Genomic DNA, 64,640 nt, shown 5'->3' with positions numbered 1-64,640 from the left:
CAGATCAAAAACTTAGAAAATTCAATAAATTAAGATTTTCCCCGTAAGATTATGTGATCCCATGATTCCAGATGTTCTCTTTTGTTCTGAGATCTTTCTCCTGTGGACAAGGATTCCAGAGCAAGGTGTGCTTATATTATTAATATTGTTCTTCTGTGACCTCAGCAGAGCTGTGACAGCATGGGAGGTCTAAAGGCTTGGTGAGAACGGGATATATGGACACCACATGGGATCCTGCCTGGCATCCAGACAGGATTAGTGTCTGCTGTAGCTCCTAAGTCATATCTGTGGATATCTAGGAAACAGATAAACTCACAGAGTGGGGTTCAGTCCAAACTCAGACTTTATCATCTCAGTGGAGGCAGTGTTCCTTGGGCTCCCGTTTCTGGAACTGTAGGAACATACATAACGCAAAAATACAACCAAATATCTGTTCTTAAGTAGTTTTCTTCTTTAGGAGTTGAATACCAAGGGCTGTAATAGATGTGTCCCTTTCAACATCTGGCACTACTGGCATGAGGTATTCTGGCTCAGAGTTACACCTCTGGGAGAGATCTTGAGCAGAAGGCCAAGGACACACCCACGTCACTTAGACACCAAAAGGGAAGATTTCTTCCTTTAATCTGGTTTCTCCACTTTGCCTTTTTGGTCACAAGAGAGAAATGAGCAATTTCAGAGGACAAACATCAAACATTTTTGATGTCTGCTCCAGGGTGAGATGATTCACACTTTGCAAGTGGCTGTTTTTCTCCTCCAGGACATCTCCCTGACCAGATTAGAGACAGATGCTGACCCTGGGGAGGCCTAGATAGAAATTAATTTTCCCTGGCAACTTTGCCCTGTCATTATTGTTCTGTCTCTTGCATGCTGAGAAATTATGGTCTTGAAAAGCTTTGAGCTGGCTCCTGTTGGGTGTTACCAACCAGATTTGGGGGAGGTGGATGCCTGGTAAAGAGTTAGGAGCTCTCATGGAGAGTTTTCAGTATGCTGTGTCAGATTGTGTCCACACAACCAGCACTTCTGTGTCCAGGAACAAACCATAGTAACAGTGCACGTGCAGTAAAAAAATAAAACAGAAAGGATTTTACCCCCTGATTTTAGCAGTCAGGCACATGCAACCAGTTCAGAATTGCATTTGAGAACAAGTTAGGAAGATATGAAGGATGCAGTAGCAGCTGAGGATGCTCTGATGTTAATGATGCTCCGTGTATATCTGTACTAAAGAGCTAAGTTCAGCTAAATACACATTGTACTTTGTGTATGAAAACACACCAGCAGAGCTTGAACAATGTTTTGAACCTCATGGTCTTTCACCTTCTTATGATTCAAACTGCAATTTCCCATTGGCTTTCTTTTGGGGAATTCATCCATGTGAAGAATTACTGTGTGATATGACACTGTGTGATACGACACTCTTCAGTGTCTGAAATTACTTAGGCTTCTGCATATGCCTTTCCCAATGGACTTTGTGCTTGCAGAGAAGTCTCGAGAGGCCTTTGTGTATCAGTATAATCTGTAAAAAAACAAATATTTGGTGTGTTCATTCTCTTTCCCTTCTACTTGTCAATTTAGTGGCAATGCACCCTGCTATAGCTCTGAGAAGAACCAAGTTGTCGGATGGAAAGCTGTATTTTGGCTTTTGACTGTGTCAAGGTACAAAGTTACTGGCCTGTTGGGTCTAATACTGACCTTTTTTGGTCAAAATTGGTTTAAATGGTAATGGGATCTGGGGTTATTCAGCTTTGTTATGAGGTGGAAACACAGATATCAACTGCTGCTTTCTAACCTTTTTTGTGTTTTGAGAAATTGTTTTTAACATGTATACTGCTGTAGATGACACAATAAATGTATTATCATTTTGTAAAAGTCTGTTCTGATATAAAATTGCACCAAAGAGAACTTTTTGTCTGTGAACTTACAGGGTAGTGTATTCTTTTCCTGTAGCAGAAGCTCTTTGGGCTAAAAGGGCTCTTCATGGGAAGGAGACCTGGAATCTGCTGGGCAAAGTCAGTCCAGGACCAACCAGGGGTGAGGTCTTTGCCTTGCAGTGTTCCTTCTCCATAAACCACTGGTGTTTATCTCCCTGCATCAGTATCAGACAGGACTGGGGGCCAATATCACCAAACCAAATGTAACACACTGTCTAAGAACCCCTGTATTTCTGGGTTTGATCCACAGAACCAAATATTATTCCTACAGGGTATAAACGGGAGCAGAAATTCTGTTGTCCTCAAACAATGACCTTGCCAGCTGCCAGAGGTGGAAATTGGTCTCTGTAACACCAGATGTGCTTCCTTGCTTTTATAGCCAAAGCAAACCTGAAGAGCTTTATCATCAGGGTAATTTTTAAAGCAGCAAGTAAAAATTTTTAAAGCAGAACCAGAGGAGACACTCTCAAACTGCACCAAGGGAAATACAGGTTGGATATCAGGAAAAAGTTTTTCCCAGAAAGGGTGATAAAGTTGTGGAATGGCTGCCCGGGGAGGTGGTGCAGTCCCCATCCCTGGGTGTGTTTAACAAAGCCTGGATGTGGCACTGGGGGCCAGGGTTCAGTTGAGCTGTTGGGGCTGGGTTGGACTCGATGATCTTGAAGGTCTCTTCCAACCTGGTCATTCTGGGAATTCTGTGAAGTACATTCAAACTCCTGAAACAGAGGATTCCACAGGAGATGAACTATTTCTGGTATTTTCCCCATTTTGTTCCATCAGTTACCATAAACCTTCGCCTGTCCCTCATGAATCCCCCCCACAGGCTGCACATTTTAACTCATTATTGGGCCACAGTACAGGTGTTTGGAGCCACGTGCTTTGATGGGAAAATGGACACACCTTTAGTGAAATTGAGGTCAGAGCTGTGCCAGGGAGCAGCAGGGCTGGAGATCACACCCCACAGCACCACTGAGGCAGGACCTGGGAGCAAAGGGAGCCACGGGCAGGTGGGGATTGGGAAGGACAGGGCACATCTACGTGTTTTCATTTTTGCTGCATTTCAAATCACTGTAAGTGCCCTTCACATGGATTTCCACTGTGACTTGAGGCAGCCTCAGCCCTTTATTTTTTGAGGGCTGGATAACGGGGCACAGGGTGTGTCTCCCCTTCCCACCATGTGCAGAATGGCTGCACCACTCAGTGTCTCCCTAATCACAGAAATCAAATTAAAAAAAACAGGGAGTCTGGAAAAACTCTGATTTCTAAATGTTTTATGCAGCCTAAGTGATTTTTTTTTTTTTTTTTAGGCAGAGAAAGAAAAGGCACCTCCAAAAGTTTTTTAGCCACTCTACAAGCCACGTGTAAATATTCACTATTTCAAAGAAAAAATACCACACAAGAGCATATTTGCTCCAAACCCCAGACACCTGACTTCAATGAAGAAAACTTCATTTAGTCAAGGAGCAACTACCTTGAATTCAGTTGTATTTTCTGCAACTGAACAAATCCTCCTCAGATACTCAAATTATTCTCGGTCTGGGTGCATCAGGCAGCCTCAGGGAAGCTCTCAATGTGCAAAATAGCTAAAGCTGCCTGCTGGAAGGATTTCTTTTAATTTAGAGCCCAATCAATCAAACTTTCTGAAAAAATCATGCTGACATTATTAGAGTCAGAAATCTACTCTCAGTTAGAAATTTCAGTTACCTTAATAAACTGTCTTTGCTGCAACACCATAAAAAACAGCTGAAAAAGTAGATTTTGGTCTTTTCAGGGTGTCATGTAGTTTGTAAAGGGATTTAAAAAGAATTCTTGGAGAGTTAAACTCTGCAAAAGACAACAGGGGCTAGGAAGAGGAGAAAGCAGCTGATGTAATTTAATTGTCTCTCGCAGCTGCCCTTGGGGAGTGGTTTAAAACTCACTCAGGAGAGGTTTGGGAGCCCTGCCTGGCTTTGTGGCTGCACACATCCAGCTCCAGGAGGTGGCAGTGGCTCCACACAGAACACACAGCACAGCTAAACACGGCTTGGGACATTTTTGCTGCTTTCTCAGGCTTTCTAAAAAGCAAAATATCCCTGTCTGAAGCATTCCCCGACTCATAAACACACCCACACCAACTCAGGTGTGTCACCAAAAAGGGATCAGGGTTTGTTTCACAGCCCAAATCAAATATTTCTCCGATAAATTTTAGCACTCCTCAGGATTATTAACCATTTGTTTTATAAAGCCTCACATGAAATATCCAAACTGACACAAAGTAAATGTACAAACTCACAACAGCTGTAATTGCCACTTGCATTTTACAGAGGCACATCATACATTTGGTATACAAATTCTCATTACTGTGCTCAGCAACAAACACAGGAACAGAGGTTACTTTTACAAGTAAAGCTGATAAGAAAGTCAGAATAGACAAAATTATTCCTTACAACAACCATATGACATTGTGACAGATGGGTTGAATGCCTAATTAATAAATAACTTATTAGAATCATATTTATAGAAGCCTGGACAATTAACCTCTGCTCTAATAGAACTAAAGATGAAGCATCTAAAATCAGCAAAGAGATTTCCTGGAGTCAAATGTTTCCTGACCTAAATAATTACCCAAGAGCAGAGCAAACTGAGGGACTGGAATAGTGGATTTTAAAAAGCTGAATAGATACTGGAACTGAGAGAGTGAATGCATGGCTGTGTTCTCCAAGCCTGATGCAGGTTCTCCTGGGAATGCTCCTGTCTTGACCCACCTCATGCTCCTCCTGTGCCTTTGCTTTGCTTTTGGAGAGGTTGAGGTGGAGTCCAGCTCGGCCCTGAAGAAAGAGGAAGGTCACCCAAAGAATGGTGCAAGCAAAGCTCTGGCTCTCTCTGCTTCACCAGCCCTCAGGCTGGGTGTGCGTCCTGATCCATCCCTGAACCAAAGGTGGAATATTTACCTGCCATTGTCAGCAATCTCACTCTGGCTCTGATTATGATCTGAGCTGTCATCTCTAATCTTGTAAAAATTGGTTTTGGAGATCTGTAGGATAAGGAAATCCATCTGACTGTCAGCAAGGATCTCTCTTTGAGGAGTTCCATTGAAATACGAGACCATACAATAGCATTTTTTCTCCTAACGCTGCAAGAAGGAATGGTTGTGACATTGCATAACCACGTGCTTGTCTTTGTTGAAGGGCCTCAGCAACTTTCTCAAGGGCTTCTTGGGCCTCAGCTGTGAGGGTTCTGGGAGATTTAGTGTTGCAGTCTCCTCTCAATAAATTGAAAATTGGTGCAAGTTCATCATTGGTGATCCCCAAAATTGGCCTGATCCACTTGATTTCTCCTAAAAGCCACTGTAAATCCTGGAAATTGCTGATATTGGCTCTGAGTTGTACATTCTGCGGCCTAATTGTTTCGCGATTCTCCACCCAAGTATTTCCAAGGAGATATTCCTTGGACTTTTGATGTAGAGACTTCCAGTCCTGCATTTTGAACTTCTGCAATCACGCTGTCAGGAGGCTCTTGCATTTCTTTGCGTGTTGGGGCTGCAATGAGCAGATCATCCATTCTTCAGTTCTGTCACTTCACCGGGTGTGGTGACAACGAGCTGAGAAATGCTGGGGGGGGACTGAGACTTCAGTCCTCAAAGGCAGGTCCTCAAAAAGCACAAAATTACCCTTTATTTGGATGTATAAGTCATTCTGGGCACAAGGTAGCTCAGCTGGCACCTGGCATTGGGGTTGCTTTGATTAATTCCTTCCCACATCTTCTGCCTAATATTTGGCTGCTCCATATTTTCCTTTGGACAAGAAAAGGTTTGGGATCTTCTGGCCTAATTTAATCTCTGTTCAACAGGCTTAGAAGAAAAAACAAATCAAGCTTTGTGTCACTTGTTTGTGTCACTGAAGAGCCTTTGAGTTTCCTTAAAGCAGATTACTGTTCTATAGGTAAGTGCTTTTCAGGATTCTGTGCTTAATTTCCATTAGATTGTCTCAAGACATCTCAAAACCAGTAGTAAAATATCAGAAATCATTACGGCAAGGCATGGCCAGCAAACAACCCTTTCAAATGATGGTTAGGAATCGTGGGCTTGGAAACTGGAAATTTTGGTAAATGTTAACAAAGATAGGACAAACATTCTGGGCCTGGGAGGAGTTAATGTTTTAGGGGGATTTTTTGGTTTTGGGTTTTTTTGGTTGTTTTTTATTTTTTTTTGTTTTGGTTGGTTGGTTTTTGTTGTTGTTTTTGTGGGTTTGGGGTTTTTTGTTGTGTTTTTCTTTTGTTTTTTTCTTTTTTTTTTTTTTTTTTTTTTTTTTTTTTTTTTTTTTTTTTTTCCTCTGGCCCAAAATCTGGGCCTCGGTGTTGTTGGGATCACTTGCAACAGAAGTTTCACTGCATGAGTTCAGCGTTTTGCCCCTGGTGTCTTCCTTCTGTTTAAGCACTCAGGCTGGAATGTGCCAGTATAAGTCCTTGTTTTGATGTCTTGAGTAGGGACAAGTGATGTGTGAGGACAACTTTCTGCCCCTTTGCTGAAGGATAACTTTTACACTGCTTAATTTTGTTTATTTGCAGCTTGCACATGAACAGTTTTTTTTTGCTAATCTGTCTATTCACTCTAGCTCAAAGTCTGGCTTTTCACAACAAAACAAGGGTGTTTTATGCTTCAGGAGAGAGAGAGCAGAGAGAGAGGTTGTGATGCAGATCTGTGCCAGGTGAGAAAAGCAGCTCCCGTTCAGGACAGGGAATTTACAGAAGGCTCCTTGTGGGAAATAGAAAGACAGAAACTTCCACAGAGCCAGGAGGGTTTGATCTGCAGCCTTGGAAGGAGCTTGGATTGATGTAAAAATAAAGTACAGAGACATTAAGTAGAAAAATCATAAACTTATGTCTCTGTAGCTGTAAATAAGAATATGCCTTAAGTAAGTAAAAAACTATATTGATAAGATGGTGAAGGTTTTATAATGTAGGAGTGTGGTTGTATAGGATAAACTAAGAGTTTAGAAATTATAATAGAAGCTGATGTGTGTAAGTGTGACAGAAGCCCATTGGATGAAGGTATCTGCAGTGCAGCAAAATTAAGTAAAGGTGATAGGTCAGAAAAGCAAAATAAACCGTCTATTGGATTAGAAAATTCTATATTGCCTTGTAACAAAGAAATTATGACTACTCTGAGCTAGGGCCTACTGCTTGCTCCTCTAAAATCTCACAGCCTCTGAGACTGATGTTTATCTGAGCAATAAATTGTTCTTAGCCCAAAAATAGCCCCATCCCTTCATTTATTAGGGGTGATAGCTCCTAACACTATGGAAAGCCACAAAGGACCCAGCTGGCCACCTCATGGGTGGAACATTGCAGTGTGACAGCAGCTGGTGCTGCTGGAAGCCCTCAGACAGTGGTGACACCATCCTGGAGCACAGAGGTTCTCCTTTTGGGGCTGATTTTGTCCAGCAGGGAGAGCTGAGTGACGTAGTTGACTGGGCTGGTTTCTCTGGACAAAGCCCCGTGCTTGTGGGTGAAGGTCAGGTACTCCTGGTACTGCCACTTGCACAGTTGTTTCTTCAGCTCAGTTTGAACCTACAGGAAGTTACAAAAAAAGAGAAAATTAAGGCTTAATGAACACTGGAGGTAAAACATGCCCAAAGGTCTGCCTGAGTACTTAGCCCAGATAAGCCAGGATTAAGCCTTAACACATTTTTAGAGGAACTTGATCTCTGTCCTTATTCCTTTTGGAAAAAAAAAAAAAAAAAAAACAACCAAATTTAATTTCAAAAAATCAGGGGATGGCATGCAGAAGTACATTTGGCCACCAGGGCAGGTCACTGGCAATATTTATCACTTTGGTGGCACCTATTCTGCCTTAATTTTCCCTGTTAACCACAAGACACGCTGACAACCCCTGAGTACAATTCATGGGTGGCTCTCTGGATCTTCCAAGAATCAAATAAAATAAGAGGTCATCAAAAGTCATCTATTTCAGAAATGTAAGTTGAAAGTTTTGTTTGGGTGCAATCCCACAGTATGTCTTCTGAAAATTATAATTTCTACCCTGTATTTTTGATATGATTTATAGTCAGGTTATAAGGTATCAAAGTGGATTTCAGAACAGAAAATGCTGAGAGTGGCTTGTGTTCATGGTGAAAGGCTTTTTGGAACCAGTTCTGTTCCAAACAGAAAAGGAAAAAGGAAAAAGGAAAAAGGCTGCTCAGAAGTAAAGCAATATGAATGGTCTGGTTTTGGGATCAAATGCTGGTCCTGTTGAAGTAGAAATGGAGACTAAAGGCTGTGACAGTTATAGGAATCCATCAAAGAATTTGTAAACATTTTCAAAGATATGAAAACAAAAACCTTGAAGGTGGAAGTATTTACTGTATAATTATTGAACATTCATGAAATGTTGATCTGCTGTGGCGTGTTGTGTGCAGATACTGACAATGTATGAACGTTGTGAGTTTATAGCTAGTAAGTGGTGAAAGAATACAGTTCCAGTTGCATCATTTCCTCCACCAATGCAGCATCCCAGCTCTATCCCAGCAAACCCAAAGCCCTCCAGCACTCCTCAGTTTCATCCATACTCATAACACCTGGCCTGGCAGCAGCACAGTCTCTCACATTGTCACAGACACTCAAAGCTAAAGAAACACACACACAGAGAAAATAATAATCAATTTTTATGCTTGCAAGGAACCACAACACATGCACTGCCAAGTGGTCATGAGTGGCCAAGCTGCTCCAGGAGCAGTTATCCCTAAGAAACGTGGAAAAAAGCCAACCCAGCTTCATCTTGGGGCCAGAGATCAGGCTCTGCCTGTCCTGTTTTTAACACCTACTGGATTTCTGTGTTGTGGGGTGCAATATGCAAGCCATTAAAAGGCTGTTGAAGCAATTAAAAGGCTGCTGGCAAGGAGTCTGTGATACAGAAGGCAGGTTGCAAGGAGAGCTTTCTGTATTCACAGCTGAGTCTTGAAGGCAGTCTCTCAGCATGGCCATTATAAATTGTTTTGCTAAGAAACAAATGTATTTTAGGAATTACTCATCCTTGGGTAGGGTTACTTGCACCTTGCACCTCCTTTTAGCCATTCCTGTGAGGTGCTGGAGTGTGTCCAGTGAGGGGCAATGGAGGGATTGGAGAGTAAATCCCATGAGGAGCAGCTGAGGGGCTCAGCCTGGAGAAAAGGAGGCTCAGGGGGGACCTTCTTGGTCTCCACGACTCCCTGAGATGAAGTTGTGGGTGGGAATTGGCCTCTTCTCCCAGAGAACAGGGACAGGAGAAGAGGGAACAGCTTCCAGTTGTTCCAGGGAAGGCTCAGTAGGACACCAGCAGGAATTTCCCCATGGAAAGGGTGCTCAGGCCATGGAAGGGGCTGCCCAGGGAGGTTTGGAGTCCCCATCCCTGGAGGTGACCAAGGAAGGTCTGGAGGTGGCACTCAGTGCTCTGGGCTGGGGGCAAGGTGGGCACTGGGCACAGCTTGGACTTGACAATCTTGGAGGGCTTTTCCAACATTAATAATTCCATGCTCTATGAGAATTGTCCAAGTTTAAGCCACTGCAGAGACTGAGGCACCATTAGTGTGTCATTCTCAACTAATTTATTCACTTTGCTGAGGATGACATGCAGTTTTACATTTTCTCATCAATTTTGATTTGTTCTGTTCCTTTGAGGGAAAGTGCTGGCAAATTCAGTGAGGTTTTTAAATTATAAGCTCACTACGTTCTACTACAGGGAGTTTACCCAAATTCTTCCATTGTTATAAAAATAGGAAATAAAGTATTTGAACAAAAGTCCTGATTGCATGACCAGACCTGGGAAAGGGAAAGGGGAAAAGGGAAAGGGGAAAGGGAGAATGAGGAAAGAGAAAGGAGAAAAAGTAAAGGGAGAAGGGGAAAAAGAAAGAGGAAAGGAGAAAGGAAAGAGAAAAGGGGGAAAGAAAGGGAAGGGGGAAATGAAGAAAGTCACCAGGAGAAAATAAACCTAGAGCAAGTGAGGAGCTCTACAAGTTTTCCATTGAGCTATCATCATGATAGCTATCAAACATAAATCAGGACAAAAGTGCCCTGACAGGAGACTCAGCAACCATTTTTAAAGGGTCATTGCTTTAAAGTTTATTTTGTGTCCTCCTGCCAGAACTGAATGAATACAAATAAAGTCAACAAAGCTACCAAGGGACAAAAAAAGATATGGGGATGTCATGGTTTCAGGAGCAGATCAAAGACAGATGAAAATAGGAAAAGAAATTTAAAAATGAGAGGGAACTGTGAGTTATAAAGGTTTTGATAATCTGATGTACTTGCTACTCACCTCTGCATTTGAGAAGCAATATAGGAGAGCAACAACAAAACCCTAGGACAGGGAGGGCAGGGAGAGAAAAAACATGGATTTAAAATCTGGAATCAATAACAGACATCAAGTTTCATTCTCAGTGTGTGTAAGACAACAAAGAATGCATATTTCCCAGTTTTCTATTGGAGTTCAGGCAGTGTGACACTATTTACTGAGTTTTCATAATAGAATTATATTTCTCAGTGGACGGGTGACATTTTATATTTATTATTGCCCTTGTACAGAAACAAAAAAAGATAAACTTGCTGTTCACTGTATTCTACAAACCAATTCTCCCCTCAGATGAGGCAAGCATGGAAGAGGCATCATTTGCAACACATGTCAATGTGAACAAGTTGTGCTGGGGTACAGGAGAAAGAGGATGGGAAAAGAAATCAGCTGTTGAGTACAAAATGTACCAGACATGGGCCCTGACCCTCTCAAATGCATGTTCTGAGTAGTGGAACAGCAAAATAAACAATGAGATATTAACATGGTTCACTCCTCCTGAAGGGTAAGGGCAGAGCAGGTGGTTATGTACTCTTATTTACCAACCCTCTTATCGTTATTACATGTGAAATCATTTTCAATCAGTTCACCTTAATCCCCAGACTGGTCTTCATGGTGTTTGTCATTGTTATTCAATAAACACAGATGTTTTATTTATTTGGTGATTATTCATACAAAGTCTGACCCAGAGATTTCAAATAATAAGGGAGCAAGCAACAGAAGAGCTCGTGAAGGAGTGAGACGGGATGCGTGCATTGAATTTGGATGCATTAATAAATCCTGCTCTAATAACCAGCCTGAAGTGTGGTGGTACAGACCAAACATCTCAGGGCTGTTAAATTTTTGTCCATCTTACCTGAAATGAGCCCAGGCCCAGCTCGATGTACAGCCGAGCCTCCAGACCTGTGCTCTCTGGGAAAAATGCAAATACAATGTAGTGCACCCCAAAGAGGGGGATCAAAAGTAACGTGGACTTTGCAAGTCTCCTGAAAAAGCAAGAATTGAAGGACAATGCACTGTTAGAAACAGGGAATAAGGAACATAAATTATATATAGGAACATTTTAAAATTCAGAGAACAGCTCCAAATGGAGGCAGCTGCATCCATTTGGATGAAGAAATTTGGAGAAGTTATGGAAAGGTCCTGTGACTGCACTGATGGGATCCCCAGTGATTGTGAGGGGTTTGTAAACAGCCAGGACCAGGCTTGGTTACAGTCTATCCTGTTGCTGCAAAGAATTTATCCTCTTACTGCATCTTTCTCTATGTGGCCATTTGTGTGGACAGGGCTGGGAGCGAGGTGGATTCATCACCTGACATTTGGTGTTTACACTTTCAAGCTTTTGAAGTTTCATACTTTATTATTTTACTTTTCTCTTTGTCCCTGACATATGCACCCCACCCTTTTTGCCCTGAAATAAAAAATGAGATGTGATATTTGAGGTGAAAAAGAAAGTTCACATTGTCATTTCTTCTATTTCTATTAGAAGAGGAGTAGAACATTCTGTTCTCCTGCCCATAAAAAATTTCTTACAGCAGTTAGAGCAGGTCAATCCTAAGAGACCCAGAAATACTTACACAAAGTGGCTTGAATGGCTCCCTCCTCCCTCCTGGGATTTCAATTTATGGACTAGAATCCTGATCACATTAATGAATATAATAAAGTTAATCTGTAAAGACAAGACAAAGTCTTTAAATTTACTACAATCCAGGACATGCCTCCAGTTGATACAAATAACTAAAAATCCCCACTTTTAGGAGCTGCATTGCTATAAACCAATGCTCATCCCTTCTCAGCTCAGATCAATAGCTTTAGAAATAATAATTATATTTCCCACCAAAATATAGTTGTACATAAAATATGGTGACAGTCAAGTTGAATTATTGTAAACCATCTTAATATCATTTTATGGCTGATATTAATGCCTTGTGCTTCTGGTCAGAACTTTAAATTTAGATTTTAAATTTAGATTTTAAAAGGTCTAAAAAAATCCCCCCTGTTCTCATCATTATTTATGACAGGGATTATACCAGATACAGACTTAAAAACCAGATTGCTCCTCCCTATAAATTTGTGGATAAGGGAGATTTTTCTGTCTTAAGTTACAATCATAAGAACTCATTTTAAAAGCACACTAGATAAAATTATCTATATGCAGAAACTCAAAGGAAAATAAAAAAAACCTTACTAATACAGTCAGCAGGATTGGGCCTTTAATGATCCATAACACCACTCCATTTTCATCATCATCCCAACATCTGGAACAACAAACAAAATCAGGTTTTTCATTGGTCCCATGGGAGCTCCCCGTAACACACAAAAGCACTTCTGCCACAGGAAAGGAAAGTGGTGGACACTAAGTTTATATCACTGTCTGAATGTCCCTGGTTTCCCTGTAGTCTTATCTAAAGAAAATTTAATCAGCAAGAATCACAGATTAAAGACCAAAGCAAAGTAAAAAAAAATCATATTTGTATTTTTAGGCTTCTTTCCTACTCTTCTTACCATTCTCAAGTCAACTTCTTATTCAACTCTCCTGAGTTCTGAGCAGGTGGGTATAAAATAGAATATTTTCCAGCTGATGTGAAATGATTTGAAAGCCTTCAGGACAGCTTACAGCAAACAATATTTCTATCAGGAGCTCATGTTAAAAGATACAGATAAAAATAAAGTAAAATAATTGAATGGAAACAAAAGAAGAAATTGCTGGAGTCAATGTTGATTGTTTGGGAAGTTCTCATTTGAAGAGATTAGGGTTAGTTATTTATGGTTGAATTTATACAGAAACAGCAATTTTCTTGAAATACAATTATTTCAAGGACTGGAATTAGGGAACTTAAATGAAATTTCAATAGTTAATATGATATTATCAGGTTTTCTTTTCTTTTATGTATGGACATAAAAATCACAAGACTGAAAAGTATTTTCTCACTTATGTACAAGCTGTAAGAATTAGAGGTACAACTTTGAATCATGAGAGTTTTTCCCCTTACCTTTCCCTGTACACATCTTTTTTCCCCCTCAGAAAAACAGAACACCATAAAAAAAATAGGATTTTTGGTGTTCTTTATCCCAGCTCTGACTTACCCAGTGTTCTGTTGATGGATTCGTGTGAGGACCCAAGCAAACATCACAGCAGTGGGAGCTCCTGAGCAAATCAACAGGAACACAAGAATTGGTTTGAATATCCTGTCCCATGGAATCTTTATTCCAGTAGGTTCACAGTGCAGCAGGTTGGATTAAAGGTCAATTTATGGGTCAGACAATTTTCAATTGCTTTATGAAAGAATTTAATTTGCAGTTCAGGGAAAGGAAAAAAAAAAAGAAAGGAATAAAAGGGCAGGAGAATGAAATCATAACACAGGAGAATAGGGGATGCTGTGAAACCATACTTTCAGAAATAAATGTAAAGAATTACTTGAAGGCTGGGATAGGAACTGCAAGCACTTATGAAGCTGGAGTAAGCATTTGTTTAGCTGGGGCTCTTTTATCTTGTGGATTGTGGCCAGCAAACACCCTTTGTACAGCAGCTGGAAAAGTTCATAATTTTGTCCTAAAGACTCTAATCACCCCAGACCAATCAGTTGATAAGAATTCCATGAAAATTTATCTGAATCCAGTGATTTCTAGCCTTGCTTTATCTGCTCATCCTTCTGCTCATCCTTCTGTCCTTCTACATTTTTGACTGGGGTTTTTTAAGGCCTATAAAGCATAAATTGCTTTTTCTCTCCTCCCGTGGAATTGAATTTCCAAAGACTAAGTGACTTTCAAAGCTGCCACAAAAGGAATTGAATTTCCAAAGACTAAGTGACTTTCAAAGCTGCCACAAAAGGGACTCTAATGTGAAACAGGTGACATTTTCACTGATGAACCTACAGAAATACAGGGAATTTCTTTCTAAGTATCATTTGAGGTGTGTGGGAAGGGCTCAGAATTTGTCCTTCCAAATTTTTGCCTTTTGCTCAACGCCTTTAAGCTGGGACCTTGTTAAATTCAAGTTGGCTTTTTAATTAATGAAAATAAATATTTTCCTGAACATCACCTAAGATGAGAGTTACCCCTGAGGTATCTCTCACCTCCCATTGATTGCAGAAGGAGATGAGGATTACCACATTATTGAGTTGTTTGCTTTCTTATCTCAAGTTGGCCATGATTAATTAAGAGCTGAGAGTCTTCTTTCAGACAACCCTATTTGGAACAGCTCCAAAAAATTTAATTACATTAAACTTTCAAAGCTGCCACAAAAGGAATTGAATTTCCAAAGACTAAGTGACTTTCAAAGCTGCCACAAAAGGGACTCTAATGTGAAACAGGTGACATTTTCACTGATGAACCTACAGAAATACAGGGAATTTCTTTCTAAGTATCATTTGAGGTGTGTGGGAAGGGCTCAGAATTTGTCCTTCCAAATTTTTGCCTTTTGCTCAACGCCTTTAAGCTGGGACCTTGTTAAATTCAAGTTGGCTTTTTAATTAATGAAAATAAATATTTTCCTGAACATCACCTAAGATGAGAGTTACCCCTGAGGTATCTCTCACCTCCCATTGATTGCAGAAGGAGATGAGGATTACCACATTATTGAGTTGTTTGCTTTCTTATCTCAAGTTGGCCATGATTAATTAAGAGCTGAGAGTCTTCTTTCAGACAACCCTATTTGGAACAGCTCCAAAAAATTTAATTACATTAAAAAAAACCTAAAAATCTGAAGGTGAAGGATAAATTAATATTTATTCAGCGTAACTTGGATTTCACTTCTAAGTCAAAAAATGTCATTGTAACTACTCAGTTTGGGTGCTTGCATTTTAGACCAGCCAAGGTGAGACATGGGAATATGTGAGAGTCATAATCAACAATTCTGAGCAGTGAAAGAAATCCTATTTATTTCCCACTCCTATTCTGAGTATCAGAGATAACTTCAATTGCTGTATGACCTCAAAAGATTCCTTAAAGTCAGGAGATCTCTGAAAATAAAAGAAATATATAATTGTTTGATTCCTAGGCCTGGACTGACACGATTTAATATTCATCTGTCAAATTCTGCTTGCAAAAAACAAAAGGCAACTTAGTCATCCAAACTTCTTTAGTCAGTGGAGGAATTCAACATATTTTTAGGATATTATCCAGCCATATCACTCATGAGGCCTGGATTATTCACCACCATGGTGCAAATAACTGAGACATAAAAGTGAATACAATGATGCAGCAGTACTGGATGAACGGGCAACTTCCCTCAGCAAAGTGTCACCTTTGACAGTCTCCTTTCACCTCAGAACACAGATTTCACCCAGTTCTGCAAGCAACCAGAAATACTGAATGGCACGAAGAGGAAGGGAGTACTAACCCCAGCCAGTAAATACGAACCACCACACAAACTTCTTGTTGGAAACAAAGGTCAGCAGCAGCAGGGTTTGCAGGTAGATCCCTTCGATGAGAAGCCAGAAGAAATTGGCTAAAATACTGAACTGGAAGAAGGCCACAGCAGCCTTGCAAGCAACCTGGAAGTGCAGAGGAAGAAAAAACCTTTTAGGTCTTGTTATGGCTGGTTTCTATAGAACTGTAGGCAAAATTCAATGTTGCCACACAAGAATGAAGAAACAACAGAATTTCTGTATGTTTAGGTCTTCATAATTTAAATTAATTTTATTTTAGATTTTTGAAAGGGAAATATTGGGGTTTTTTTTTCTCACAGATTAAATTCTTTTCTGGTAGAAATTGTTAGAGCTTCATCAGAGTCAACAGACCTAAACATCAAAGTTGAGTGCAGCCTTAGCACTTGGTTTATGGGTTTGCATAATACTGTTTGTTTAAAGATTCCAGTTTTAGCAACAGGAGAAATAGGATGAAAATATCTCCCTGATGCCTTCAGGTAAAGAATTAAATGCTCACTCAAGGGTGAGAGGCAGGGGAAGTTCAGTACCGTTGACATGAGGCAGTGGTCCATAGTTTCATCTGCAAACAAAACAGCATCTTTGGTGAAAACAGCAACTGCTCTCAAGATAAAGGAGACAAACAGGTGCATGTGGATGTAATTCCGTGTGCAGTGGAATTTTCTGGCATGGAAAGAGAAAATAAAAATTGTTCTTTGAAAGAAGTTTCTCAGAGTCTCATCAAAAGTCAAACAGGGGTACACAAGACTGCAGACACCTTGCAAAACAATAAATTATCTGTTACTATTTGAGAGTCAGCAAGACAGGAGGGAGCAGAGAAGCCTGTTACCTTTTTCAGCTAATAAAAATTCCAGGCTAATTGTCCTTGCATCACCACACATTTAAAGGAGATGCCAGAAGCAGAGAGTAACTGTGGGAGTCTTGGGCTCGATTGTGATAATACCTCTTAATCATTTTTGATAACTTTTTTTGTTGAAGAAGCTTGCATCAGGCTTTTCAGCCCCTTTTGGGTCAAAGAAAGGACTGCATTGGTGTCAGTCGCATGGTATGGGATGGCTCCAGAGCAGTTGCCCTGACTGCTTTAATCTGATGAGAAGCAGCTGAGGGAGCTGGGAAGGGGCTCAGCCTGGAGAAAAGGAGGCTCAGGGGGGACCTTGTGGCTCTGCACAGCTCCTGACAGGAGGGGACAGCCAGATGGAGCTGGGCTCTTCCCCCAGGTAACAAGGACAGGACAAGAGGAGAAGGCCCCAGGTTGTGGCAGAGGAGGTTGACATTGGATATTAGGGAAAATGTCTTTATGGAAAGGGTTGTCATATAATTACTGGCACAAGCTGCCCAGGAAAGTGGTTGTGATACCTGAAGTTTTAGTTTTCATATTTTCCAGATTCTGTACTGCATTGGTATATATCTCTGAACTTCATATGAAGGGTTAGCAAGTTCTCCTCAGTCCAGTCAGACAAAACAATCCTTTTCCAAGGAGAACCAAGGACACTGCTGCAGCTTCAGGCCCAAAATGTGTAAACAATGGGGAATTAAAGAGAGCAAACTGGGAGGACGGGACTGCATAACCTGAAACTGTAATTGGATAATTAACTCCAATGTGGAAATGGACCAAAACTTATAAAAGTGTGAAAACTTGTGATCCAGCATCCATCTTGGGTCCATCCTGGGTGGAGCCACGGCCAGGCTCTTGTGCTGCCCAAGGTGTATCCTTTGAAGGCATTTTAATAAATCCCTATTGTGTTCCTTTAACACTGTCTAGCCTCTGTTCCAGGGAGCCTCACAAGGCATCAGTTGAGTCCCCAACTCTCTGGGAATTTAAAACACACAGAGCTGAAGTGCTTGGGGGCCTGGGTTAGGGATGGACTTGGCAGTACTGGGTTAATGGTTGGACTTGGTCTTAAATGTCTTTTCCAGCCCAATATTCCTGTGATTCCCTTTGCCTAGACTGCCCTGTGCACATTTTGCCTTGAGCTGAGGGAATCTCCCTCAAGGTTTGGACACATCAGCCTTGTGCTCCTGGGTCCCTCTGTAAGGACCATGAGACTGCCGACCCACTCCAGTCAGGGAGCTGCTCTGTGCTCTGCCTCAACCAAACCCACTTCCTAATAACCAACACCATCAAATGAGGCACTGAAATTTAATTAAATCTCACTTTTATAGCTCTCAGTTATGGAAGCAATGGCCTTTCACAGAGAGAATGGGCAATTTAGGAAAACTCTGGTTCTGGGACATGGGACAATGTTTATGCAGAGTCTGTCCTGCCGTGCACTGTAGGAATAATCAAAAAATGTTTAAAGTTATCTAAAGTTAGGGCATTTCCACTGTATGGTGTCATCAACGAGGTTAACAGAGACTGCCCAGCTTGTTTTAACATCTGCAGGGAAACACTGCAGCACGAGTAGGGAAGGACCCACCACCATCAAAGGAGTTATGTCTTAGAATTATTAGAAAACAACCATTTAAAAAATCCCACAAAACAAAAGCACAGAGGATCTGAGAGAAATTGTCTTTAGGCATGCTGAGAAAAAGCCCATTTGTAGTTACCTGAAGGCAGCAAAGACAATTAGAGCTGTAATGAGCGAAGTCACGGATGCTGCATAGCCAGCGGTGTAGACACGCCAAAACGCAGAATAATAGGATTTCTGTGGGAAAAAGAGACACAGCCCAATGCAGGTGGTCGTGCTGGATGCATCCTGGGGTGCTCATTCCACTGGGACACATTTCCCTCACTGGTCAGTCCCACAATCTCTGTTTTTCATGCTCAAGATCTGTTTCAGGATTTTCCCTCCACCATTAATAAAAGTCATCCTTTTGAGTCTTACTTAACCCTACACAGGAGAGAAGTTTCACACCCCACAGGCTCATCTGACCCCTCTGAGCATGTTCTGCAGGAAAATATTAACTGTGATGTATAACCACCTTTTCTCATGTCAGTATACAAAAACTCTGGAGCACTGAAACGTTCTGGTGGGAGATTTTTGAAGCTGTTACTTTAGACCTGAGCCAAATTCAATAAGCATTGATTTCCATAAAAAGCTGTAGCTGAAAGAGAAATAAAACTCTCAATTTTCAGGTGAGGAAGCTAAAACATTGATAGAGTTACATCAGGTTGTGAAGGTAATTAAAAGCCAAGGATATCACCTCACAGTCCTTAATTCTCTGGACAAACAGTTCATTCCTTTCTGTGTACTGTAGCACTGTAAATTCTTTATCATTCACTTGTTTTCAGTTAAGATCTATATCCTAAGAAATCCTAATCCTCTGTCCTAAAAAAAAAAAAAAAAAAAAATAAAGCTTGTTTACTTGCCTTTAACTATGCAAATTTTATTCTGATTCACTACAAGATCACCTAATTATTTAAAATCCCACGACACTAAATTCTCTGAACCCAGGCAAATTTCCTCCTTATAAACCCGGTGGACACTTTGTTCTCTAATTGATCCCAAATCTGTTTATACAAAAGGCTGCAATTCTAGGTTGAGACAACAAATTAGCAATTTTAAATAGATCCATAAAGAGATCTTGTAACCCTGACGTGATAGGAATCATCCTGGTGTTTCTGCAATAGTCCTGATCTTTTATACAGTATTTTCAAAACACAGATGAAAATTAGAAATGAGGTGATTTAATTTAATATAAAGACTTTGAATTATTTTATGTTTTTGTAGGATGGATTAAGAAACAACACTAAGCACAAAAGACATCATAAGTGCTCACTGCACATGCAAAATACAAATAGGTGATTTAATTTAATATAAAAACTTTGAATTATTTTATCTGTTTTTGTGGGATGGATTAAGAAACAACACTAAGCACAAAAGACATCATAAGTGCTCACTGCACATGCAAAATACAAAGCAAGTTGTTCTATTAGGACACAATTGAGATTTTTACTCACTTCCCTATGTGTGCAGTGCAGCAGAGATTGCTGATTTTATCTTCCTTTTGTAGTCAAACATTGTGGATTTGACTGGAATAATAAGCTAAACACAGGCAGAGCACAGACAGCAGCTCTGTGCAGAAATCTGCTATCACTGTGAAATATAAATATAGCTCCTGGCTTGACTTTAGCCTAGACCAGCCAGAAATTATGCCTGGCTTAGCACAATCCAGGGACTGCTTGGAAGAAGCCACCTGGAGAGTGAGTTTAGCCCTGTGGGAGAACCCCATGGGGGCTGGAGATCTGTGCTCCAGAATACACCTCCTTTTATCAATTCTACATCCCTCTGAACTGTTCACATTATTTCCAGCATCTTTCTAGAAGGTTTTTAAGCAGTTATTTAAATTTTCTAAGCATTTATTTAAGCTTTAAAAACATTTCTCTTTCCCCAAAGTGCAAAAGCAGAAATATTCTTATTTATAGAAGGTCACTGAGCTCCAGATATGAACTCCAGTAGGACGAGGAGGAATGTGGAACTTTAAATCATATCAAGATGTGGATGTGAAAGAAATTCTGACTCTTAATTGAGCATGAATTATGATTGTCAGACAGGAAAAATATTCACTTCTTGCTCCACTGAATACCTGAGATAAAGTGGGGAAATAGTGGCATCCAGGAGTTCCCCCCTAAGGATGTGTGCTGCCCACCAGGCTATAAAGTTAAGAAATATTTTCTTCTATGACACAAAGAAAATCTGGAAAAAAATACAAATAGGAGGGATCCAAAGGAATTTTCCCTGAAAAAAATCTCTGAGGACAGGTGGGTAGGACTTCCCTGGGAGATGTGTATGATCAGGATTTACATCACCTCTGTCAGGGAAACAAATCTTAGTTTGGACAGGTGAACTGAGCATGAGTTTAACCAAGAGGAGACTTTTGGATGAAGAGGAAAGTGCTGACTGCTGCTCACTTGCTTTATGTTGAGCCTAATTTGTTAATCAAGTTCTAAGTATACCGACAAGTTTTGTGTTTAGCACTGAGAATGGGTAATTTTCAGATGTGTGGAGCATCCAGCTGCTCAGGAGAGGCTGCTCTGGAGATGTTCAGAAGCAGGAAATGAAAGTCCCACCTGATCCTCAGGTCCTTTACTGGAACCTTCATCAAAGCCACAGGCAATGGTGTATGGTGGGAATGGCTCTGACCAATATTCCTCCTGTGTACAGTTCCTCTGAAGGAAACCTTCAACGGGAAAACACAGCAGAGAATTAATTAGGGGTGCTGCTGCTGCTGTTCTTTAAGTTTTGATGAGTAGCAACAATTTCTTATTACCCCTTTGATTCCTAATTTAGGTACTTAGGGGCTGAGTCATGTTCAGAGAGATTAGCTATAAGAATGACAATATTCTCCACATCTATCCTTTAAAAACTGAGGGACATCTTCTCAGTCATTTCAAGATGCAGTGGGACTTGTGCATTTCATATGGGAAATCAACTGTAAATTCATTCCCTCCACAGAGGAAATTAAATTGTAGATTTACTACATTTTTTGGGATTTTGGGCAAAGCCCTGAGCCATCTTTTCCAGGCTGGGAAAGCTTTATAAGTCCATATAAATTTCATAAGTCCAAGTTTTAATCTTGGTCCTGCTTTGACTGGAGGACTGGACTGGCTGACTTTAGGATGTTCTTTTTAATATTAATTTATGTACAGTTTTATAAATCAGTGATTCTAGGACATATCCCTTTATAAATTTAGCAGCATGGTGCAATTGTCCATTGTATTTACATCAACAAAGGGATTAAATAATTCAGTAGAGCACAACACAGAAGTGTCGATATTGACCCCAAGCCAAGCTGTGTATCTGGATAATTACTGAATGCTGGCTGACATAAGAGCATTGTAAATCAGGAAAATATGAAGGAATCCTCAACTACTAGAATTCATTTAAAACAAAATTTTAAAAAATAGGGATAAGAAGAACAGGAAAAAAAAAAATCTTGCCGTGTGTACTGGTGAATTCTTCAAAAAATCGTGGGCAGGGAATTTTAACCACTTCCCCAAAAGTGGCTCTGGGCCAGCAGGTTAAACCCTTAAAAAAAAATAGGGATAAGAAGAATAGGAAAAAAAAAAAATCTTGCCGTGTGTACTGGTGAATTCTTCAAAAAATCGTGGGCAGGGAATTTTAACCACTTCCCCAAAAGTGGCTCTGGGCCAGCAGGTTAAACCATCCCAATCTCTGGCACATCCTGTAAAAAAAAAAAAGTGCCTCTAAATAAAGAAAATCACGGAGAACATCACACATTTGATCTTCCATAATGAGATTGTCTGTGGCTTTCCCACTCATTCACATGCAAGAAGAGCCACAGCAGGATGTGCAGCTCCACAAATGAAGGAGTGGAGTGTTTTCCTTTTCTCCTTGAATGCATCCTTGCTCACACTTGGTATTCCAGCTGGACTTTCCCCCTCCTTATCTCATGAGAGAATGTACCTGAAATTCAAGCAGACAATCCAAAAGTCAAATCAATTGGAGCTCTTTTCTGTTGTCAAAACAAAAGCCACTGAAATAAAGGTACTGAATAATGATTAGCACTTGAGATTTCTCATTACTCCTTTCTCATTACTTGAGATTCCTCATTACAGAGTCTAACTGAAATGCACCAGACTTAAAATTCAGCCTTAACCTCTTTATTTCATGTTTAAAAATTTCACCTGGCTTAAAGGAAATAAGGGCTGAAGTCCCAGTCTTAGGCAATCAATGGCATTTTTGTGATGGATTTCCCAAGGGATTAAATTCATCCCAAACCAGAACATCTCAGCATTATAATAAACGACCCTCACTGGGAGTGGGTCTGACTGTAGAATTCAAGAGGTTCCCTAAAGCAGAGACTGCTGGCTGATGACACAGGGTGTGCTACTGGCTCTGAATTCCCTAAAAAGGCTTTTCAGGAGTTTCAGTGAATCACAGCTTTGTCACAGCTGCATCACACTGAGACCTCAAGCTGTTGGCAAGTGGGCGTGGGGGCAGCTCAGAAAAATGGCCAGCATGTAAATGTGCCTGAAACAATAAAAAAAAGCATCAGGCTCTAACCAAAACTAATCTCTAGGTAGTCATAAGGGGGGATATAAAGCAGGGGGTTGGGTTGGGAGCTGTTATTTCCTTCCATGGTTCTTCTCTGCGATGGATGACGAGGCAAATCTGAAGTTGTCAAGTTGAAATGTGGAAGCAATACTAGCCTGTAGCTGAGCAAAGTCACTGAGTGACTTACAAAAGGAGAGTCCTGAGAATCTCCCACAGCATTATCCTCACATCACCCTCAGGAGGATGAAATTCCTGGTATACCAAATTTTCCAGGGAAAATAGAGGCCCTCATTCATTAGCTGTAATTTTAATTATGTCAGCTACTCTCTGTTACGTTCCCTTTGGGATCAACAGAAAGAGACAGAGCCTTCCAGAGCTGATTCATCCCAAATATTGTGCCTTCTTCCTGAGGACAGGATGAATCACACCCTGCAAACACCTGGCTCTCACTGATGATTACAGCCTAAACTCAGCTGCTAATTGTCAAATTTATGAAGCCAGGTAATACAGCCCCACTTAGACATGCAGTGGCCCCCACACTTACACTTAGCCCCTGAAGTGGTCCTTCTTAGAAAAGCTCAGCAGATTTGAGGGGCTGGGGCTAAAAATCTATTTTATTTGGCAATGTGGACTTAAAAATTCTATTTGTGTTATCTCCTGTAGGAACAGAACCTGCATGTCTTAAGTCTTAGAAATGATTTATTTCCAGTGATTTATTTCTACAGTTTATAGCAAAGAAACTGCTGAGGGCAGGGGATGAAAGGGAATTTTTCATGCCAAGGTTTTCAAGAGCCTGGTAGTGTCCAAGTCACCCAAGACACCACAAAGGAAAGTGCAGTAGAGGTTGTATCTGTGAATGTTGACACCAGAGATATTTGAGTCTTGTTCAGTAATCCAGGAAGTTTTAGATAGTGAAGGGGGAAAAAAAAAAAAAAAAAAAAAAAAAGGTGGGGGGTTAGGACTTGATTAATTTGACATATTTTACACATCTTCTCCAAAATTAGATGAATTTCACGCTGGGTTCTGCTGGTGGCATTCACTGGACTCTGCTGTGTACAAGAATAATGTGGAACTACTTCAGAGTAAAATCTCTGCCACACAGACTGATTCCAGCACAGATCCTCTGTGACTGCTGAGGTTTGACTCTACAAACTGTGATCCCTCTGTTTGTCTCACTGAGTTCCAGAAAACTGAAACACAAGCAATGGACTTTTACCTATCTTAGTGTAGCTTTATCCTCCGGATAAAATACTTGGAATAAATGAATTTTAAATTAAACTTAAATGATGTTCACAGTTTTTGGATTTCCACATATTTACCAACTGGCCAAAAAATTTTTTGCAAATTTTCCCCAGCTCTAATATTTAATCCCAAACTACATTGAGAAAGGCTGTAAACACCAGAACAGACTTTTCATTAAGCGGAGAATAAAAGGTGGAAAGGGGAGCTTTGAAAAGCTCAGAGAGGACAAGGTTGAAGATTTTTAAAAAGTTTAACAGAACTCTCAGAAATTTTTATTTCTTTTGCTACTAATAGGATTCTAAAACCATGTCATTATTTTTGTGTTGAAGAGGAAGATGCCTGGAATGACATTCTGTAATGCAAGTAACAAACAATTTTTGAAAATGCCTAATTTATACCAGAATTTTTTGTGGTGGGTTACTTTGTGTTCTAGGTGCAAAATGTGTCCAAGAGGTATTTTGGACTTTATTCAAGTCCAAAAGCATGAAAATTGAAGTCCAAAAGTGTAAAAAAAAACTTTATTAAAGTGTGTGTGAGAAATAGCACCAAAATAAAATAAGAAACTACAAGAGGAACATGAAACATGGGAGTGATTGGAAATTCTGCAGAATAACATTAAAGACAAAGGAAATATTTTGGGGTCAGACTCTGATTTTCACCAGGCTGCTAAAGGCAGATTTCCAAATGGTTCCAATAATTCTATCCCAACCAAATGCACGAGGTGTCTTTGTCTCACAATTCCTCTGCAGTGAACAAACATCTTAAAATTCGTGGAACTGAAAAATCTCACTGAGGTGGATTCAAATTTTTCTAAAGAAAGCTGACCAGAATAAAATATGGCTGAATTTTTGAAAGAGTCTGAACGTTATGAAATTCCATGTTGAGTTATTTCAAAGCATGCTTCCAAAACCCCAGGAGAGAACACCTTACACAGCATTCTGAATATATTATATTATAAATATAATAAATATACTATATTATAAATATATTTTACAGGTTTTGTTTGTTGTTCATTTTACTTTTCAAAATTTGTATCACGTGATAGACTTCTGAACACCACCACAATAAATCTTTACAAGCAAATAAATAATGTTTGAAATTGTGAAAATGTAATATTTTGAAGAACTTGGGATTTTCTTTAACCCTTTCTTCTTTTTTCTCCCCCAAAGAATATTTTCACCAGACTGGAATGATTCCCAATGTGACAGAATTTCAGTAGGGTCTTCTGGGGGAGTTTCTTTGGGGTTTTGGATGTAATAAAGAATACTTCAGTGAAGTGAGACATTCCAAGGCAGGGGATGCCCATCAGGAGCTTTACCTTTAAGATCAGGTGAGGCAGATTCGTTGTGTTCCAAGCAGAGAGCCTCCTCTTTGACCACCTGCTGGAATATTTTGCATTCTGGGTGAATTCCCGTAACCTTGACAAGAGAAAGACAAAAAATAAGAAAAAAAAAAAACAAAAAACCAAAACCCAACAACAATAAAAAACCCCAACCAAACAAAAACAAACAAAACCACAAGAAAACCACACAAAAATCCCCAAAACAAACAAACAAATGAGAAAAAAAAACAAAAAACCAAAACCCAACAACAATAAAAAACCCCAACCAAACAAAAAAAAACAAAACCAACCAACCAAAAACAAAAAGAAAAAAAAAAAAAAGGAAGAACTTCTGTGATTATCAGAATGAGAAAAGCCAGTTTGTACCTCATGGTTTATATCTTGAGATCTGTGAATGTGAAATCTCCAGCTGAAGTTGGGTTTCTTTTTTTACAAACAGAACATATACAGCACCTCTTCTCCAGTCTGGATATTTTTATCCCCTTTCCTTTGCAGTTATATTTTCCACAAAACTTAAATGTTCACAGTTTTTGGAACACAGTTCATATATTTACCAACTAGCCAAAGCTGGATGAATCCACCAGCTGTGGGATTATTCACATCAAGTTTTCCAGACTTAAATACAGCCTGACCACAGAAATATTTCCTCTCCATAAACCAACTACAATTAAATAAATTTATTTAAAGAATGCTAGTCTTGGCCATAGTTTAATCTGAATGATTGAAAAATTCTAGAAATGGCTTGTCTGAGGATGTTGCACACACCTTAGACTGAGGAGCTGATTCCATTTTAACAGATGAAGAAATGAGAAAAAATAATTAATGATTTGACTGGGAATCTTAAGGAATATTTTTCTCTTATAGGTAAGGGTACATGTAAGCAGCTAAATGGATTTCTAGACAGCAGCTGTTGATCAGGGTCTAAATTCACCCTCTTAGTCACAGGTATTTAGTCCCATTTATTGCCATGTATTTTGCTTGCCCTCCATCTCCCCCTCCAGAAGGTTTCATGTCCCCCGTAGTCCTGTGTCATCACTCCTGTGATTGTGAGATGTTCTTAATCTTCTAAATTACATCATCATTAATGTTCTTAATTAATGTTCTTAATAACCTACACAACCCCAAAACAGCTTCCTCTGCAAAGGCAAAGAAATTCTGAGAAAGAAACTACATGTCAGTGTCTACACTTGATTTATCTCATCTTTTCCAGTCCTTGGGAATTTCAAGGATGTCTCAGTCCCCCAGTTAGATCTCAAGGATGTAAAATATCCCTCAGATGGAACCCACAGTGCAGAAATGGTTGGTGCTGTTTGGGATGTTAGAAAATATCTCAGCCCTCTTGTGTAGACTCTGAATTAATTTTGCCAGCCCTGTGTAGAAGTATCAAATGCATTATTTGAAATGTCAAATGTGTTATTTGATGTCTCAAATGCTTCTACACCTTTAGGAAACTGAATTAAACTGAGTAAAGAAAGCCACTGAACTGTATTCAGAGAACTGGATACTGGACCAAATATTGGGATATTGAGATCTTCAAGATTTAGGGAGTCTTATATGGAATAGAAGTTCTCTATTTTTTTTGTTCTGGTGCTTGCTTCTTCCTAACCTATGCTATTTAACACAAAGCCAGGGGCTCAGTTAGCAGGGATTTTAATGGAAAAGGATGGAATGAAGACTTTCCAACATGTTTTTGAGGAAGACTGTAGGCCCTTTCAACCTCTAATGACTTTGAAAAGTCAGTGCAGAAGTAAACATCACTTCAATATTGCCTTTTCAATCTCAGAAAACTGATTTATTGGCTTTCAAAATGTTTTCAGTGAGCAGAGCAACCAGGATTTCTTTCAGCTTGCACAGAAATGTTACTGGAAGTTATGCAGACTATTCCATCTCAGTAATAATATCTGCCAAGGGGCAAAAATTAGAGCACAATTTTATCTTTAAAAACCCTTAGAAATTCTGCCTACATTTGGGTTTTGAAGTAGCATAGACAGACTTGTCTCAATTATGAGGCCCCAGAGATGGTTCATGCATGCTAATATTAGAACAGAAAGAGGATTAGGGGCACTGTTTGAAAAGAAGTTAAGACATTGTGCTTTTTCATGCCTTATATTACTCCAGTGGGTAATTCAAAATACATTTTATAAATCAGCATGAGTGACTCTTAAAATAGTACTTTTTGCTCTTCAACTATAGTAACTCAATACTGAAATGAAATTTTTCAGGTATTAATAGGATCCCTGCTCATCACTTTGCATTTAAACAGACATTTCATTTTGCAGTTTGCCCCCATAACAAATGAACTCTCTGAGTAGAAATAACAAAATAATTGCTCCATAAATCTCTCAGTATTTCAGTTCATAAAGGTGGATTCAGCTGGACAGGAAAAATGCCATTCCTCTACTTCCTGGAATTCCTGGATTCTGTTACAGTGATAATTTTATATTTGGAATATTCTAAGGTTTGGTGTTGAAAAGTCATGGCAATTTGAGATGATGCTCTACCATCTACTCTGAGTCCTCTTATGCTAAAAAGCATAACCCAAAATGCAAACAAACCCCAAAATTTGAAATGTCTTAGAAAAAAAGCACTGAGGAGTGGTGGCTTAAATTAACTCCCACCTTGTGCCAGAAAATCCTAGAAACACACAGAATCAGTTCTGAAAAAAATAAAAAAATCAGAGGAGGAAGAGTTATATTTTCTGCAGAAGTCAGTCTGAGACACAGGCAGGTGGAATGAGGGGCACGGAGGGAGTGTGCCAGACTCCTGCTGCTCAAAGCAGGCTGCATCTTCTCTCCCTTGGCAAATCCACACCTGCTGAGCCAGAGCTTCAATCACCATCATTCATCAGAGCTGGTGGAAAAATGGAGTTCTTCATTTGCAATGGCTGGGGAAGCTCACACCCCAGCCCTGGAGAGGTGGTACTGCCTTGGTGTTACACACAAACAGAGGAATTGCTAAAACAGGTCCAGGTAGTGCTGCCTCTGAAATTTATCTGGTGGGAAATCATCACCAGAAAAAAAAATATTTGATGAATTTTTTTTGGAAATCCTGATCCACTGGTAGTGATACCCAGAGTCTGGGCTGCCCAGAGAAGCTGTGGCTGGCTCTGGAAGTGTCCAAGGCCAGGCTGGACAGGGCTTGGAGCACCCTGGGGTAGTGGAAGATGTTGGGGGTGGAACTGGCTGACCTTTAAGGTCCCTTCCAAGCCAGCCCACTCTGGGATTCTTTGATACCCATGGTGGTACTGCAGTAAATCCCACTGACACTCATAGATAGAGCAATTAACCAGCGGCTCAAATTTGTTTCCTTCTGGGTTATGGATTTGGGGTGGGCAGCACTACAACTACAGGAGCCCAGACATGTCATCACAGATCAGTGACATTAAATATTAAATATCACTGACACTTCAGGGTTTAAAAATCAACATCAAGCCCTACTTCAGATGTAACCTGCAGACTATCCCAGCAGAAGCCAAAACAGGGCTGGTGTTATTAATTTATAAACATACAGACTCACTCAAAGTCATCCTACTGTTGGACAGAAAAAAAAATTAAAAAAAAAGGACACAAGATATATATACAAGAAATACAAGAAATACAAGGATATACAAGAAATCAAGAGCAGTGATGATGCTTCAATTCATTGGTTTTCCTCAGGCTTTGAGAAAAAGAAAGACATAAAACCATTGTACAGTTAAAGAAAAGCCTTGTGGGCAGAGCATTACTTGTGATTTGTTGTCTATGGCTTATTTTCTGCTATTAATCTCACAGTGCCTTGAGTGAAAAGTTTTTGCTCTGATCTGCCTGCAAGTGTTGGGTGATGGGCCTTTCTAAAAGAGCAGGAGCTCTGCATTTGGTGCAGGGACATTTTATGGCAATTTGGGAGGCATCTGCTGAAAAGGTGGCTTTTGTAGGAAAAGAGTGGCTCCTGCTCACCATAAAAAAAGGAAAATTTAGGAACCAAAGCAGAGCAGAGCTTTCTGAGGCAGACAAGTCCAGTGTGGCACAGTGTTCACTACAACAGCAAGAGCTGTAGGAGGCTGATTTAAGATGTTATTCCTTGGATCAATATTTCCCTGTATCTCAGCAGTAACCTGGCCTGACTCTCACCAGAAATCACAGTGGGATGCTTTCATTCCAAGATTCACGCATAAAACTTTGAGATTTCAGGAAATATTGTGGACAATCCTCAAGGAATAGAGCTTTGCATTCCCGAGCATCATAACACAAAGGGGTTTTTTTTAGTGGATTGAATGTTACTGACCAGTTTGAGTCCAAGTTCACAGGGGTGTTCTGACTCCTAGTCCTCACCACAAAAACAGTCTTGCTTGGAACACAGTGAACACTAAAAAATTACCTATGACAACCATGAGCATGCCAAAAACCTGAGACACTTTAGAGAGACAGATGCTGGGCTTGCATTTAATTTTAGACTTCATTTTCTTCATATCTTGTAAGGTTATTGCACTGAAATCTTAAGTGGCTTATTCACTGAGAGTAGTATAACATTCTTTTTGATTTCCTCTGTTCCATGATAGTTTATTTATTTCCCCAAATCTGCACAGAAAAATCAAAGTAATGGCACTTGGGGCTTTGATATACTTATGTTGGACAACAGGAAATTTAGCAAGCACTGGGAGGAGTATTTCTAGCAACATCCTCATGCCACACGTAGTGCAATTTAATTAAAAGCAATCTTTCGTGAGAGTCCATTCAAAAATGATGCCCCTAAGCTGCTGTGGGGGTAGAAAAACTGTAATTTAGATGTCACACAAAAGACAGATGTTCACTCATTAAGAAGTCCATTAGCACACTTGGGGAAAAGTAGGGACATTTTCTATGCTCTCTGAAAATTAGGGAAGTGCTTCAAAGCTGGGCACTGAATATATTATTCACCTTTGAAAAGGCAATTCCAGGGGATCAAAGAGCCAGCGCTAACACTCAGTCTTTTTTTGAAAATTAATCAAAGCTCGAAGAATTGGCTGAATTCATTGACAAGATGAGAAGGCTTCAAGAACTTGAAGGCTCTTTCCAGTGATCTGTTTCACTTCCCATGCCCTGCAATCCTAAAGCCTCACAAACAGGTTTTACGTCAAGTACATAAATCATTGACTGAGAATATTCATCACTGTTCTTTCTGCCTCTGCCTCCTCAGCTTACATTCACTCAGATCCCATCTCAGATATGCTCTGAAATTAATCCTGTACTCCCAGTTCCCTCTGTCTGTGCTTCCCCAGCTCCTCTGATATGACTCTGATGCCTGAATATTTTAGTTCTCCCTCACACAGAGTTGTCTGCCATTCCTGTCACACACGGACTCATGCCTTGGAGTGTGGAAACCCAGGGCACTGGGAATATTTCTGTGCCTGCTCTGGGGTGCCCTGACCCCCAGGGGAGCACTGACTCTGATCCTCATCCATGGAGAAAGTTTCCTGGACTTCAAGATAGACCAGAACCCACAAAAGTGTGAAATAGATTATGGAGAGCAGTGTGGGTGTGTCACTTGGTGAGACATTTAGGTTTGGGATTTTTAGTATGTTGTGGATGGAAGCAAGATGGAGAGCACAGGGTGCTGTCCTGGGTTTCTTCTTCATGCTGCTTCTTCCTTCTTCTTCCTGGGTTTGGATGGCATTTTGTACTTGGGCAGAAAAGTCCACATTGGGGCTCTTTGGGATCAGTTATTGGGTTAAAAGGGAAAATAATCTAGGTGTCAGTTCTTAATTGGATAGTTTACTCTTAAAAGACCTTGGAACAAGAGATTGTGGCCATTTTGTGCCTTCTCACGAAAAGCTGCAAAACTCACAATAGTGAGACTGTTTTACTGATAAGGAATAATAAACACCTGAGTAAAACATGAAACTACCATCTTAAGTGCCTTCAATCCAGACCCAGAGAAACTGATATTGGAGGATTAAAACTCACCTGGTATTTTAGAATACAGAAAAGCACAGCAAAGACAACTCCTGCATCCCCATTTTTAAGTGTGGAATTAAGTGTTCGGTTAGTCTTGAAAGTTGGCCAGGATTGCCAAAGACATCAGGCAGGAGAATCAGCATATGCTTTGAAATACACACATTTTTTCAGTGAAATTTTGATGGGCAAGAAGGGCTTTTAGGATGGAGGAAGTCTCATGGAAAAAAGCAAAAAGTTGAAGACAGGCTGAATAACAGACAAAGAAAACCTCAGCCTTTTTCATAAACTTTCTAGTCTGTTGAATGTGTCTCATCTAAACCATTCATCTGCTGAATTCCTTCTTAAAAAGCCAAGTGCCAATTAAAAATCTTTGAGACTGGGGAGTGCAGGACACTGAGGACAATTTTCCTATGTGCTTTGGAGGGGTCTGGGCCCCATCCTGAGCTCCATGAGCTCCTGTCCATTTCATACCACATTCCCAGTCTCTGCCCAAAAACCCTCCTGTCCAAGCCCTGGCCTATGAGTAATTTTTGGATATTTATAATGCCATATGCAGAGTGTTGTGTCCTGTCAGAAAACAAGAAAGAATAAAAAAATAAAGACTTCTTACGCAGTAAAAATAGTCAGCTCAACTGCTCTGAGCTCAGTTGCATCCATTTAGGTTTTTTTCCACCATCCCCAAGCCATGTTTGCCACTTTGGGCTCTGGAGACCCCAGCAGCGACAGAACTCCAGTGCCCAGCCCTAAATTCAGCTCTCACACCAAGTCCTGCCCTCAGCCTCCAGCTCTGACACCATCCTGATCCCAGAAGCTTCCAACCCCCAAGCTAAAGCCTCATTTCCAATCCTTCTCTTCAGATTATTTCACGAGTCTTTTTGGCTGAAAATGACTACCTAGAGGATATTTTCTGCGTTTGTTTTCTGCCTCTAACTCGATTACCTATGGAAGAAGAGAAGCTGAGACACTGATTGCCTCACAGTCATTTAGAGGAACATATTTACATATTTTCAATATTGTTTTCAAGACATTGAAGCAATTCTTGAATGCTCCTCTGTGGATTGGACTGTATTTATATGACTGTGTTTAACTGCATGACCTTACAGAGAACAGCACTTGCTAAACATATTTATCCATTTATATCATTATATTTATTCACTCATAGGTATTCTTTATGAGACAACACAAACAATTTATTTTGTTTATAAATGCTGTGTAATTAGTATTACCTTGAGAAAAATTAATTTATCAGCGCTCTGCTAAATTGGGTAGAGCATTTAATTATTACAAATGCTTGAAGAATAACAGAACACTAATAACTGATCCCCATTTTCTGCATTGCAAGTATCCCTGTAAATTAAAGAGAAATTTCTTCTTTTTGGTATCATTTTTTTGCCTGCAGGAGGGATTCATGTCATCTAATCCCAAAGTCCTGAAACCTGGAAGTCAAAGTCCTACAGCAAGTTCATTTAATTGATCTGTATTCTTGGAGTGCTTCCATCTCTTCCCAGCAATACTGAAGAAGGCTCAATGAGTAGCTTTAGACCAGATTCCTAATTTTAGACAGTTAATTGTAGATGATTAATATAAATTCCCCCATCAAGCCTCCCTTAATGATCAGTGAAAGCAGACAAGCAGCTCCAGGGAAGGATTCCTCCTACTTTGCTCAGACACCTGTTTGAGGACAGTGACTGCCTGTACAGGAGCCTGTCTCCCTTCATTAACTCCCTCCAGGCTTAAAAAAAATTTAAAACACATTATCCCACACATCCAGCCCCCCAAGGAGAGGAATTGAAGGTCTGCAGGGACCAGGCTGATAGAGGAAGCACAAATTAAACACGGAAATGGAGACACACAGGTTTGTTTTACTGGGAGCTCAGCATCTTGCCGTGGGTTTGGATCTCTATGTCCACAATTCTTTATTGTTTTCTTTTATATTTGTTTATAATATTTATTATTATTCAGCACAATACTTTGCTGAAGGGATTGTACAGCTCAGTGGTGACCCACCTGTGTTTCCACTCTCACCTCCATTCATCAGATCAGACCAAAGCCCTTCCCAGAAATGGGAAATGTAGGTGTTTGGAGAGGAAAGCAGTTTAGCACAGCAGGAAGAGCAGTGAAGGCAGAGTCTTTGCTGCTCTTTGTCCTCTTCTTCCTGAGACTCTGCAGTCTTTAAGGCATGAAAAGTCATTTTTAGGCATTTCAGCCTCCTCTGCTCTCTGTTCCTTGTCACTTACCAGTGAATGGTAATTCTTTTATTGTCAAGGACTCTATTCTGCAAGGCACAAATACATCCCTGTGGAGCTGACAGGAGGTAACAGTACCGAGCTCCACAGAGGAAGTTTTCAGGATTAGCCCTCTGCTTTATTTTCATATCTGATTCATTACTTATTTGCAGAATGCATACAGGAATTATTTCTCTGCTCAGACATGAAACAGGAAGGGATTATTTCCTCAGTACATCCTAGGGGTCTCAGGCCTTCCCTGGCCCACTGAACATGCAAGGAGACCTAGACTGAGACACAAACCCCACTGACATTCAGAGCACTGCCTCTCACATGGAGCTGATGTTCATATTTTGAGGCCAAAAGCTGTGTAGATCACGCAGTTTATAGAATTCCTCTTGTTATGGGCACAGCCTGCTGCAATATGCTGCAGTATTAAAATGATGTATGGCAGGCCCCAGATGTGCACAATCCATCACTTTGGATCAGCTCCACTCTGCTGACAGCTGCAAGAATGAGCTGTGCCTCCTTTAGGTGTAAAAAAGGCTGGCCCAGATGCCAAAATCACTTTACCTGCAGCAGTCTAAGCCTTTAGGCTGCCTGGTTTTGCATGGAAGAACAGCATTACACACAATAATAGCTGCACTGGTGAGGTTTGCCTTGCAAGGACCCCCAAGATATCCCTTGTGCATAAATCTGTGTAAATACAGAGGAAATTACAAGATCCAGGGGTTGTGCAGGTGTGAAAATTTACATCCCATCTCCCACTATTTGGACATGAAAGGTCAGGATCAGTCTGTCCTTTAGGCTTTCACAGTTACCCACAGAGGAAGGCAGGCCCTAGAGAAACACCCACTGCATCTGGCTTTCTCAGGACAAGATGGAATGTTTCCTGGGAAGGTGACTCTCTCCTTCCTGACTCCTGCTGAATCCCTGCCCACGCTGAACACTTCACTGTGAAATGAGTAAAGTTTGAATTAACGAGTCCCTGGTAATCACACTCAGAGGAAAGGTTCCAAACTCTTCCCTGAGTCTGACCATTGAGGGCAAAGAAGAGAAATTTCTGAGCTTGGATTTGCAGTAATTTTTGTTAAGCATCCCAGGCAATGCCAGTAGTGGAGTGTGGAGATCAGGGAGGATTGTGCCTGGATTGTGTCCCTGTGCTCATCCATCTTCCCTGGTGTCCAGTGGCACAGGCTCACCTGCTGCCCTCAGTGCACACAGACACGAGACAGTTCATGCTCCCGCTTGGTGATATTAGAAACCTCCAGCTCTGAAAACATCCCTGCCCTCCCAGAGAGGTAACTGTCCCCATCCATCAGCAGGAACTACTCCTTTCTAGCTATCCTTGTCCTGCAAAGTTGCCTTTTTCAGGACAGCTGGGACAGCGACCTGTCCCCTCCTGTCTGTCTAAAGCCCTGCCACAGCCGTTCTGATTTGGGGATGCTCTTCTGTCCTCTGCAAACTGCAGTTCTAAAGAACAGAAAAGTCATTTATTAACAGCATCTTGAGGCTGGAAATTTTTAATGAAAGGAGCTCGGTCAACACATTCACTCAGGGATATTTTTTTTTTCTTTCCTTCCCTCTAACATCTCTGCCTCATTTTATATTTTTCTTCTTAATCTTTCCTTGTTTTTCTTTCTTTCTGCCCGGCTCCCCATTAGGAGAAAAGTTACCCAGCTCCTGCTGACTTTCCCCCACCCCGGCTGCGGTGGGGCAGCAGCAGCGGAGCCATCCAGCTGTGCCCGGGCTCCAGATGTGCGCTCCCCCCGCCCCAGCGGTTCTCACTCACCAGCGGCAGCAGCAGCCAGCGCAAAGTTCGCATCCTCCGCAGCAGCCGCCGGCTCCTGCCGCTGCCTCTGCCTGTTGTGATGCTGCCAAAAGCCGAGGCTCTGCCCGCCCCCACCTGCCCAAGGCCCGCCCCGAGAGCCCCGAAGCTCCCTGAGCATCCCCCCGCGGGATGGGAGCGGAGGGAAAAGGATTCTCCTGTGTGGAATCCCAGAGCACCGGGAATATTCCTCTGTCTGCTCTGGGGTGCCCTGACCCCCAGGGGAGCACTGACTCTGATCCTCATCCATGGAGAAAGTTTCCTTGACTTCAAGATAGACCAGAACCCACAAAAGTGTGAAATAGATTATGGAGAGCAGTGTAGGTGTGTCACCTGGTGAGAAATTTAGGGTTTGGGATTTCAGTATGTTGTGGATGGGAGCAAGATGGAGGGCACAGGGTGCTGTCCTGGGTTTCTTCTTCATGCTGCTTCTTCCTTCTTCTTCCTGGGTTTGGGTGGCATTTTGTACTTGGGCAGAAAAGTCCACAGTGGGGCTCTTTGGGATCAGTTATTGGGTTAAAAGGGAAAATAATCTAGGTGTCAGTTCTTAATTGGATAGTTTAGTCTTAAAAGACCTTGGAACCAGAGATTGTGGCCATTTTGTGCCTTCTGATGAAAAGCTGAACTCTCAAAGTGAGATTGTTTTACTGATAAGAAATAATAAACACCTGAATAAAACATGAAATACTGCCTCAAGTGCCCTCAATCCAGACCCAGAGAAACTGATACCCCGGGGTGTTGGATTCACCTTTGTGCACCTGGCCAGTGCAAAATGATGAACATGTCCCAGAAAAACAAGCAAAGCAGGGAGCTGGGACACTAGTGTGGGTTTTGGGGTGGTTTTGGAAGCAGGAATTCTCTATGCTGCGTTCACCCCTCCTGGTTTTACAAGGATTTGGGTCTGAGTGGGTCTGGCAGTGTGGGATTCCCTTTGGGACTGTCAGAGATGGAGTTTCTGGGTTTTTGCATCCCCATCCTCACAGACGGGAAAGTTTGTGCAATGGCAGAAGTTCCTCCACAACTTGAACAAGATATTTTGGCCCTTGTATCACAAAGGTGTCTTGGGTTCAGGTTTATTTCTTGGTGCTAAGAAAGTTCAAGCTTTTCTTGCCTACAGATTAGATTTTTTGGGGAAAAAAATAAATTTAAGTGTCAGGTTCTTAGGGCCAAGGCACCAGCTCTGGCTTTTGCCCCACTGAATATTGCACCAAGATATCTTCAGGACCTGAGAGAATGAAAATTATGAACATAGCAATTTTCCTTGGTAAGACTGAACTGCTGTTTCATATCCTGTTTATCATTCATTAGTTCCCAGTGGTGTTAAGCACATAAGTTCTGTACAGTGAGAGGAGATTCAGGGCTTGCTTAAGTTACCCCAAAATAGGAATTCAATGCCACTAGAAAAAATACTTATTTCTGCAGCTTTCTCCATAGGTGTACAGCTCTCCTACAAGTCCTGTGTCTGGTTTTCCAGCTCCACCTAAATATTTCAGATATACATATATAACATTTGTAACTAAATTCTCATTTAATCTGCTCTTTTCTATATGTTTGTCTTTCATTACTGCAAAATGGCATCTGATTCCTGACCTGCACAGCCTCAGATGTTACTCCAAAAATCAGATTTGTGAGAAAATAAAGTGATTAAACCTTAGGGGAAAAAAAAAATTAAAGTCTGATTTTGACTCTTTCCCCATCTGTAATGGATAAGTTAAAACTGTGGCCATTTTCACTAGTCAGCAAGGTGGTTCCTGTCACATTGGAATACTTTTTAGGATCCCATTACAAGGCAGGCAACACAGAGTGTCAGGCAGTTCCTACTTCTAATGCAAAGGAAAACGCAGAGTGCAGACCTGTCAAACACCCCCAGGACAGGAACAGTTCACAATCCCTGCTGAACTTTATCCAACCAACTCAAATATCCAAGATCAGAGAATAACAGAATAATTTGGGTCAGGGGATGGAGCTCTGGCCCCAACCCTCTCCTCTCACAACTGAAATTTCACGGTCAGGAATTTGTGTTTCAAAGGGAATTGCTCTCAGGAGCCACACTGTAAACACAAAAATGCCACTGAAAGAACACGTGTGGCATTCCAGCCTCCAATATTTCACCTGGATTCTATTATTTAATGCCTTGAAGGTCACTTAAACGAGGTTTTTTTAGGTCATCACCACCAGCTTGGAGCAAACCCAAGTGTGAACCACTTTTTTTTTTAAATTTTTTTTAATGTAGTTTTTTGCTATGGGTATTTGCAAGCAGTTTTTAGGAGAAGGCATTGCCTGATGGAGCAGACCTGATCTCTCAATATTTGCTTTCTCATACATTTTCTCTCCTCCATCTGCTTTTCCTATCTCATCTCCAGCTGATCAAAAAAGCAGTCCATGTTCCCATCCTTGAGATTTAAATTAATTACCTGGCAATTCCTCTTGTAAGAATATTTTTCCATCCTAATAAGGAAATCAAGCCTGTTTTTATTGGGTTTTTGAAACATCTCACTGTAGTTAATGTTATAAACCTCACCTACATTAAAGTCTCTTATTTCATCACTCTTCTCACATCTCTTCATTATTTTAAACAGATGCTTAAAACCTTATTTAGTCTAAAAACTAATTTCTGTTCATCATATTAATTTGCATTATTCATTTTACTTTTTGCTGTTTCTCTGTATGTACCCAAAGCTCCAATAACAAAAAATGCAGGGAAAAAAATCATACTTATTTCTCATAATATTTTCATATGCTCTGATGCATTTTGCTACATTTTGTCACAAAATAGATTCCTGCCTCCTAAGCTGCCTCTAACTAAGCATTATTATTTTATTTTCTCCAATAATTACAGGATAACTAATCAAAGAATAGAACCACCTTTGTTTTCCTGCTGCTCCACAACATCAGCCTGGGCTCAGAATTCAACAGATGTGCATAAAAACCTCCTCTTGTTAACAACAACAAGCCATTGTGTTGGTATGAAACTTAATCAATGAGGCAACAGACCTGAGATTCCTCCTAATCCCTCTCATGGATATTCTGAATCAATTGGTGCCATTTAATGAAAATTACTTGACATTTGCTGAGCTGCTGAGCACCTTTGTGGAAGCTGGAGAATGGGGTTTCGATACCATATGTTACCTGAAAATGGGTTTTTCATAATAAAAATCTTCCCGAAACACACCTGAATTTCTTCCAGCAGCACTTCAGGCTGGAAAATGGGATGTCTTAGCCCCATGCTGCAGCATGAGCCATCAGCCAGAGCATAAAGGTGAATTTACTGACATTTCTAAACAATCTTGTGACAAATCTGACTAAAGATGCAAAACAAAAAGCCCTGGGATTAGGAGAAGGAGGCTGCAATTACAGAGAGTACATAATTCAGTGCTCAGGCAGAACATGGTGTTACTGAGAAACATATTGTGACTTTAATTAACACCAAAACTTCACGGTCTTTAGGAAAAGGAGGGTATAAAAAAAACGTTGGAGGTTTTATTCCTGACAGTGATCTCTGTGGGGTGTTTCAGACAGAGGGGTGAGAGCAGGGAAATCAAACAACTGAAGGCAAAAGGCCGGCTTTGAGATACTAAAAAGGGATGGCACTAAATATCAGACAGGTGCCTGGAGCTGCATGAGGATAATTTGTCCAGCTGATGTTCTCTGTAAGCCCTCCCTGTGTTATCTCCTCACTGTTTTCCTTGGATAAAACTGACTCCTGCCATGTCCTGGGGCTCTGACTCCGTATGTGCCCATATTCTGTTACTCAGCCTGGCCCCAGGGACACCTGGGACACAAAATAAAGACAAAAATTACAGACCCTTGGATTACATGGATTCTGTCCTACCTGTTTGATCTGTAAATTTAATTTAATCCAAGTATCTGAAGCACTTGGTGAATTTGAAAAACATATCTTGACTTGTACTCGTCTTCCACAAATATATCATTTAACTCCTTTAAAAATAAACTCCTTTAATCTTTTCAGCATTGAAAAAAACAAATCTGTCAGCAATCCCTTCTCTACTTCCATTGTATTTTATTCAAGAATAAGCAAGTTATTTTTCCCAACCTAAGGGAAGTTGCTTTTCCCAGTGACACACAATGAAATCTTCATTCCTATTAATAGTCTCTAAAGAGTTGACAGACCAGCTGTTCCTGTCTCAGAAATTGTTTTATGCATTGTATTATTCATTGGTTTTCTTGCTTTCCTCTGGCCACTTCAACTCAATTTCAATTCTGTTTCTTTTCCAAGAGAAGGAGAACAACCCTGATTTTTATTCACTAAAATGCAGGTTTAAGACTAAGCTTTCTCCCTTCCTAAGGGCAAAGAAAATATTCATGTTTCTCCTAGGTATAGACTGAGCCTATAAAATTCAATTTGGGTAAACAGGAATAAGCTATTTTTAACAACACTGAAGTCTAGTTACTGGTGTATACTAGTCTTTGTTTCTTTTATGTTTAAAAGAGAGAGTCATGGAATTCCAGGATGGTTTGGTGTCTTGGTTTGAAAAGACAGGTGTCTGCCTTCAAGGCAGGAGCCTCCCTTGAAATGGAAAATGTAAATCCCCTCCCTCCAAATTATTATAATTTTAAAATTAAGGGGCTCTCAGGCAAAGATATGGGAATAGGAATAACAGTTATTTACTAGGGAAAAAACCAGAAATGCAGTAATACAAAACAATGCTGCCAGAGTGAGAGCAGGAGCTGAGCCCTGTGGGTCAGGGTGGTGGCACAGTCCCATCCCATGGGGGCTCAGCCCTCCTGCAGTGCCAGCTGTGCTTCTGCTGGAGCAGGGATCCTGCACAAGGCTGCAGTTTTCCTCTGCAGCTCCAGGGCTGCTGGAGATGGGCCTGCTCTTCCTCTGGGAATGCAGGGCAGGAGAAAGCTGCTCCTCTGGGAATGCAGTGGGCAAAGGCTGCTGTGCTGTTCCAGGCTCAGATTGTATCCAGGTAGGAATGCTTGGCTCCTGCCCTGGGCAGAGCATCTCCCCATGGGATGCTGGAATTTGATCAGCCCTGCAGGGACACTCAGTGGCCATGGACAGCAGAGATCTCCTGGAGGGAGGATTGGCTGTGGGAGAGATAAAGAAAAAACTGCCCCATGAACAGAGGAGAACTGCCCCACCTCTGACAGATGGTGACAGAATACACACTCCAGCCACATCTTGCAACCCCATGACATTTGCGTTGGCAGGAATCTTAAAACTGATCTCATTCCACACCCCTGCCATGGTAGGGACACCTCCCACTATCCCAGGCTGCTCTAAGCCCTGTCCAACCTGGCCTTGGACACTTCCAGGGATTCAGGGGCAGCCACAGCTTCTCTGGATACTCTGTGCCAGGGCCTCCCCACCAAAACGACATCTTTTTTCCATACTTTTCCCTGTGATTATCCCAATTTTTCCACTGAGACTGCAGGGGGGACTCACCTCACCCTCCTACAGCAGTACTCGTCTCACCCAATCTCAGACATTAAGAATGTAAATGTGAACTGATTACTCAGGGTTATTTTCACAGTCACAGGCACTGCTGAACGCAATCTGCCTGACATAATTTGGATGTCTATGGAGGACAAGGTAATAATTTCCTCAGGGTGTACTCCTCTCCATCACCATCTCTGAAAGGAGAGAAGGATGAGCGCTCAGCTCTGGATGTTTGCTTGGGGGTGAAATTCCACACACTTCACATGTTGGGTTGTGAATACCTAATGTAGGCTGGGTAAGCTGGAAAAATGAGCACCCACTGTGGTTAATCACCAGTCTAAGGTAATTAGTCAGTTTGCCCTTCATATTCCTGTTAGAACCTCCTTTGTGCTGTGCTGTGGTAGGAGACCCTGTGTCCAAAGCCATCTTTCTCTTTTAGTGACTTCAAAGGCAGGTGTGAGGTGGAGTTTGTTAAAGACACTGGGAAATATAGACATCAGCATGTTGGTGTCCAGATGCAAACTGGATGTTTCAGCTTCCTTTGGGGTCAATAATCACCTAAAAGGGAATCTTTTATCAGTTTAGTCCAATGAATGGTTCTTTAGAGTAGAGATCCTGCATAAATCACACACTTCAAGGCTCAGTTTTTTCCCAATAAGAGGAGACCATAACCAATTAAGATCCTTTATAATATAATATAAAATAAACATCTATATTTTAAGTATTTGCAGTGAGGGGTCAGATGTTAGACCAGGCTTTGCCCCGTGGGACCCAGCAAAGGCACAGGAGGAATGGGCAGGAATTGATGCCCAAGAAATTCCACCTGAACATGAGGAAGAACTTCTTCCCTGTGCAGTGACTGACCCCTGGATTGTCCAGACAGGGCACGGAGTGCCCCTCATTGGAGATATTAAAAAACAATCTGGATGCAACCCTGAGTATCCTGTTCTGGGGGGCCCTGCTGGAGCAGGAACTTGGACCACACACCCCCAGTCTCCATTCCAACCTTCCTCAGTTTGTGATTCCCTGATTCAACACTCTCAGGAGCTGCCAGCTGTGACACAGGGACACTGAAGGCATGGCAGGTGGAGGCTGCCTGGGCAAAGGGAACCAGATTCCTCTGAGGGGAGAAATGAATCAAGCTCTGAAATCAAATAAGATAAATCCCAGCCAGACCAGATATCTGATTTTGGCTGACTTTTCTCATTCATCTTCAGTAAGAGGAATCCCTTGCCATGTGTTTCTCAATGATTAATTGAATTGCAAAGCCTGACTTCCTTTATCAAAACCTATTTTCCTTTCTACCTAAACTCCTTGCCTAAACCTATTGTCCCCACCATCCCAGGCTGTTTTTCCTCAGGACACAGAGCTTCTTGTGTAGTTGTATCATCTGGTGGAAGATTTCTCTTCCTCTATTTAAAGTAAATTCTTTCATTTCACATAGAGAAAAAAAATAGTCTTTTGCTGAGGGAAGATTATAATAAGATCTTTGTTTCTTACTTGTATTTCTGCATATTACAATGAACCACACAACTAAATCTTCCATTATTTAAGGTTGGACTCACAATGAGAAAGCATTTATGTCTGTGACTTTACAAGCACATTGTAATTCCCTTATTAAAGAGCTCAAAACATGTAAAGAATCGCAAAGTTTATCCTTGAGTTTTCTGGGTGTGGTAAAACACCCACTACTAATAGAAAGCCGTTTCTGTGGTGATTTTAAAGACGGATGTCAATACAAACACTACATCAAACTACCCTGGGAAGGAAGGTGATAAAAAAGCAGATTTGTGACAAGAGCTCCTGATCAGGAGATCTGTGGGATCTCCAGAACTTTCCTGTTGGTGGGAAGCCAGAGTGCTGTGCTGCCAAAAATTACGGGAGATCAGTTGTTTCTGTGCCCTCATGTGTTACTCTTCACCTTAACCATAAGGAAATGTGCTCAGCTCTGTTATTGATGAGACAAACCTTTCTCTGAGCAATGAACAGAAGACTCTTTCCTCCACTGTTTTCTCTAAAAAACAACCACAAAGTTCTTGGTGTGTTCCAGTTCTTCCTGTCATTCAACACAACTTTTTTTTTTCATTTCTCCCCTAGAGTCTCAGCTCTGTGGAAATATCCTATTTTGCTCAGTTTAACCCAAACTCCAGACTGCTGAGAAGGACCAACTTCTTAATAGTCATGGGACAGTGTAAATAGAGCCATCTAGGAGGACAATTAGCTAAGGATTGATTGCCTTTTGATTAGCTAAAGATTGCACACAGAGCAAGACTACAAGATGTAAATACTCCAATTTTTTAAAAATACTTGTTATTTAGTGGTTTTATTACCTGTTATTAGTGGTTTTGGCTTGTTAATTTGAGATTTTGTTAATTTTGAGATCTCTTGGTTAATGTAGTAAAGAGTATGGCACGTTTGTTGTTGGTTAATTACTAATGTATTTACTTTTTGTTGTAAGATAGGATTAGGAGAAAGTAGGTTTAAAATTTTAAGAAGGTATAAAGAAAAATGTATTAATAGTAACTAAAAGAGTAATAAGAATTAGAATAAAACTTTTAGAATGTTTCCCTTTTTATATATTTTTCTCACTGATAATGTAGAAAGAAGAAAAGAAAAAAGAAGAAACAAACCTAAAATTTTAGTCAGTTTACTTTTTCATAATAGTCTTAAATTTACTTTGGGAGAGAAGTTTAGTTTACTTAGGGAGAAAATTTTTATGAATAGTAGTAAAACCATGACATTTAAAAAATAATATAAAATATCTAAATAGTAGTAAATACAGACACAAGTCTGATGTATTGACAACCATCATTCCTCACTGATTAATTAATTCATTCCTGATCCTGGAAAGAATGAGGTTCTTCTCTCCTTCCTCAAGTTTTTTGTGGTATATATGTACACGTGAAATTCTCAAGCCGTACTTTTATTTATAATGAAAGAAAAAAGGGGGCATGAAAAATGAAAATTTTTTCATGAGCATTTCCTGGTTTTTATTTTGCCATTTACCAACCTTCATTTTACCATTAGTCCAACCGGATCCTTTATGCGACTGCATTCCTTACAAAAGGAATCCAACACATAAATCCTTTATGTGATCTGCTCACTGGAGACTCATTATTCTGAGTGTTGGCACTTTGTGAAAGAAGAATGAAAGAAAAAGGAAATCATAGCAGGAACCAAAATCTTCCCCACGAGGGAAACTTGGTGAGCTCAAAGCCAAGCACTGCAAGTTGTACATAGGGGAAAATAATTGATTCGATTTCTGAGAGAGCAAAATGTTGTAACTAAAGATTTCTGAGTCAGAACCCTCAAATGAGACAGAATCTTGTCTTACAGGGATGAAACTTTCTTGTAGGTCTTCCAGCTCAAGCTGTGGTCATCAGAGCACTGGTGTTTGCCCGGAAATGTAATTACCTCAGGGAAACAGGAGGTCCATCAGTCTCTGGCATTAAAATCAAAACCAAAACCAGATGGAATTCAACCACAAAGTGGTTTTGGTTTTGTTTTTTAGAGAACAGTGCAATAGCGAGTGTATTACACAATCATAATCAGAGAATGAGTCTACTTCCTGCAGTGTAGTACAATATTGTATTGAATAATGTGAGAAAATTCTTACTGCAAAACCCCAATGAAAATAGCTGGGAGAAAACCACATTGGCCTTAGGACTGATCTGTACTGAAAAACTCACAAACAGAACGTACATAAAAACTAATTCAGGGTCACAACTGATTTACACCCAGGAGAGGAGGAATAAATAAATATTTCATGAAGCACAGACAGGGGAAACTTTGAGATTTAGAGCCTTTGACTATTGAATGATCCTATTGTGTTAAATTCTTTTATTTGTCAAAAATTCCTTTTATATTAAAAGACAGTTTTGTTTGCCTTCCTCTTCTTTCTCTGCCAGTATGTCAAAAACTGTAAGAAAACCTCTGGAATTATAGTAGTCAGGCCAGAAAACATAAACTCATAAATTTCCTATTGAAAAGAGACAATTCCATTTATATTTTTAACAGAGAGTTTTCCGTGCTGAGCAGTTTGTCATTTCTACACATCCACTGATCTCCTTTTCCTGGTAGCTGATTTTGTATAAAGAGATTTTAATTCTCCCAGATGAATTGTTTGGAAAATTGGTGAATAATTCTTGCATAGTGACAAAATAACTGTGACTTGAAACTTCAGGCACGTGGTACCTTTACATGCTCTGATCACACCAACTTTGCTTATGCTTTTGGTTTCCTGGTGCAAAAATTATAGTGAATATTTCAATATCTGGCTTTTGTGTGTGTGTGTGTGTGAGAGAGATAATGAAAGTAGTTATTTCCCTGAGTTTTCTTCTCTCCCAGAGAAAATTGTAAAAAATGAAATCAGAAAACAAGATAACAAAATTGTGAAAAATGAAATCAGAAAACAAGATAACAAAATCCCTGCAATAGTGGTGGTGAAAAAATCCTCTAATCTGTGAGGAGAGTCAAGATTTACACACAGGGCAACTGAAATATCAGAAATTCAGGATGGTGATGGTGCAAACAGATTAAAGAATGAAATCAGACACCATCCTTTACAAATAGCTCCTTTTAGCAGCAGTCAATATCCATTTCTAGGGTCAAATGGATCAGCAGGCATCCAAATGTGACCAGCTCAGCCTAAACCACTGTGCTGAAAGCAAGTGACCAATGGAAACAGGCACAAAACCATTCTCAGATTTGGCCCAGAATATTTTTCAGGAGCTATTGAGCTGCAGATTTGCTGGGAATCAGCCAGGTATTCTTGGAAGGATTGCTGCATGTTTGTGGTGCTCTTTTATCTTTTTGCTACAGCCGCTCTCAGAGTTGTTTTCATGTTCTAAAGCTTTAAAAAGCAGGAAACAAACAAAAAAAAACCTCAAACCCAACAACCAACAAAGCAATGTCTTTTCTCATTTTAAACATTTCAGGACTGGAAGGTTGATTCTGCTATTGAAATAAACGCTCTTGGAGCAATAATGTTTTATTGTAATGACTGCCATTAAGAGACCCTGATTTTTTTTTTTTTCTCTGAGATGTTTTTAAGGGAATAACAACATAACAACACTCCTATTTACACTTGCTGCTGGATCTAATTCTGGCTGGAAGTACTAACAGCAAATCAAATTACACAGAGGTAGAAGGTGGGCGAGGATGAATGAAGAAAGCAACGTGGAGTTTTCCACATTGGCAGTTTATTCCTGGAATTGCTTTTCGGGCAGGGAGATGAATCCTGAAAAGAGCCATGATTACATCCTCGGCCTGAGCACACATCCCCAGAGCTCTTCCTGGAAGCTTCAGCACCTCAATTCAGGTTGAAATGAGGTGATTGGTGGGTTATTTCTGCAGCTCCTATTACAAGAGGTATAAACTATCAGCTGCAAATAAAATTCTCTTCCCAGAGGGATGAAAACAGCTCCCGTGGCCTCTGCTAATTAATAGATGGCAGTGAGCTTGGCTTGGAGGGCTTAAACGTTTCCTCCTAATGCACAGCTTGTTGTTATTATTGTTTCTCCTCCTGACAGGGAAGGCTTATTATAGAGGAAAAACTACTAAAAAGGTAGAATCACCATAATTAAAAAGACATTTCATGGAACACGAGGCAGCAAGAGCGAGATTGTCTTTTTTTTCTGCTGGCTAAATGTGAAAATACTTCATGGCCTGAGGTTCTTTCATACTGGAGGTGAGACAGTGCTGTTGGTTGGGAAGAAAAAGGAAAAGAGTGTCTAAGTCCAGGCACCACAGAACTGAGATTTTTGAAGTGGAGGAGCAGAAATGATTGGTATTTCATCTTGCTGTTGTTTCTTAAAAATGGAAAAGATATTCAGGCTGCCCTGGTTGGGTTTCTTCCCTTCCAACACACCACTGAACCAAAAAACCCCAAACAACAAACGAGTAGGAATAGTGTGCTTAGATTTTATGAAATCTTTATTTTTTAAGTGAAGTTCTTGGAAAATCCCAAATTGCCTGAGGTAACATGGTTAGTATCAACATTATAAAAGAGAAACCATCCCCAAAACCCTCTGTGATGTTTTTGTCACCTTAATTTATCTCCTTATTTCTCTGCACAGCTAGAACAGGTTAAGGAGGAGCCGAATACTGAAAAGTGTTAGAATATAAATGCTACACTTATGTCAACACAGAGGCAAGTCAAGCCCTTGGAGATGTCTTTTGAGCTGAGAAAAGTGCAAGAAAATCAATGATTTATTAGCATTCAGACCTTGATAGAAACCACATGGACAGATTTTAAATCTTCATTAAAATCTTCATTTTCATCATGGAACCCATACAGAAATGTGGGTACACCAAGAAATTTCTGTGTAATGCACATTTATAAACTTGGCAAATGTTTGTACAAAGCCAACTCTTTAAAGGACTGCTGCTGCATAAATTTTAATGAGAATCCCATGACAAATGAAAAAACAACGGATAAAACGAATTCAGAAATAAAAGAATTCTAAATAATGTTTGGGTTTTGTTCTTGGGGTTTCTTTTCTTGTTGGGTTTTTTTTTTTTTTTTCTTTTGTCTGGGTTGGGGTTTTCTTTGAGCAGAGACAATTACCTTACTAAAAAAAAATATATATATAATCAGGTTTTATTGTTGTCTGGGCTTCTGAGAAAGGGTAGAACATCCCCGAAAAGTGTTTGCTCACACTTTGAATCCAACATTTGCAACCAGACTAGCAAGGTGATATCTGGGGAGATGCTCTGTGATCTCTGCATTGCTCATAACTGTGCCTCAAAGTATTAATGTCATTCCCATGGAATATCCAGAGTTAGACCTGAAGGCAGTGGAAATTGGTTATTTCCTCGTGGATCACAAATTCTGGAAGCAGAATGCCACCAGACGAAGGCAGTCTGTAATTATAAATTAAGTGTGCTTTCATTCTCACCCCACTTCCAAAACAATTCTACTCTGTTTTTTAAAATTAGTTAAAAAATTTTCCAAATAGGTGTAACTTTTTTTTTTTCTGCCCAAAATACCATGATTTTACGTGGGTGATTTTTATGAGGTTTTTTTTCCATACAAAAAAGTTTAAATGTTTTACTGAAACCCTCCAAGTCAAAACAAACAAAAAAACCCTATTTCTATAGTGAATCTGATAAAATAATAATTTTTTTCTTTTCCCCAGGCAGCTACATAAAGAATAATTTAAATGCCCAAGGATGAACATCTGGCCTCATTTGAGAATTTTGGGGACATTCTGCCTGGTCTTCAGCTGCTGCTCCAAGAAGACAAAATCTGTGAGCAAAATACAGCTCTGCAAATAATGATGTGGAACATCTGAAAATGAAATCCCTCTGTGAACACTTCAGTGGTTTCATGGAGGACGAAATCTGTGATTTCTGTATATCTGTCTACCCTCAATGGTTTTCCTCTCCAAAAAACTGAAATCCAATGTCCCTCTTCAGTCACTCTTGAGAAAGAGGCAGTCTAGATGAAAAAATAAAAATAAGGTTTTATAGAGTGGAGCATGAACTCTTCACCACTTTTTATAGTGCATGAGACCAACACTTAGAAAACACAGAAATCACATGATAGTTCAAATTTTCTGGCTCATTTTCATTAAAAAATAAAAAAGCCATCACTGTTTCCACTAATCACAGATCTACCTGCATTATTCTGGACCTAAAAGATCTGACCACTGAGTAAAAGGTGATTTTTTTATGCCCTGCTGGCACAGAAAAAGATCACATGGCACTGTTGTATATGTCAGTAAATAAAGCTTTGTCTTTCAACAGTAATTTAGAGTTTGGTCCTCACATTTTCATAATTTTTCTTTGAAATGCAACTCTCTGGAATATATTCTAATGAGCATCTCTAGCCCTTGGAGACATCAATTATCCCTTTCAAAACTCTGGGAAAAAAAAAAATAAAATAAAAGCACCTGTAGTTGCAATGTGCTAACAATACAACCCTTCCCAAAAGACCAAGCCCTTTCCTACCCTTGCTAGCTTCACATCCTGTTGGTTCTTGGCTTCTTTTCTCTGTCAGGTCGGGATTGAAAGTGTTTGAGATGGTATCTCATGTTTAGACTCAGGTGTTTATTATTTCTTATCTATATCACAGTCTTACAAGCTGTGGGTTTTGTAGTATTTCACTGATAAGGTATAACAAGGTGCAAGAGCTACCCACCACCCTAAAACTTCTATCTTGTTTTATATATACTACCATATTCTAAAACTTCAAACTCTAAGTTTTTTACTACATAATATAACACACTTCTAATTAACTACACATCCATAATCCTAGTTTCATCATTCAATTTTAGAAGCTTTCTCTAAAACCTCAGATCTGTAATACTCTCTTATATGTCTATATCTTTCATCACAGAAAATTTAAAATTCTCAGTATCTGAGATTCTTACATCTCAAAGATTTTTCTGGTGGTATTTCCAACTCTTTCCTCTCTCTCTCTCAGCTGTGGGGCACTAGATGGAGCTGCAGACCTGCTGGAGGCTCCGTGCTCCATCCCTCTCCTCCTGCCCGCAGAGGGACCCCGAGCTCTTTACATCTCCCACCAGCCCATCCCAGCCAAAAAATCCCTCTGGGATTTGGAGGCATGGCACAGGCAGCGGCTTTGGTTCAGTCCTTCTGATTTATGGTTGTCCCAAATGGGAATTTTATTTATGTATTTATTTCTTTTTTTTAACTGAGTTTTGAGAAACGTGAATTTTTGGAAGTAGGCAGAGATGGGACGGTCAAAGGTATGCAGCAAAGAGTTTGGGAATGTTTTTGTGCCGTGGTTTAACCAACCTGGCAAATAAGGACAGGTTCTCACCCCCTCCTTCCCCTGAGATGGGGAGAAGAATCAGAGAGTGCAAGCAAGAAAACTCATGGGTGGAAAAAATGATGGTTTAATACCAGGAAAAGCAAAAGTCCCACCCACAAGCAAAGCCAAATGAGGAATTCATTCCCTGCTCCCCATGGGCAGGCAAGGGTTCAGCCCCCCCTGGAAATCAGGGATCCATCAGGTGTAAAAGTAACTTGAAGGCAAACACTATCACTCAAAATTCCCTTTCTCCTTCTCCCCCAGGTCTATATGCTGAGCAATTTATAAGGTGTGGAATATCCCTCAAATCAATTTAAGTTCAGCTGTCCCAGCTGTATCACCTTAAACCTCTTGTGGATGCCAAGCCTCCACTCTGGGTCAGAGACAAGCAGAAAAGGCCTTGATAGTGTCCAACTCAGCCAGAACAAAAACATCCCTGTGTTACCACAGCCCCACAGCACAAAGGAAATGAAATCTGTTTCAGCCAGACCCTATGGAAACCCACGAGCCTATTGAGGAGAAGGCGATGGCAATGCCCTGGAGAGATGCACGGTAGGCTCTGGGCATTCCCCATAGGATAGAGTGAGGAAAGAGGCTTCTCCCATGGGGCTCTGCAGCACTATGTTAATTAAGGTAATTAAGAGGCTTCTCCCATGGGGCTCTGCAGCACTATGTTAATTTGTCCCAGTTCTGTCCTGTCATTGGCCCGTTGGCCTTCCCTACCCGTTTTACCCTTATACGTTTGTGTTCTAGCGACTTCTCCATTATTTGTCTTCCCATTGGTTTGTGTAACCCCACCCATCCACCCTGGCATTCCCTATTGGTCCCTTCCCTGTGTACTGCCCCCAGCCCTCAGACCATTGGTTCCCTGATGCTCTGCTCCGCCTCCACCTTCCCTGGATTTATACCCTGGACCCTCCTTTGTCTGCGTCGTTAGTCCTTGGCCGCTTTCACTGTTAAACTCTTAGGAGTCCCTGTTGGACCCCAATATACTCTCGTTAGAACCCCATGCCTGGACCCTCCCGTGCCTTCCCAGCCAAGCTGTTCTGTGGGTGTGGGTGTCTGTCTGTCTGTCTGTCTGTCTGTGGGTGGCTCTGCTGGTGCTCTCATGGCTCCTGCCCGTTGGCACAAAATGCTCTCAGGGAAGGTTGTTGGTTGCGTCCACCACGACCACAGACCAACCCAACACCCTGTGCTGAGCACAGCTTTGGGACGCTTTCCCCAGGTCAGGAATGTGGGATGGGAATGCAAAGATGGGATTGCTGAAGTTCACAGAATTCCCAGAATGGCCACGTTGGACGAGACCTTCAAGACCAAGCTGCATTTTCCAGAAGCACAGGAGAGACTGATAGATCTCTCCTCACTGCTCCCCACCCCCAATGTGGCCATGGGGACAGCCCTGAGATGCCATCCCCACACCTCTGATATTCCATTCGCTCTTCTCCCTCAATTTTCAGCAAATTACAGACCCAGCTCATGTGGTCTAACGCTGACCCTCAGTTCCTTCACTTGTGCACAAGGTCTCCTGAAATTCCAGATGCTCTCCCTGACAAATCCCAGAACTGTCCCAGAACCATCCCAGATCTGTCCCAGTCCAAACCAAAATGTTTCGCTGATAGTGGCTGCTCATCATTTCTAGACTTCCTGGCATATAGTTAAGGGAACTCGATAGGAGATGGAGCAGCTTCACCAAGGGATCCACAAGGTGATCAGAGCTGTCAGGTACCATCCTAATAACACCATGCATGGTGATAATAGTTTCCAAAATTATGATTCTGCAGCAATTTAAAAAGTATATTTCCCATTTCCAAGGTAAATTGAGCAGATGCACTTTCTCCTTATCAGCATGGGATTAGATTTAATGTCCCCAGCAATGCATATACCTTGTATAGATCATTATTTAGAATTTAAGTTATATAAAATATCTCTCTCTGCATTTTTATCCAATATTAGACACGCATTAGTTCATATTTGCCTTTCCTTGAAGATAAATTCTGCCATGTTTGCTGCCTATTCAGTCACTAATTAGTTAAGAGAATTAATTGACTCTACTGCTCTATCACTCTCCAAAGCCAGACAAACATGACAGCTCTTGGGGAAAAACTGGTTTTTCTTTTGATCTTTATTCAGAGTGATTCCAGTTTAATTTTTGGATTAATGTGGAGGAATCCTCCTTTTGTAGTGCTCAGGCCATTTTTTTTTTCCTCTGAGTTCATCTGCAACAGGAGCCTGCCTTGATGAGGTCTGGCTTTGAAAAGGGCAGATTTGTGAGCAGCTGCCTCACGTGTCCATGGTCTGCTTTGTGGCTGATGGCAGCATGAAAACCTGACCTTGGCCAGCAGCAGGATTGCTTCTGGATTTAATGGAGCAAAGCCTGGGAAGGGAGGTGGCACCTTTCATTAGAGTGGCAGAAACGAGGGGGAAAAGCAAAACACAATCTTTCTTTCATGTCTGGGAAAGCAGAAGCACAATATCCAGCTAAACTGGGCTTGGGGAACTGTTCCATGTTTAATTTAGTGCTGATCAGGGAGAACATAAGTAAAAAGGAGACCTTGGGAAAAGGGAAAAATCATTATTTGATGTGTAAATATTTCTTTATTTATTTGCTGATTAATTAAATGTCTGGAATTTAATTTCCCCCCTAAAAAGCTTTATTTTTTGTTATCTATATGGGACAGATGATGTCATTAATCTATTTAAATCAGCCCAACTTTGGTCTCCAGGCTGGGCCACCAGGGCTGGTTTGTACCAATCCAAGTGGTATTTAAATTCCTGGGATGGAAAGTCCTTTGGAAATAATGAATCCTAGAAACAAAGGTTGTATAGGGAAAAGAAGAAGGAAAGGAGAAAGGAAAGGTGAGAAGGAAAGGAAAGGAAAGGAAAGGAAAGGAAAGGAAAGGAAAGGAAAGGAAAGGAAAGGAAAGGAAAGGAAAGGAAAGGAAAGGAAAGGAAAGGGGAAAAGGTCTTTCTGTGTGAGTTTTTTTGTGGGTTTTTTTCTGTTTGTGTGTGGATGGAGATCTTGTCTGTCTTTGGGACCCTTCACCAAATCCTTTAACCTAATAATCCTGGCTAATATTTGGAGGCTCTTTGATCTCCCTTAAACAGCAGGGAACTTTATTTCCTTGGGAACAGTTTTTCTCTTGGAGCTGTCTGAACATTAAATAGCAAAAGCCCAACTCTGAGCAGTCAGTCCAGCAGCGAGTTCATTTTATCAGGCTAATTAAAGGAACAGTTTAATAAGCTCACACAGGACATGCTCAGAATGCAAGGATGCTGCAGTCTGTGGGGAGAGGAGTCCATCAAAGGAGTTCTTCAGGAGGGAATATGGCTTGGTTTGTTACAACTCTGATGGCACATTTCTGCCCTGAGTGGTGACTCTTTCCTTTAAACCTTCCTTCAGAATGCTTTGGATATCTTTCATTTAGCTGCTCGCTGCTGAAGTAGGAAAATATCCTGTGTCAGGAGCTTTTCCTCCTCATTAAAAAGTGATTTTTGCTTTAATGCAGAGTGACCACTGATGGCAGAGGGAGCAGAATTCAGGCTCCTAATTGCGAGAATCCCACGCTGTGACAAGCAGTGGTTTTGCTTGCAAGCAAGGGTGGGTGTTTCAGTCCTGGGGGGAGGAGGGGGCTGGCAGAGGATGGTGCTGAGACAGAGCTCAAGCTGATGAGCTGAATCCATAAACCAGCACAGCTGATTAAAAACAGACTTTAAGTCTTGATCTGTAATTTTCCTTTAATTTTGTAGAGCTTGCTATGAGATGTTTCTGCTCAGCCATTATCATTTTGATGCTTCTTTTTCTTAAGTGAAAGCAATTTTGAAATTTTGTTGGTATTTTTTTCTCTGCCTTCACATCTCCCTCGTGTTTTCAGAAAGCTGGTATTTTTTATGGGGATGTAATACTTCTTACTCTTTGATATAGGATCACAGAATTCTTTGGGTTGAAGGGACCTTAAAACTCATCTTGTTCCACCCCATAAGCAAGGACACCTGCCACTATCCCAGGCTGCTCATAATTAGGGATTATTTATAATTTTTTTTCCAAAATAATCCTAATTACACTTTGATTTTGAGAAGTAGAATGTGAAAGCAGAATTAATGCACATGTCAGCCCTTACTGACAGGGAAGGGGCTGATCTCCCCCTCAGCCCCAGGCAGTATTTGTCCTCAGTGCTTTGATGCTTCTTTCACAGGAGCCAACAATTATTTTATCTCCAGATGTTGACAGACCTCGAGTCCAGCATGTGAAGTGCCACCAAGCAGCTTTTTGCTGCTGTCATAAAACAAGATGTGCATTTCTTCAGTCCTGCAGGATAAATCTCAACGAAAGACACAAAGCAACATCAGATACGTTTTTAGAACAACACCAAAAGTGCCCTGCATATTACAACTGGGCAGTTTAAAACCATTCCCCTTTGTCCTACTGGCAAAAATAAGTTAAGTCTTGACACTGGGGAATTTTCAGAATAATCATTTTCATCCCCGGAAGTATCCAAGGCCAGGCTGGATGGGGCTGGGGGAAACTTGGGACAATGGAAGGTTTCCCTGCCCAGGGCAGGGGGTGCAACAAAATGATCTTTAAGGTTCTTCCCAACCCAAAGCATTCTATAATTCTAAAATAAAGATATCTTAATGATATTAAGGAAATATTAGTCCTAGCAATGTGTGTCTGTCTCCCAGTGAGGGTGAAGGAGGAACAGCAATGATTTCCATCCCATCACTGCAGTATGGACACTCTGTTTAATTCAGTAGATTAAAACCAAGCAGCCTTCAGCAGACATCCACCACTCCCTGCTGCAGCTCAGCCCCACATCCAGCTTTGGCATTTAGATCCCTCAGCTTGCTCTTTTAGTCAAGGAAGTGGTCTTTGCTCTCCCTGAGCTTCTAAATCTGTTAAATTCTTTTTTTTTATTAACTTGCTCCATTTCCAGATCTTCATGAGTGTTTTTTCCCCCTCCAGTTGCATTTACATCTCTGACCCAGGGATCTCCCACTTGCAGCCCTCCTCAGGCATTTCTAATCTGTCCTAGCCAGAGGTTGTGCTTGTTCCCTTCCAGGTTTGAACAAGGGTCAGGGATGATTAGCGTGTTGCAGTCCCAAGAATGGATTAATTATTGTATATTCCCCTTTACCTCCTCAACAATAGTACAAAGGTGCTTCTTTACAGGCAGACCTTTGCTGTAGTCAGGTTTTTGAGTGTTTGCTTCGTTATTCTTTGCCTTTCCACCCCCCAGAGTATCTGCTATAGTAAATATTGGATATGAGAGCAAAACCTGCATGAATCTCAGGACGATCCCTAAGGATACACAGGACTCTGACCTTGGACAGGTAAAGTTTAGAGGAACCAGTTTGGAGCCTGGATTTGACTTTGACATCTCTCTTAAAGGACTTTCTTAGCCCTGCTAAGATCACAGCACATTATTTACTTGTTTTTTTCCTATATTTTGTGTCCTCTTGGAGAAAACCACTTTTTTTCCTGAGGAGAAAAAAAAAAAAAAGAAAAAAAAGTAACTGCAGGATTTAAAATGTTGATGATGAAAACTCCTGCAGCTGAATTGTTCCAGCCACAGGGTCAGAGGGCACATAGAAAAAAAAAAACTGAGCAATGCTCTATTTTCATCAAATGGTGTTTCACTGACAGCTTCTGCAGAGAAAAACAAGCCTGAAGGAAGCTTTTCTGAGGCTGAGAACAATTAATAAAGAATACAAAGCTGGCATTTGGGGCCCTGGAATTATGGGCACATTTCCTGTTAAATTGGCACATTAAATATCCCAGGTGAAGGCCTCACCTGGCCTGCAAGTCCTTGTGGCTTGCCTCTAAAACTCTGAATTTTAAAACTCTGAAACCTCTCCTCTAAATTTTATTTAACTTTTTTTTCTATTTATTTCTGCCATTTTTTATTTATCTGAATAAATAAATGCTTAAATCGGGTAGTGGAAAGGGCAGCAACAGATTGGAATGAGGTAGTCTTTAAAATCCCTTCCAACCCAAACACAAACCTTCAAGCCTGGCTTTTTTTTTAAACCTAGTTAGTTTTTTCCCTTTAGTTTTAACTTTTTAATGTTACAAATCAGAAGCTGCATGTCCTTTCCTATTCCACTTTGTCTTTCTTTTTAATATTGCTGCAGATACTGGCATTCATTCAATTAACCCAAACTCAATTTGATCTTACTAGATTGATTTTTCTGTTAACTGCATGGAACACTGGGAAAATATTTGTAGAGCTAAAATAGATCTACAGGGGCTTGCTGGAATATCCATACAATCTTCATGTAGTTTATCAGAACTGTCAGTTCTTCTTATCTAATTCTGACACTTACATGACCTCATTATTGAGAGATCTGAGCATTTCAGGCTTTTTTTATTTATCTTGACAGCTTCTATAAGGGATGGGGACATAATATTATCCCTCTTCTACAGTTGGCTGAAACCCATGAGAACAAATCTGGATTTATTAATTTCTTTTAAGGAATGTTGAACCTGCTGTGTTTCTGTGACTCAGCTATTTAGAGACCACAGGGCAATTAAGAAGCAGATTCTTAAAGGTAACTGGATTTTTAAAAGATACAACAGTGAAACAAGTGGAATTTGCTGGAAATAAGTTTCTAATCCTGGGGATTTTTTTTTTTAAAAGGATATTTTGGAAATGGGGTTTAATAATTTTAATCATTTTAATAATTTTGACTCTGGTCTTATAAAACTGCATAAGGAAGCACTGCATATTCACTGATTTCCAGAGAATATTGTCTGCAATTACTTTAAAACTTCAACTTCTGCTCCATAAAAATTAAACAAAATTATGAGAACATCTGGAACACTTATTACAGTTTTTGGGGTTATTAGACTGCTTCCAACAAATAAAAAAAAAAAAAAAAAAAAAGGCAACTGTGTTGACTTGCTCTCCTAAACGGTAATTTTGTGTCAAACAGCAATGAGGTGACACATGGATGAGAAGGAAGCTTTCGTTGCTATTTCTGTTTTGAGAGTGGACATCAGACCTTTCTCTCTGTGCCTGTTTCACCCACGTGCAGCCGTGGCTGTTCAGTCCTTGATCAAACAGAAACAGGATTTTCAGCAGTGCCTGTCTCAGAAAACACTGATTTTTATCTATTTAAAGCTGTTTATTGCTGCCCCTATGGTGCTCAGCACACTTCTTCTCTAATATCTCACCTTAATTAGTGATTTTTAGCCTGAAAATTCCTCTTTCTTGCTGTGTGTTTGCAGTGGCTGCACAATGAAGTGCAAATGAAGTTTAAATGTCTCCTGCAAGTTGTCGGCATTTTGGGGTTAATGGTGGAGGTTTAATCTGCTGCTTTATTCCTAAAAAGAAACTTTTCTACACATTACTCTTTTTTTACTCTGTTACAAAAATTGCTTAGGGGGAACCTTATAATTTTGAGAAAATTGAGCCTCCGCAGCTGCTGGAGCTGACAGTGTCTGACAAATCCTTTTCCTCTGGGGTTGTGTCAATTATGTTGTTACAGAACATGCTGAGCCTGGATCCCTCCCAGGTTTTTTTTGCTTTTTTTTTGACACATTTCTAGGAGTTGTCATTTGCAGTGATGGATGGAAGGGTTGCATTCAGGCAGCACTTTCTATAGAAAGTTGTGCTTTTTGGAGAAAGATCAGTGTTTAATTGCAGGTTGGAACCATTAAAGCTTTTTCTATTAAGTGATCTAATAATGGGATAAAGAGGCCTTTTAAAATCTCTAGCTCTTGGGGTTGCTGCATTAAATAAAGTTTCAGAAAGCTACAGTGCTTTTTTCCACTCTGAACAGACTTAATTCTTCTGGTTTTGTCTCTCTTTTATTTTTTATTTATTTTGATGCTTTGTGCAGGCTGAGCTAGAACAGAGACTGGACAGAGCTAAAGAACAAAGCAGGGATTGATTCCACGGATCTCCTCCATGGATCCACCTTGGGCAGCACAAGAGCCCAGCCAGGGCTGCACCCAAGATGAACCCAAATGGCCCCAAAATGCACGAGCGCTCACGGGGTCTCTCCCTGGGATCAGCTCTGCTCCATGTGCACATTGCAGTTCAGTGTCCAATTCCAGCTCAGCCCCTGCACTCCCATCCTGCTTGTTTTTCTCTCTCCAGCCCACGGGGTTTGTGCTCCTGGGCTGAGATTTGGATCATTTGTCCTTGGTGCCCAGCTGGAGCAGGAATTGTTTTGTCTCCCTGCTCTGTGCACAGAGCTCACCATGCCCTGATGTGAAGCCCAGACCCACACACTAAAGCAGCACAGAACCTGAAAAATATAAACTCCAAAACCTGAGGCATCAATTTTATTTTTATTAATGGTTTCTTTTTCTATCATACTTTCTTGTTTTTCAATTTGGATTTCTGTAGCTGATAATATTCTGATTAAACATATTCTGTGTAATATTCTGAGTATCTGTGTAACTGCACAGGACTTGATCCCATCTATACCTTTAATTTTATTTGGCTTCCTCTGGTTTTTGGGGGGAGTTGGAGGTTGGGATCAGAAAGATCCATCAGTTCTGAAATCAAATCTCACATTTTCAGCCTAGCAAACTCTTCAGCACCAGGGCAGATTTCATTACCCATGCAGCTGAATTATTATATTTTTAATATGGTTTTGGCCGCACATTTTAATCAATCCCTGGATTTGTTCACATCAATTAGCAAAAGGCATTGGTGATTTTCAAGAAGCAGTTTGGATAATTTCCTGATGGGAAGGAATGGATTTGTCCCATTTTAGGTACAATACAGATGGGGCCAGGGAGTCTTAAGATCCATCAGCTCAACACAGACTCCAGGAACCTCCAGAGAAGAGATTTTAGGATTGATGACTTCAGACTGTCACAGGTGTCTCCACCAAGGCTCATGTTGACTTCACAGTCCATGGGGAGAAGAGAGCACTTTTCCCACTCTCTGCTGACTTATTTTGAACTTCTACAGTAGGATGAGTGAAAAAAAAAACCAAAAAAAAAAAAACCAAAAAAAACCAAAAAAAAACATGTGAGAAGTTCTACAGACACCCATAGAGTTGGAAGGGACCCATCAGAGGTGCTGCTGTGGAGTCTCACACTTCCCACCTAGGGTCTGGAGTTGTTTGTGTGACACAAAACACAGCCAAAAAGTTTGTTTCACAACACCATTTGGGAAGTTAAGGAGAACTTTGGGAATTGTGAATGTTCCTGGTGCTGCCTTCTGCTTGGAATTGAAACTGCTGTGTTTAGAGAGGTATTTCCTCAAAAACTGCTCCATTCAGAACATCAACCAGTTTGGATTGGGAAGAAGTAAGAACCCACCTTTGTTAAATGGATTTTCTGAGTCTGCTTTAAGTTTGGCAGCAGTCTCAGGTATTTTATTCCTTCTGCAGCTCTAATTGTTACAAAACATACACAACACAGGACCCCAGGCCACCAGAGTGAAGACAATCTCCAGCAAAACCTCAGGAAGCAAATAAAAATTATTGCAAAGTGTGCTGTGGTTGGATACAATCTTGCACTGCAGTTATTTGTCATCTCTGCATGCAATTACCTTTTTCCTGTGACCTTTTCTATTCATTAAGAACTAAAATTTCCTTAGTTTGCCCCCTTTGAAAATTCCTGTTAAGTGCAGAAATATTAAATCCAAAATTTAATTTCTTGGCATCTTTTCTAACCACAACTGTGAGAGCTCTGCAGCTTCTCATGGTGTTTCCAGTTGGACTTTAATTTTCCCTCCTTGGTCCAAAGAAAAAGTCACAAAAATTAAGTGCTCCTACTCACAGTTAATATTTGGAATGCTAAAGCATGACAAATTGGTGAGAAAACTGAATATGACATTCATCTAAAGTTCTGTCAATCAAACAAAAAGCCAGATGTTTCCAAAAACCAACATTTAATGCTCCTGTTCCTGTGGATAAAGGAACGTCTACCTTAAAAGTAACAGTCCAGGACTCTTGAGAAATTTCATATCAATTTTTCTTGGCTTACAGCAATTTTTCCTGTGACATTTGCAGTATTACCAACCTTGGTGAACCTGACTCAGTGTTTTCCTTCTGGTTTTAAACCTTCCTCATCAGGAAAGGCTTTTAACACAAAGACCTCTTCAGCTCCTCTGTTACCTTACCAAGGACACAACACATTATCTGCACCACAAATTATCCCAGGAATTTTTATAAAAGTCTCCATCCTGCTGTGGATTGGGATACAAAGCTGGGAAAGTTTAATTAAGGCAGAAGATGTGCCTTTAACCATATAAACACACACCCTTCTGATCTCTGGGGACACCCATAAAGGGAGGATATTCAGGCTGGATTATCCACTAAATCCCATAATCAGTGCTGCACATCCTCCCTCCTGATGCTCTTGCACAGGCATCTGCTGGAGCTGTTGAACACAAGACATGGCAAAGAAAGAATCAGAAGAAACAAATGTAATTTTTTTTCCCCACAGTCATATTTATTACAAAGTAGGTAAACAGATATGGGTTGTCCAAAAATTTCCACAGTCTTTCATACAACAAAAAACTGGACCCTGCACAGAAATCATTTCATTTTACCAATTTATCTGGCAATATTTACAGATAATAAATGTAAGATTCAATCATTATAGTGACTGATAGGAGCCAGGAAACTACACATGGCTTGAATGGGCCAAAAAGGGCCATTTCAAGTAAAACTGGATAATTTATAGCCCACCTCTTTGGTGGAGGGAGTTTATAAATCTGTAGTGGGAATTGGCTTGTGGTAACCCTGTTTGCCTCCTAGGATCCATCAATGCAAGATAATTCCAGTGTGGGTGTGGGTGAGGAAAGATCTGGTTTTCTCCAAGTTTACTCCAAGCAGAGTTAGAATCAAGGTTCTCCCTTCTCCTTGAGAAATTTGTCCTCAGTAAATCCCAGTAAATGTTCATTAACTCCTTAATTCCTGCCGGCAACCTGAGTCTTCCTGTTCTGGGCGTTTTAGGACGTTGGAGATTTGAGCGTGGTCTGTAACATGTCCATAACTTATAGATCTAGTGAGGGAAGCTCTTTGATGAAGTAAATTGGATTGAAATGTTGAGATTCCTCTCATTTGGCTTTAGGCATCTGCAGTTGGTAGCTCAGCTGCTCCTTTCTTTCCCTTCATGGGAAGAAAGGAGCACTCCCAGGGTGGTTCATCGTGGCCTTTTGGATGCTCTCTCACATGAATTGCGCCAGAGACTTCACTGATGGGGCTGATTCAATCTCATTGAAGAGGTACAGGGTCAAAAACTAAATTTATTTGCATTTAGTCAAATGATTTTACTTTTTAATTCTTCATACCCATGAAAAAATGAAGGGAAATGATGCTGCTGCTGCATCCATGTTCATGGACACGTTGGTTCAACCATGCTGGAATTTAGGGAACACAATTTCAGCCCTTTGCACTCAGAATTTTATTTTAGTTTTGCTCCCCAAGTGAATGCTATGATTATTAGTCTGGAAATGATTCTCTAGGATGACATTTTTAAAAGAAAATTCAGCCTGCATCTTGAAAACTCTATTTTTTTAATTTTTTTTTTTTGGTGTGGAAATAGTTTTATATAATTCTGCCTTTACCAAAAGAGATGTCTGGGAAGGGCATGAGGGACCCTGGTTATCTTACTCAGCAATTGCTTTTATAAAGCTCCAATAGAGATATTCTAAGTATTTATCTGCATTAACCTGCTGTGCATTTGGACACCATAGGGACAGAGCTGATCCAGTCAAGATTTTTATTTTGCTTCAGTGCTGGAAGTGTCTCAGACTCTGGGCTGCCAGGGAGCTGATGTTGATTGTTTTATAGTACAGAATTATTAAATGAGCATTAGAACCCCCAAGTTACCACTGCTGGTATTTGTTTAGCTGATGTTTGCTCTGTAGGAGACTTAGAGCCAGACCTTGAGTAACCACAAATTGGTGTTTCTCCATTCAATTCTTAATTCTGTTTGCAAATTGACATGACCATTTAGCCTGTTAATTGATTCTTCCCTACATCAGTTACTGCTTAAACCAATGTTTATGTAGCAGCACTGAGTCAGCCAGGCTTCATTTAGAGCTGAAATGTTTGGCTAATTGAAGTTTTTTTTCTGTTTGTTTTTTTCTCATAGTTATAGTTTACATATTTAAAGAAATAATAAAAGCTCCATGTGGCCATTTCTCTATCAATTATTTCATGCACCTAACCTGTCTTAGAAAACATTGATACCTACAGGTGTGACAGATGGTGAGGCAAAAATCCATTCCTGAAGAACCTTTGGAAATACTGCTTGGTATCAAACTGTGCTGATCCTTGTGGATCCCTTCTGATCATATTCTGTGACTCCTATTTCTCAAGCAATGACTGCCCAATTAACTAACTAAAACCCCAAATTAATCCCTGTAAGTAGCAAGTAGATGTTGCATAATCAAAAAAAAAAAAAATCTGATTGACAATAATTTAGTGTTTTGGAAAAGACAGACAAGGGGAGAGAGGATATAAGAGATTTATTATTCCTTATCAAGCTTGCAGCCTAATTTTACTGATCAGAAGAAGATGTTGCAAATCATCTGATTGCAGTTTCTGCCTTAAATGAGTACCAGACTTTAGAAACTTAATAATAGCACGTTTCTGAGGACCTGGGACTAGAAATTTTTCCCATAAGTTGTGACAACAGCAGTCTTAAGGAAAATATGCATGGCTCCATCTGATAGGTTTTTTGCCTCATTGCTGATACCAAGAACAGAGCAGGGGGTTCTGTAAATCTGAAAAACTGAACTCAGCTCCTTATAAGGCATTTCTGTGCTCTCATTCTCTCAGGAAGCCTGGTTTAATGGTTGTCGCTCCACTGCCCAGAGGAAAAAGGAAATCAGATGTCACAAAACAGGCCAGGGAATCCCCCGCTGTGCCTAAGGCAGCCAGCATGGCCAAATGTAAGCTCTGATGCCTTGTGCAGACTGACCTAGAACAGAGACTAGACAGAGCTCTGGCTCCCAGAAATCCTTAGAGCCTGGGGCAATAAAACACCTCATACCTGGGAACGCCAGTCAGTGGTTATTTTCCTCTGCAATTGAAATTTTGTTCCGTGGCCACTCCACTCACCTGCCTGGTGGAGGGAAAAGTGGTTTTAAAACCCCTCTGAGAGAGTGTCAGGACTCTGGCTTCCTATGGCCGTGTGCTTGCAGTGTGTCAAATGAGCCATTTCCATTCTTCTGCACAATCAGCCTGGAGAGGAAAATCATCCATTAGGGAGGAGCCACCTCCTGATGGAGACAAACTTGGAAATTGCTCCACATTAAATCTGGATTGCCAGAGTGGTGCTGTCGGGGAGCAGGCAGCATCATTTCCCCAGAAATGAACCCCCTCTCCTATGAGGTGTGGGAATGAAGCTGTGGGGTCATTTTAATGCTTGCAGAGCTCTGACTTCATCAGCCTACACCTTATTATCCCTTTCAGTGCTGGCTACAGCCTGCCTTACGGGCTTGGCACTCCAGCAAGGACTTGGAAGGATTTTATTAAACCTTGGGCTGCTGCCAGGCTTCCCACTGAGCTGGGAAAACTGAGCCAGGTTGGGTTTTCAGCTTCCCTTCCTTCTGCAGGTATAAAGGCAGGCTCTGAGGTGGCTGAGGACACTGTGGTTCCAGTTGTCTCCTTTTTGTTAGGGATTGGATTCCAGTTTTACAGCAGGGATTGGATTCCCATTTGAAATACAGCTTCTAATCCCCACATTTCGGTATCAGAAAATTGTTTTTTTTATTTGCAGGAGCTTGTTGAATGCTGAGAATTGAAATTGTGCAGCTCTCTTGGTGTGGATTTCCATGAGCTTTTGCTCTTCTTGTTGGCCATGTCCCCACTTGCCTCTATTTCCTGTCATTTCCTTTTTCTCTCCACACCTCTTAGATTAACCCCTTCTGCAGTTGTCATGGTGCTCCAAATTCAGAAAATTTGCTAATCATTAATATTTAGGGTAATAGAAGATTTAAACTGTCTCTCACCTCATGAGAAACTCTTAAACCACTTCTTGATGACCTACTTCTCTTGAATAAAGACTCTTGCACAAATACATCTGCTTTTATTCTATATTTTATCAACTTTGAATCTAACCCTTATCACAGACTCATTTAGGCCCAAGATCAAGTCCAGCTTTTGACTGATCCCCACCTTGCCACCCAGCCCACAGCACTGAGTTCCACGTCCAGTCAATTCTTGAACACCTCCAGGGATGGGGACTCCATCACCTCCCTGGCAGCCCATTCCAAGGTTGAGCAACCCTTTCCATGCAGAAATTCCTCCTGATGTGCAAAATTCCTCCCAATTTCTGGCCATTATGTCTCTATGCCTGACAAGACACCAGCAAATTGTCACCTCATGCACTTGTAGATGATGATAACTCCTCTGGATTTCTAAATGTTACTGTAAGAAGACCTTTTTAACAGAGACACCTCTCAAAACCCTGAAAGAATTTTACTTCTGATCAATGTTTTTCCTTCACTTGGATCTCCTTCATTGCACTAGATAAGAGAATTCCCCTCTTTGTAAACTCCCCTCTTGTAAAGCCCCATCTTTTATGTGAATTATGTCCTTAGTTCAGTGCTATTTAAAAACAGCTTCTTGAGACTGAAATGTGGGGCAGAAATTGTTACAGATGGACTGTTACTTTAACAATAATAAAAAAAAAAAAAGTTGGTGTAATGGTCTGATTAAAGGTTTTTGAAAAAATAACATTTTAGCACTGGATCACTCAATTTCCCTTGGTTCTGCAGAGGTTCTGTGGATTGTTGGGTGTGTGTGACCCAAATTATGCAGAGCACAGGTGAGTGGTGCAGGTGAAGACTGCTGCTCCAAAAATCCCTGTTGAGACAAATGTTTAATGTTGCATGAAATTGATCCAAAATACTTTCATTTCAACAGTCAGGGAAAAAAAAAACCCAACTCAACAGGTATTTTTGCATGTCCAGATGGACAGAATATATCCCTTTTACTGGAATATTATTTTATTCCATATTTAGTCACATTTCCAAACAGGAATTTCAGTTCCTTACTGGTATAAATCAACAATCACTCCCCCAAACACGCCCCAGATATGTCATTTAAGGACACAACCTTTCCTCTGAGCTTTTACATTTCAATTTCTGCCTCACACCAATCTAAACCAGCACCAGTGCTGGTGAGGTTGTGCCTGATTTATAATGCTGTGCCACCAAAACCAAACTGGAAACCCATAAAACTTGTCATTAATAATTTGGGCACGCAATGATCAATGTAACCTACTTTTGTGTGAGTTATTTTACTTGGAGAAATAGATCAGCGTGAGTCAATCTTGTATTTCTTCAAGATAAAAATGACTGCGAGCTGTTTGCTGGGTGCTCATGGCACTGGAGGGCTCTGCAGAATTTCAG

The 64,640-nt window shown here is 40.6% G+C and overlaps 1 protein-coding gene across 1 annotated transcript; it reads right to left on the bottom strand.

Annotated features, from left to right (window-relative positions):
- Positions 1-7,286: 7,286 nt before the first annotated feature.
- Positions 7,287-35,368, bottom strand: LOC121364997 (vasoactive intestinal polypeptide receptor 1-like). The gene is made up of 13 exons (XM_041488816.1): positions 35,087-35,368; positions 25,134-25,233; positions 21,633-21,740; positions 20,626-20,735; positions 18,162-18,259; positions 16,145-16,277; positions 15,569-15,722; positions 13,315-13,375; positions 12,416-12,485; positions 11,805-11,896; positions 11,084-11,213; positions 10,198-10,239; positions 7,287-7,475 (listed from the first exon to the last, which is right to left on the bottom strand). The coding sequence occupies exons 1-13, from the start codon at positions 35,366-35,368 to the stop codon at positions 7,287-7,289; spliced, it is 1,569 nt and encodes a 522-aa protein (XP_041344750.1).
- Positions 35,369-64,640: the final 29,272 nt, after the last annotated feature.

Source organism: Pyrgilauda ruficollis, unplaced genomic scaffold (genome assembly GCF_017590135.1).
Source record: "Pyrgilauda ruficollis isolate IOZ18807 unplaced genomic scaffold, ASM1759013v1 scaffold12, whole genome shotgun sequence".
Lineage (NCBI taxonomy): Eukaryota > Metazoa > Chordata > Aves > Passeriformes > Passeridae > Pyrgilauda > Pyrgilauda ruficollis.
The sequence above is the reverse complement of the archived record's forward strand: the minus strand, read 5'-3'. Positions and strand labels throughout refer to the sequence as shown.

What these genes read in the sequence shown, in the direction of transcription:
- LOC121364997 (XM_041488816.1), bottom strand. Translation starts at nt 35,368, where the DNA reads ATGAGGATCAGAGTCAGTGCTCCCCTGGGGGTCAGGGCACCCCAGAGC. An exon ending in GTAAAGGACCTGAGGATCAG is followed by an intron (nt 18,260 to 20,625) that starts GTGGGACTTTCA and finishes TTTTTCCCACAG; the next exon opens with AAATCCTATTATTCTGCGTT. An exon ending in AGCCATTCAAGCCACTTTGT is followed by an intron (nt 11,214 to 11,804) that starts GTAAGTATTTCT and finishes TTGCTTTTTCAG; the next exon opens with GAGACTTGCAAAGTCCACGT.